The 71,942-nt window shown below is 45.4% G+C and overlaps 4 protein-coding genes across 4 annotated transcripts in view; all 4 read left to right on the top strand.

Moving 5' to 3' along the window:
- The window catches only part of LOC142470846 (vitelline membrane outer layer protein 1-like), a 10,210-nt gene extending 9,949 nt beyond the window's left edge, over positions 1–261 (top strand). The window contains exon 3 of the mRNA XM_075577645.1: positions 1–261. This exon is cut by the window's left edge and continues 113 nt beyond it. Within this exon, the coding sequence (XP_075433760.1) occupies positions 1–182 (182 nt within the window). The 3' untranslated portion in view covers positions 183–261.
- A 6,967-nt stretch (positions 262–7,228) lies between these two features.
- On the top strand, positions 7,229–11,010 carry LOC142471186 (vitelline membrane outer layer protein 1-like). The gene is made up of 3 exons (XM_075577974.1): positions 7,229–7,393; positions 9,900–10,012; positions 10,716–11,010. Exons 1-3 carry the CDS (start codon positions 7,229–7,231, stop codon positions 11,008–11,010), a joined length of 573 nt encoding a protein of 190 aa, XP_075434089.1.
- Positions 11,011–26,797: 15,787 nt separating this feature from the next.
- On the top strand, positions 26,798–46,651 carry LOC142471184 (vitelline membrane outer layer protein 1-like). Its single transcript, XM_075577973.1, has 3 exons — positions 26,798–26,806; positions 45,492–45,601; positions 46,357–46,651. The coding sequence occupies exons 1-3, from the start codon at positions 26,798–26,800 to the stop codon at positions 46,649–46,651; spliced, it is 414 nt and encodes a 137-aa protein (XP_075434088.1).
- Positions 46,652–54,099: 7,448 nt separating this feature from the next.
- LOC142471183 (vitelline membrane outer layer protein 1-like) lies at positions 54,100–61,128 on the top strand. The gene is made up of 4 exons (XM_075577972.1): positions 54,100–54,124; positions 56,478–56,593; positions 59,678–59,784; positions 60,763–61,128. The coding sequence occupies exons 1-4, from the start codon at positions 54,100–54,102 to the stop codon at positions 61,058–61,060; spliced, it is 546 nt and encodes a 181-aa protein (XP_075434087.1). The 3' UTR covers positions 61,061–61,128.
- Positions 61,129–71,942: the final 10,814 nt, after the last annotated feature.

Raw genomic sequence — 71,942 nt, 5'->3', positions numbered from 1 at the left:
TATTTAAGTGCTCAGACGAATCGATACTAGAGGGATCTGGGCTCTCGTGGGGGACATACGGACCCTGGAGCCAGTCCTGCGAAATATCGATCTGTGGCATCCGCACCAAGGTGGAGGGACCCCAAGGAAAAAGAGATGACACGGCCCTCAATGATGTCCAGTTCACCTGCTGTAGCAACTGAATCTTCTCTCTTCTCAGCTTCCCCATGAATGGTCTCCTGTTGGTCTACATTGAAGTGGGAAGGTCTTCGGAGGGAGAGTTGGGGGGTCTAAGCCTGTGATGTCTCTAAAAATAGCTGGTGGAGATGGTTGGGGATGCAGATATTTTAGGGCCCAAATTAGTGGGACGTTCGTACTGTTCAATTTGAAATTGTGACTTAAAATTGAACTTTAAACTTATATAAAATAAAGAAATTTCTTTTTAATATTTAAATTCATTTATCCCCTCTTTATAACTCCTCTGATTGCTCCATATAACCCCTCTCTATAAATCCTAATTTTGCATTATATAAACTCTCCCTATAAATCCTCCTATTGTCCCATATAACCGCTCCCTATAGCTCATCCTATTACCCCATATAACCTCTACCTATAACTCCTCCTATTACCCCATATAACCTGCCCCTATAACTCCTCATATTGCCCATATTACCGCTCCCTATAACTTCCCCTAATACCCCATGTAACCGCTCCCTGTAAGTCCTCCTATTATGCCATATAACTTCTCCCTATAACTTTCCCTATTACCCTATATAACCACTCCTTATAACTCCTCTTATTGCCCCATATAACCCCGAGGTGGGCAATCCTATCACCAATCGCCACAAGTGTGGCGAAGTTGAGTTTGCAGCTCACACAGTAAAATAAATTTTTCCTGACGGCGTGTGCTGGTTTCCGCTGTCTGAATGAGTCAACAAAGTGAATCAGCAACAGGTGATAGTGCTGAGGTGAGGGAAGCAGCAGGTGATAGTGCTGAGGTGAGGGAAGCAGCAGGTGATAGTGCTGAGGTGAGGGAAGCAGCAGGTGATAGTGCTGAGGTGAGGGAAGCAGCAGGTGATAGTGCTGAGGTGAGTGAAGCAGCAGCAGGTGATAGTGCTGAGGTGAGGGAAGTAGCAGCAGGTGATAGTGCTCAGGTGAGTGACGCAGCAGGTGATAGTGCTGAGGTGAGGGAAGCAGCAGCAGGTGATAGTGCTGAGGTGAGTGAAGCAGCAGCAGGTGAAAGTGCGGAATTGTGGGAAGCAGCAGCAGGGGATAGTGCTGAGGTGAGGGAAGCAGCAGCAGGTGATAGTGCTGACGAACAATGTGTATTTTTTTAAATGTTCAATGAAGCTACCTAATTTCTCAATTTTTACATGGTGTGGCGATTTTCACTTTTCATTTGCCACACCTTTGGCTACATTATATATAATAATAATAAGAATAATAGTTTGCCCACTTCTAATATATAACCGCTCCCTATAACTCCTCCTATTACCCCATATAACCACTCCCTGCAGGGCAGGGGGCATGGATCAGGGCAGGGGGCAGAGCGGGATGTAGAAGGGGGCGCAGAGCAGGGAGCAGAGTGGGTAGCATAGCATGGCATTGAGTAGGGAGCAGTGCAAGGGGCAGAGCAGGGCGTAGAGCAGGGCACAGAGCAGGGAGCAGAGCGGGGACCAGAGTGGGGAGCAGAGCAGGGCATTGAGCAGGGGCAGAGCAGGGGGCAGACCAGGGCATTGAGCAGGAGGCAGAGCAGGGGGCAGAGCTCTTGTTTTGGGAAACGGCTAAAGTAGTTCAAAGAAGTGACATTATATTGTATGTATGCAACCAGCGAAAAAAGCTTCTAAATATAAGGCACAAAATAAGGAGGAATATCTCTCGAGGGAAAGGGAATTCGAGTTCTGATTACACGAGAGAGAGCTGCCGAGCCTGAACTCTAACACTGCAAGGTTTATGCGATATGGGAATATAGCAGGGGAAAAGGTTGGCTAATTTAGTAGCAAATAACAGATGAAATGCACATATAAGCGGTCCTTAAAGACTGGCAGGGAATCAGACAGACCTGTTCCAATAAGATAGTGGATTTACTGCAATCCTTCTATGCAAAGTTATACAACCAGCCAAATATTGACCAAGAGCAGCGGGATAGAGGTTGGAAGGACTTGAGGCGTCTGTGAGAATTCGCAGGCAGGGTGACACTCCTGCCGCTGTTTGCAAACTCACAAACAAGGGTTCGTTGGATAATGAGAAGTTTATTTAATACATAGGGGGTTATGCACTAAGTAGTGATAAGTGGGTTTTCTGGGTGCTATGCACAAAGCAGTGATAAGTGGGTTTTCTGGGTGCTATGCACAAAGCAGTGATAAGTGCTTTTAAGTGAGATACCTGCCTTTATAGTGTGATACTGCCTGTTGTGAGATTCACAAAGCAGTGATAACACTGCAGTATCGTGCTATAATGGCTTTTTATCCCACTTAAAAGCACTTATCACTGCTTTGTGAATCTCATAGCAGACAGTATCACGCTATAAAGGCATTTATCTCACTTAAAAGACTTATCACTGCTTTGTGAATCTCACAGAAGGCAATATCACGCTATAATGGCTTTTTATCTCACTTAGGGGGCTATGCACTAAGCAGTGATAAGTGCTTTAAAAAACAAACAGCCGGCAAATACAATAAAATAACTCAGTGAATAAATTCTGACCAGATGAAGAATCCAATCACGGCTACCAAACAGTTCCTGAGGAGAATCTTGACTGAAGTCTCACAGCAAAGACAAACAAACACGAGAGACAAAAAAGACAAAGAAAAAAATCATAGTGCAGCCCTAATAAATAAAGCATGAAAATTCAAACACATACAAAGAATAACCAAATAGCTATTACAATTTAATAAAACAGTGTAATTGAATATAAAAAAAACAAACAATTGCCTATTAAGATTTGGGACATAAGCAGAACAAGTTCATCCAGTAGGAGTAAAATTGGAATCCTACTTACATCAGTGCCGAAATAACAAGACCAATGGAACAGGTGTAATTCCTCCACAGGTGTATTGACCTCTGCGGGGAACGTCACACGAGTCCTCCGGTGCTCCGTGCTGCTCAGACAAGCACCGCCGCCGTGCTCACAGACCCGCTGGTCACGCGGTGAACAGATGACGTCACCAAACAGCGCAACATCGCCAAAAGCTCCTGAAGGCCGATATAGCTCCAGTCACTCAAATGATTGATTTCCTGACTGATCACAGGCACGCCCCTAACAAAGTCACGAAATGCATGGGGTGGTTATATTTGCGCTTGAGGACTTGAGGGCTCTACTAGCTCATTCTCCCATCTGTTCTATGGTCTTGTTAATTCGGCTCTGCTGTAAGTAGGAATCCAATTTTACTCCTACTGGATGAACTTGTTCTGCTTATGTCCCAAATCTTAATAGGCAATTGTTTGTCTTTTTTTATATTCAATTACACTGTTTTATTAAATTGTAGATACCTCTTAAGGCACTTTATTCTCACTGAGACATGTGAGATGTTAATACTACTCCTACATCTTACCTCACATTGGACTTATTACAATATTGCACTATGTGTGAATTTACTTTTGCATTCTATGAATCACTTTACGTTCCCCGAACGACACCAATCTCACGTCCATGAGGACCTATTGGGTAGTGCAGCACAGCAAATAATTGTAGTGTATTATTATTTGATTTTATTAACATTTTGTATTATATCCACATATATGTATAGATTTAATCTATAAATCTATAAATTTAATCTATAAATTTGGCATTGTCATCAGAGCTCCTCAGTGTTTTTCTCTACCAAGGATTAAACAGAAATCCCTGCACATTACGTTACCATAGATCGGGATTTTCTCCCGGAGAGGTCACTGGCGCAGAAACGAGACATCACGTGTTTGGTCCAAAACACACCTCTGTTGAAATCTGATTTTCCTCATTCCTTTCCTATGTCTTACGGACTATTTTTTTCCCCATTGAAACAACATAAGCCCAGCCCTATTGTAAACCAGCTGCGAGATTGACGTTTTTACGACAGTGTAAAAAAAACCTACCAAACGACGTTTATGTTTTGCCTCAGTAATTAAACGTAATTAAACGCAATTAAACGCACACATAAGGAAGGAGAAGAGAAGGGGCTAGAGAGATGCCAAGAGCACCATCTTGTCTCCTTGAGGGTCTCATGCACAAGGAATGAGGGAAGCTCTTCAGCTCTTTATTTACACTGGCGACACAGTTTATTACACTGCGGCCAGATCCGCAAGCCGGGAGATTTCCCGGCTTGCTAGTGGCCGCCCCTCGGCGTGCCGCGCGTCATAGACGCGCGGTCACGCGTCTTCGGGAGCGTGCGCCCCCTGAACGCGCGTCCAGGGGCTCCTCGAGGGAGCCCTGGTGTCCCGCGATCGCGGGACAGCGGCAGGGGGTTCCGGGGGACCCGGCGGACCCGGCAGCGGTAGGGAGAGCGCCCCGATCGGAGGGCGCTCTTCCGCTGCTTCGGCGCGCGCCCGTCACTCTCGGGCGCGCGCCAGGCTACTGCTGCGGCACAGAACGGGCAAATGCTCGAATAAACTGTGCCGCAGCAGTATGGAGGAGCTCCATCAACTCATGGTCTACCTTCCCTGGCTCTCTTCCACTGGCCAACATCCTGGAGCTACCCATTGTCCATTGTTGTCTACCCTATAAACCAAGCACGAGGTCATCATGACCTTGTGGGCAATTTCTGTGTGGTTTTCTAACTCATTAAACACGTAATTGTCCTGAGGTCTCTTTGCGCCTACGTGGGACTGACCCTTTAACCCATTAAATGGTTTTCAGATAAAAGCTAATTGTGGAATTTTGGAACATTCATCACTTTATGGGGTTATCGGGGACACCGCTCTCATTAAGGCGTCACTAAGGGATCAGACCTAAACGGGATAAGAAGGCTGCAGTGGCTGCAGGACTGATTTACAGGGTAATTCTTAGAGGATTGATAACACGGACATAGTGAAAGGGAATGGAAACCCCTCGGGGGCTTCATAGTGAGGTTTGGGATTAATGTGATAATGGGAAAGCAGAGGGGATTTCTAATAGGTGAGAGTAAAGGGGACTTCTGTTAGGGGGAGAGTAAAGGGGATTTCTAATAGGTGAGAGTAAAGGGGATTTCTAATAGGGGGAGAGTAAAGGGGATTTCTAATAGGGGGAGAGTAAAGGGGATTTCTAATAGGTGAGAGTAAAGGGGATTTCTGTTAGGGGGAGAGTAAATGGGATTTCTGTTAGGGGGAGAGTAAAGGGGATTTCTGTTAGGGGGAGAGTAAAGGGGATTTCTAATAGGTGAGAGTAAAGGGAATTTCTGTTAGGGGGAGAGTAAATGGGATTTCTGTTAGGGGGAGAGTAATGGGGATTTCTAATAGGTGAGAGTAAAGAGGATTTCTTTTAGGGGGAGAGTAAAGGGGGTTTTTGTTAGGGGGAGAGAAAAGGGATTTCTGTTAGGGGGAGAGTAAAGAGGATTTCTTTTAGGGGGAGAGTAAAGGGGGTTTTTGTTAGGCGGAGAGTAAAGGGGATTTCTGTTGGGGGGAGAGTAAAGGGGATTTCTGTAAGAGGGAGAGAAAGGGGATTTCTGTTAGGGGGAGAGTAAAGAGGATTTCTTTTAGGGGGAGAGTAAAGGGGGTTTTTGTTAGGCGGAGAGTAAAGGGGATTTCTGTGAGGGGAGAGTAAAGAGGATTTCTTTTAGGGGGAGAGTAAAGGGGGTTTTTGTTAGGCGGAGAGTAAAGGGGATTTCTGTGAGGGGAGAGTAAATGGGATTTCTGTTAGGCGGAGAGTAAAGGGGATTTCTGTTGGGGGGAGAGTAAAGGGGATTTCTGTTAGGGGGAGAGTAAAGGGGATTTCTGTTAGGGGGAGAGTAAAGGGGATTTCTAATAGGTGAGAGTAAAGGGGATTTCTGTTAGGGGGAGAGTAAAGGGGATTTCTGTTAGGGGGAGAGTAAAGGGGGTTTCTGTTAGGGGGAGAGTAAAGGGGATTTCTGTTAGGGGGAGAGTAAAGGGGATTTCTGTTAGGGGGAGAGTAAATGGGATTTCTGTTAGGGGGAGAGAAAAGGGATTTCTGTTAGGGGGAGAGTAAAGGGATTTCTGTTAGGGGGAGAGTAAAGGGGATTTCTGTTAGGGGGAGAGTAAAGGGGATTTCTGTTAGGGGGAGAGTAAAGGGGATTTCTGTTAGGGGGAGAGTAAAGGGATTTCTGTTAGCGGGAGAGTAATGGGATTTCTGTTAGGGGGAGAGTTATGGGATTTCTGTTAGGCGGAGAGTAAAGGGGATTTCTGTTAGGGGGAGAGTAAAGGGATTTCTGTTAGGGAGAGAGTAAATGGGATTTCTGTGAGGGGAGAGTAAAGGGGATTTCTGTTAGGGGGAGAGTAATGGGGATTTCTGTTAGGGGGAGAGTAACAGGGATTTCTGTTAGGGGGAGAGTAATGGGATTTCTGTTAGGGGGAGAGTAATGGGGATTTCTGTGAGGGGGAGAGTAAAGGGGATTTCTTTTAGGGGGAGAGTAATGGGATTTCTGTTAGGGGGACAGTAAAGGGGATTTCTGTTAGGGGGAGAGTAATGGGATTTCTGTTAGGGGGAGAGTAAAGGGGATTTCTGTGAGGGGGAGAGTAAAGGGGATTTCTTTTAGTGGGAGAGTAATGGGATTTCTGTTAGGGGGACAGTAAAGGGGATTTCTGTTAGGGGGAGAGTAATGGGATTTCTGTTAGGTGGAGAGTAAAGGGGATTTCTGTGAGGGGAGAGTAACGGATTTCTGTTAGGGGGAGAGTAAAGGGGATTTCTGTTAGGGGGAGAGTAACGGGGATTTCTGTAGGGGGAGAGTAAATGGGATTTCTGTTAGGGGGAGAGTAATGGGATTTCTGTTAGGGGGAGAGAAAAGGGGATTTCTGTTAGGGGGAGAGTAAAGGGGATTTCTGTTAGGGGGAGAGTAACGGGGATGTCTTAAAAGGTGAAATCATTGTAATTTCTAATAAAGAAAGTAAATTAAATTATAATGGTGGTATTGTACAGGGGATTTCTAATTGGGCAAATAAGCTACTCAAGTTTCAACCGGTTAGAGGAGTTCTTGCAAAATCCAGAAGGGGGGTTGGGTGGGAGGTGTTAACTCGAGAAGATCCGGCATTGGGTTGGCTCATTCTGGATGGGTTGGTCTATAAATAGACAATGCAGTTGACATCTCTTGACATCTCCAGTTGAGTTCCTCAAGAGCCCACCATGATGTTCCAGGCGGTCTCATCCCTCCTCCTCCTCTCTCTCTTCTCAGTAGGATACGGGCAGAAACCCAGTGTCATCAGTGTCTCCAACGGAGGTCCTTGGGGAAAGTGGGGGGACTATGAATATTGTCCCGAAGGATTCCATGTCAAAGGATTCGATCTCAAGGTGAGACAAATATATAAATATATTAACAATATTATTTCTTGCATGGCAATGTATGTTGTGATGTATATGGGATTTTGCTGGCACTAATTCTGCAGGCGGAGTGACATCAATTAACTTATCCGAAGACCACTTCAGAGGCCAGCATATTACTGCAAATACATCTCCTTTTTTTTAACTGTGAATGATGCTTTTTAATCTTTGTATTAGAAATTCCTTTTCCCAATACTTAATGCCCTAAACTCTTCCTATTACATATCCCCTTTACCATCTTATATCAGACAAAACCCCTTTTCCCTCTTATAAATCTCCTTTAATTTCCCCCAATAGAAATCATTTTATTCCACCTTAGAGAAATCCCCCGTTTAGAAATCCCCATTACTTTACCTATTAAATGAATCGTTTATTCCACCCTATTAGAAAACCCCTTTAATTTTCCATAAAAAAACGGGGTGTGTTTACCTGACACCGGAACATACATACAGTGCTATATATGGGAAATACAAGACTTCCCCTGATGTCCCCTACCACAGCTCCTAATTTAGGAACCCCTTTATTCTCCCTATTAGAGATGACCTATGTTTTACCTGTACAGACATCCCCTCCACTCTCCCCTATTAGAAATTCCCTTTACTCTTCCTATTAAACATCCCCTTAACTCTCCCCCAATTAGAAATCCCCCTTACTTCCCCCTATTAAATATCCTACAATCCCCTTTACCCTATGTCTATTAGAAATCCATTTACATTTTCTCACCCTATTAGAAATCCCCTTTACTCTCACCCTATTAAAAATCCCCTTTACTCTCACCCAATTAGAAATTCCCTTTACTCCACCCCTATTAGAAATCCCCTTTACTCTCTCCCCCTATTAAAAATTCCCTTTACTCTCCCCCTATTAGGAATCCCCTTTTCTCTCTCCCCTTATTAGAAATCCCCTTTACACTCTCCCCACTATTAAAAATCCCCTTTCCTCTCCCCCTATTAGAAACCCCCTTTACTCACTCCCCTTTATTAGAAATCCCCTTTACTCTCTCCCCCTATTAGAAATCCCCTATACTCTCTCCCCTTTATTAGAAACCCCCTTTACTCTCCCCCTATTAGAAATCACCTTTACTCTCTCCCCTTTATTAGAAATCCCCTTTACTCCCCCCTATTAGAAATCCACGTTACTCTCCCCCTATTACTCTCTTTCCCTACTAAATATCCCCTTTACTCCCTCCATTAGATATTTTTCTTATCCCCCTATTAGAACCCCCCGTACTTCCCCTATTAATATCCCCCATTCCCCCCCCATTAGAATTCCCTTTCGCTCCCTATTAGAATCCCCCTTTCTCCCCCTATTAGAATCCCCCTTATTCCCCTTATTAAAATCGCCCTTACTCCCCTTATTAGAATCCCCCTTACTCCCCTTATTAGAATCTCTCTTACTCACCCTATTAGAATCCCTCTTACTCCCCCTATTAGAATCCCCTTTGCTTTCCCATTATCCCCTTAATCCCAAACCTCACTATAACGCCCTCCTGCGATTTCCATTCCCTTTAATTATGGCCGTTGTGATCAGAGCAAACTGACCTAATGACAGGGACATGTTTAATGGGTTAAAGGGTCGGTCCCACGTAGGAGCAAAGTGTAATAATGACCGGGACATGTTTAGTGGGTTAAAGGGTCAGTCCCACGTAGGGGCAAAGTGACCTAATGACAGGGACGTGTGTGTAATGGGTTAAAGTGTCACTCCCACGTAGGGCCAAAGTGACCTAATGATAGGGACGTGTTTAATGGGTTAAAGGGTCAGTCCCACGTAGGGACAAAGTGACCTAATAACATGGACGTGTTTAATGGGTTGAAGTGTCAGTCCCACGTAGGGGCAAAGTGACCTAATGACAGGGACGTGTTTAATGGGTTAAAGGGTCAGTCCCACGCAGGAGCAAAGTGACCTAATGACAGCGACGTGTTTAATGGGTTAAAGTGTCAGTCCCACGTAGGAGCAAAGTGACCTAATGACAGGGGCGTGTTTAATGGGTTAAAGGGTCAGTCCCACGCAGGGGCAAAGTGACCTAATGACAGGGACGTTATTAATGAGTTAAAGGGTCAGTCCCACGTAGGGGCAAAGTGACATAATGAGAGGGACGTGTTCAATGGGTTAAAGGGTCAGTCCCACGTAGGAGCAAAGTGACCTAATGATAGGGACGTGTTTAATGGGTTAAAGGGTCAGTCCCACGTAGGGGCAAAGTGACCTAATGACAGGGACGTGTTTAATGGGTTAAAGGGTCAGTCCCACGTAAGAGCAAAGTGACCTAATGACAGGGACGTGTTTAATGGGTTAAAGGGTCAGTCCCACGTAGGGGCAAAGTGACCTAATGACAGGAACATGTTTAATGGGTTAAAGGGTCAGTCCCACGTAGGAGCAAAGTGACTTACTGTAATGACAGGGACGTGTTTAATGGGTTGAGGGGTTATGAGTAGTTATATATGAGATGGATACATTGTAACTGATATTCCTGATACAGGTGGAAGGGAAGCAGGGGATGGGGGATGATACGGCTCTGAATGGGATACGGCTGCACTGTGTTAGCAAAGATGCCAGTCAGAAGGAACGTTTAATTCAATCTGCTGAAGGAAGGTGAGTGAGTCTTCAGAACATTCACAGCCTCGCAGGTCTTTTCTTCACCTGTACAGAGCTTTTCAAACCTCACAGGTCTCTTCTTCACATGTACAGACCTTTCCAAACCTCACAGGTCTCTTCTTCACATGTACAGAGCTTTCCTAACCTCACAGGTCTCTTCTTCACATGCACAGAGCTTTCCAAATCTCACAGGTCTCTTTTTTCACATGTACAGAGCTTTCCCAAACCTCACAGGTCTCTTTTTCACATGTACAGAGCTGTCCAAACTTCACAGGTCTCTTCTTCACACGTACAGAGCTATCCAAACATATATTAGGATATTGGGGTGAATATGGAAGGGCATATAAGGTGTATAAGGCAGTGTGGAGTTCAGCAACATGCTGGTGTGTATAGGAAGGAAAATTAAGGCAGCTGGGAGGATAGCAGGGAATTTGGGTATATAGAGAGGGGTATCACTAGGAGATTAAGGGAGTGGGGAGGATACCACTTTACAGATTAAAAATCCCGTTTACTCTCATTTTATTAGAAGTTCCCTTTACTCCCCAGAAGAACGTAGGACAGGAGCAATGCCCCTATATAGATAATTGGTCAGACCTGACGTAAAGTCCTATGCCCCGTCCTACAGGTCAGGTCACCTCGTTCAAAGGTCTTAGGATTTTTTCTCATCACCACTAACCACATCCTCCTTCTTCTCTATCAGGTGGGGCTCGTGGACCTCCACTGTGTGGTGTCCTAACGGATTCCTCATCGCCTTCTCCTTGAGAGTTGAGTCATTTCAGGGTCTCGGTGACGACACTGCCGCCAACAACATCATGTTTAAGTGCTCAGACAATTCGATACTCCAGGGATCTGGACAATCGTGGGGGAAATACGGAGGCTGGAGCCAGTCCTGCCAAATAGGGATCTGTGGCATCAGAACCAAGGTGGAGACACCCCAAGGAAATGGAGATGACACGGCCCTCAATGATGTTGAGTTCAAGTGCTGTAGCAACTGAGTCTACTCTCATCTTGGCTTCCCAATGAAGGGTCTCCAGTTGGTCTACATTCAACTGGGTAGAATTTGGAAGGGAGAGTTGGACAGGTTTAAGTCTGCGATGTCTCTGAAATTAGCTGGTGGAGATGGTTGGGGATGCAAATCTTTTAGGGCCCAAATTAGTGGGACGTTCGTACTGTTCATTTTGAAATTATGAAATAAAATTACATTTTAATCTAATATAAAATTAATGAATTAATTTGCAATATTTTGATTCATTTATCCCCTATATATAATCTCTCCCTATAACTTCTCCTACTGCTCCATATAACCACTCCCTATAACTCCTCCTATTACTTCATATTTGTCCACCCGATAACTCCTCCTATTACCCCATATAACCTCTCCCTATAACTTCTATTACCCCATGAAACCACTTCCTAAACTGTAACTCCTCCTTTGCCCCATATAACCGCTCCCTGCAAGTCCTCCTATTATCCCATATAACTGCTCCCTATAACTCCTTCTATTATCTCATTTTACCACTCCCTATAACTCCTCATATTGCCCCATTTAACCGCTCCCTGTAAATCATATTGTCCCATATAACCCCTCCCTATAACTTCTTCAATTACCCCATAGAACCCCTACCTATTACCCTATATAACCGCTTGTGGACGGACGTTCACAGAGGTACGCAATTAGGAGGCTTTATAACGTGAAATTATAATAGGCTTTATTGTGCCTGTTCCTTTTCATCAGGAAAATTATCCAAACACAGGGGGGGAAACAAAGCTTCCATTCACTTGGGAGTAATTCTAGTGAAAACACTATGCAACCACTTCACATCTCCCTAGTCAAGCATTTCTCCCCAGCCCAAAACATAGCATGAAAATAAGCAGATACAGTATAAGCAGTCTCTTAATAATGAAAGTCTTATCTGTTTATCAGCTGTAGAGGAAGCTTCTCTGCTCACCTGGAACCGCACTGAGCGTGCACAGAAAATCAGCATCCAGGTTTAGAAGTCTTATTTGGGCCTTGTGTCTTGAAAGCAGCTCTGCTAACTTTGGCAGAGCTCAAAACAAGTGTGTCTCCAAGTTCAGCTCAGGTGTCAGCTAAAGAGTTCTCACTTCCTGTTTCAAAAGACAGGCTTTCTAAGCCATCTCAATCAGGCAGGTAGTGTTTAGTAATTAACTACCAGAAGTTAACCACCACACTGCTAGATTAAAGGCACATTACTGAACAGGGATAAGTCCCCTGTTACATACCTCCCCTGTTTGTGGGAAGCTCAGGCTTACCACGGCCAAAGCCCATCCTTCCACTCTCATTCGAGATCTTTCTGTGACTTGAATGAGAGTGGATGGAGGAAGAGAACCCTCTGTCCCGCTGCGATTGGAGCCCTTTCTCCAGTTTATTTTTGTCTCCTCCCGAAGATGCTTGAGATCAGCACTCCTCAGTCATTCGAGGAGGACATTTTCCACGTAAAGTCTTCTTATTGCTTGCGCGGTCTTGAGATTTCTGTTGCGTCGGGCACTCCTCTTTTTGTAGACAAAGTGTATGGCAACAGTTGTAGAGCAGTTAGGACTAGCCCTTGGAGTTTTCTGCTCTTGAAGCGGTCTTTCTGCAGCTTCTCCACACCGCTCCCTATAACTTCTTCAATTACCCCATAGAACCCCTACCTATAACCCTATATAACCGCTCCCTATAACTCCTCCTATTACGTATTAATGTATGTATGTATTTTTATTTATATTGCGCCATTAATGTACATAGCGCTTCAAAGCAGTAATACACGTGACAATCATATAAATAACAAATAATACAAATAACAAATAATGGGAAGAAGTGATTCAGATATAAAAGTAACATTTAGGAAAAGGAGTCCCTGCTCCGAAGAGCTTACAATCTAATTGGTTGGTAGGAGGAACGTACAGAGACAGTAGGAGGGCGTTCTGGTAAGTGCGTCTGCAGGGGGGTAAGGTTTATGTATGAGGTGTATAGTATTAGCCATAGTGCTACTCATATGCTTCATTAAGGTGTGATTTAAGATAGATCTTAAAGGTGGATAGAGAGGGTGCTAGTCGGATATTGAGGGGAAGGGCATTCCAGAGGTGCGGGGCAGTCAGTGAGAAAGGTTTAAGGCGGGAGAGGGCTTTAGATACAAAGGGGTGGAGAGAAAACATCCTTGAGCGGAATGCAAGAGTCGGGATGGTGTATAGCGAGAAATTAGGGCTGAGATGTAAGGAGGGGCAGAGGAGTGTAATGCTTTAAAAGTGAGGAGGAGAATTGAGTGCGAGATGTGGGATTTGATAGGAAGCCAGGAGAGGGATTTCAGGAGGAGAGACGCCGAGACAGATTTCGGAAAGAGTAGAGTGATTCTGGCAGCAGTGTTTAGGATAGATTGTAGGGGACACAGGTGAGAGGCAGGAAGGACGGTGTCACAGACTCCAGGTGCAGGTAGGACCTCAATGGCCAGAAAAGCTGGGGACAGGCAAGGCTAGTCAGGGTCACAGGCAAGGGTTCTGGGCAGGCAGCAGGAATCGTAGTTGGGGTCAAATGCAGGGGTCGGCAGCAGGAGGGCAGGAACAGGGCAACAGGACTGGACACGGGAAAAGGGCTGGGCAAGGGATCAGGACAAATGGGGACAGGCCAGTTGTATGCAAGGACCTTTAATATGAAACAGGACTATACAGAACAGGACGGAACAGATCAGGTGAGGCAGCGGGAGTCAGGAACACAAAACAAAGGCAAAGAGGAACAGGAAACTATAAAGGCAGGCATAGACAGAGGACAGGAGAAACCAAGAGGAGACAGACAGAGGAAAACCCAGAACAGACAGAAAAAGCAGCGCAACCGGTGGACAGACAAAGGAACTGCGGCTGGGAGCAAGATGTCTAGGAAGACCCGGACAGCCGGACAGCAGGAGGTTACAGTAATCGAGATGGGAGACAATGAGGGCCTGTGTCAGAGTTTTAGCAGTGGATCAACCGAGGAAAGGGTGTATCTTTGTAGTATCGCGAAGGAAAAAACTACAGGATTAAGCTACCTGTTTAATGTGAGAGGAGAATGTGGGAGACAAGTCGAGTTTGACCCCTAGGCAGCGTGCTTGTGCTACTGGGTGTATGATAGTACTTCCAACAGTAATGTGGAAGGAGGAAGTAGGGCCAGGTTTGGGAGGAAATATGAGGAGCTCCAGTTTTGACATGTTAAGTTTAAGTCGGCGGAGGACCATCCAGTATATTATAGCAAAGAGACATTCAAAAACTTTGGTCTGTGCAGCAGGTGTAAGGTCAGGGGTTGAAAAGTTAATTTGTGTGTCGTCAACATAGAGGTGATATTTGAACCCAAGAGATTTGATTATGTCACTTAGAGAGAGTGTGTAAAGAGAAAAGAGGAGAGGTCCCAGGACAGAGCCCTGGGGTACCCCAACATAGAGATCAATAGAGGATGAGGTGTTAGCAGAAGAGACACTGAAAGTACGATGGGAGAGGTAAGAGGAGATCCGGGATAAAGCTTTGTTACAGATATCAAGAGAATGGAGAATGTGAAGGAGAAGAGGGTGGTCCACAGTATCTAATACTACAGAGTGGTCGAGAAATATTAGCAGGGTGTAATGACTTCCGTCTTTGGCAGCATGGAGGTCATTAGTTATTTTAGTGAGGGCTGTTTCAGTGGAGTGAGTAGTGTTCTAGGAGAGAATAGGTGTTGAGAAAATGGAGCAAGCGAGAGAAAACAAGACGTTCAAGGAGTTTAGAGACAAAAGGTAGGAAGGAGACAGGACGATAGTTAGAAAGACAGGTAGGGTCAAGCTTACGGTTTTTGAGTAATGGTTTAACTGTTCCATGTTTGAAGGAGGATGGAAAGGTTCCAGAGCAGAGGGAGGAGTTAAAAATGTGTGTGAGCGTAAGGATTATATTTGGAGCAAGAGGTTTTAGGAGATGGGAAGGAATGGGGTCAAGATGGCAAATGGTTGATGGAGAAGAGGGGAAAAAAGAGTGAAGGAATGCAGGAGGAGAGTTAGGAAGAGGTGTAGGATGGGAGGAGTCTCTACTTGTGAGAAACTTCTTCTTTTTTATTTTTCCACGTATATTATTTTGAGATCTGCGCTCCCTTGTTTCCATAAACGAATTCTGCTGAGTGGAGTCCCTGGACCATCCATTTAAGGGTTGTTTGAGCGTCATTTTTCGATATTTATCCCTTTATATCACTTGATTTGATTAGATATAGCATATTCCTGGCACTCTTTCATTATATTACACGTGTTTTGTATTTGTCACTATTATTGAATAGCTGCACATTCACAGACACTGGTTAGCACTAGATAGTGCACCTTATATATTGTGGGCGCCCACACAATGTTTTCTCACTGATAAGGGTGAAAGTCAGGGTTGCAGACCTGTCTAAGACATGAAAATGATCACACAGTAATATGAAAGAGAGAGAGAGAGAGAGAGAGAGCGCATGTGTTACCATCGTTGAGTATGGTAAATAAAGAGACAGCACTCAGTGTGTAATCAAAGTAATAATATATTGATAAATGACAGACAATCCAACGTTTTGATCTGCCCAGAGGGATCTTCTTATGGGGGGATGCACCCCCCCTCCCCTGAAGAAGATCCCTCTGTGCGGATCGAACCGTCGGACTGTGTGTCATGTATCAATATATTATTACTTTGATTGCACACTGAGTGCTGTCTCTTTATTTACCATCCTCACCAATGGTAACACATGTCACGGGAGACCAGGTTATTTACACCTTTTTACCAGGATCATTCTTTGAGCAAAACAAGGTAGAGAAATAAATTGGCATACATTTGCTAACACACAGTGATACACACAGAATCCCAGCAAGCTCTAAGAAACCCCCACAATTCTTATGTACCTCTATAATTAAAGGAAGAATGATCAACATTGGATCTGTCCAAACCAGTTGTATGCAAGAGACCTGCAGATCTGGGAAGTGGGGAGGGGCGAGCTTAAACGCTGGGAGGGAGGGGCCACCAAACTTCCAAAAACAGCAGAGACCAGCTGGACAAAGTTAATAAACACATAGATACCCGGCAAGCTCTGAGAAACCTCCAAAATACCACAAAATATATGCATTTGTGTCAAAATGGGTGCTACTGGGCGTGGCTAAATGTATACAACAAAATACAGAAAATTCCAGAGCTACATCCAATATGACAAAAATACACAGTGAAATACTTAAATATTCTCTTGAAAAAGGGTTCTTGCATCTTTGTACAGTGAGTATGTTGTTCCAGAAACTCATTATTCCTTTTGCTAATTCATCCTTTTTGGACGGTTTCACCACTTTCCTGAGATGATCCTTCATCGTATGCCACACCAATTCGATGAGATTCAGCTGTGCTCATCTTTTCATGAACACATGGGAGAAAGACCGCATTTGGCCTGCCCATGCGTTTGACGCAGACCTGGTCCTCTGGCGGAGATATATTGACGACATATGTTTCATCTGGAAAGGCAGTGAAGACCGAATAAAGTCGTTCATAGATTACATCAATGATAACAACATCAATCTTAAATTTACGTCACAGTATAGCAACACATCAGTTAACTTTTTAGATTTGCCAATTTATATAGAAGACAATCAGATCAAATCAAAAACTTTTTTTAAACCAGTGGAATATAATAACTTTTTACTTCGAGATAGTCGTCACCATAGAAAATGGCTGGAGGACATCCCACCCGGCCAATTTAGGAAGTTGAGACGAAATTGCACCGAAGGGTCTGATTTTAAAGAACAATCGGATATTTTACAACAACGATTTTTAGAAAGGAAATACGACAGTGGGGCTTTAGACCTAGCCATCAATGAAGCCACCACACTTAGAAGAACTGACATTTTAGAAACCAAAACAAAAAAAATCCAGGAAGGTGTCTATGATATCCCATTCACAACTAATTACAACCAAGATTCTGCCAAAATCCAGGCTATTGTCATGAAACACTGGCACTTACTTAATAATAATAGTATGTTCTTGTATAGCGCTGCTAGTTTTATGTAGCGCTTTACAGAGACATTCTGCAGGCACAGGTCCCTGCAGAGCTTACAATGTATGTTTTTGGTGCCGGAGGCACAGGGAGATAAAGTGACTTGCCCAATACGGCAATTAGTGAACTAAATACAGACACCTGTGAAGGTTCCAAACAGGGTACAAATAGAGGGGCACTAGCACAATACCGACAGGGGCCTAGGGTTGCCAGGTGGCTTCTCCAAAAATACTGGACGCAATGGTGAAAGGTGCGTCAGGTCACTATGTCCAGGGGGGAAAATACTGGACACAGACATGTCCAATATTACAGTACCTCTCATTTTTTTTTACTGGACAGAGTATCAAAATCCAGGACAGTCTGGTTCAATACCGGACACCTGGCAACCCTATGCCTACAGGAACCTGAGGAAGCACAGACACGTGCGAAACGCATTGTTCCCCGTCGGTACGTGCACAACTTAGTCCAACATCAGCCACCGTAGCCCAAAGAGTTCCCTGTCAGCGTCCCGTCGACGGAAGCGGGAGCTAAGCGCAGCGGAGGACTCCTGAAAGCGACAAAGGGTTGCAGCAGCATTTTATTGACGTGAGCTACTTATACTTCCGTTTTTGTGTATTACTAAAACATTTACACATTGTGTGTGATTGTCATCCCCCTACGGGTTACGGGAGAGACGCTGGTAGTTTACCCTTCAAAGCTAATGGTCCATCGATGCAGTAAGTGTTCATAAGCCACTTATCAAGCACTTATCGCCCAAAATGTCTACTAAGCGGTGATAAGTGGGTGATAAAAGACTGAATCGCTCAAAAAAAATTGCTCATAAAAATAATCACTGAGGGAGCGGTGATAAGCCACTTATCGCCACTTTTCGGCATGTTCATAACCTGGTGCAGTTCTAGTAGCCGTGATTAGGCTATGAACGCCTAGAATGGTCATTTTATCACAAAATCCTCAGACCAGAAAAAGTTGGCGTGAAGGTGTTGGAAACCTGCAGAGAAGCGGCGAGATGGGAGTTAGAAAATGTTTCCTGCATAGGATTGATGCCGGGAATCTCTGGAGATGATATCCATTAATATTAGCACCAGAGACCCCAGGCATGAATCCTATGCAATAAAAATGCATTTACAGTAAACTTCATTACCATAACGGATAGCCTCAGGGACCCCCTACTTCCCGAGATACATGCCCGTGATAGCAACGCTCATAAAAAAGGTGATTTAAATGGCCCGGCGATTTTTTTTAATGAACCTTTAGTGCATAGGACCCATAGTGTCTAAAGATATCTGTGATGGGAATTTGGCTCACACATGGCCGTGTGAGTAGAATTTTTTTTTTTATATATTTCATCCACTGTTTGCCCATCATTTATCCAGTATTCATTAATGTCTGTTAAATACAATAATACTAATTGTTGCTTTCATATACATATTTCTTTCTTCTTGCGCTGACCATAAACTCCATTCCCACTGCATATATGTTGGAGCTCCATCAACTTGTGGTCTACCTTCCCTGGCTCTCTTCCACCGGCCAAAATCCAGGAGCTGCACATTGTCCATTGTTCTCTGCTCTGTCAACCAAGAAGAAGGTCGTCATAAACTTGTAAGCAATTTCTGGGTGGTTCTCCAACTCATTGAACACGTCATTGGCATGAGGTCCATTTGCTGCTACGTGGGAGAGACCCTTTAACCCATTAAACACCTCACTGTTATTAGGTTATAGTGTTCCAATGTTGAACGGACCCTGAAACCCATTAAATGCTTTTCAGATAAAAGCTATTTGTGGGATTTTGCCACATTTATCACTTTATGGGGTTATCAGGTACACCGCTCTCATTAAGGCGTCACTAAGGGATCAGACCTAAACGGGATAAGAAGGCTGCAGTGGCTGAAGGACTGAGTTACAGGTAATTCTTAGAGGATTGACACCACGGACATAGTGAAAGGGAATGGAAACCCTTCGGGGGCTTCATAGTGAGGTTTGGGATTAATGTGATAATGGGAAAGCAGAGGGGATTTCTAATAGGTGAGAGTAAAGGGGATTTCTGTTATGGGGAGAGTAAAGGGGATTTATGTTATGGGGAGAGTAAAGGGGATTTCTATTAGGGGGAGAGTAAAGGTGATTTCTGTTAGGGGGAGAGTAAAAGGGATTTCTGTTAGGGGGAGAGTAATGGGATTTCTAGGGGGAGAGTAAATGGAATTTCTGTTAGGGGGAGAGTAAAGGGGATTTCTAATAGGTGAGAGTAAAGGGGATTTCTGTTAGGGGGAGAGTAATGGGATTTCTAGGGGGAGAGTAAAGGGGATTTCTGTTAGGGGGAGAGTACAGGGGATTTCTAGGGGGAGAGTAAAGGGGATTTCCGTTAGGGGGAGAGTAAAGGGGATTTCCGTTAGGGGGAGAGTAAAGGGGATTTCTGTTAGGGGGAGAGTAAAGGGGGTTTCTGTTAGGGGGAGAGTAAAGGGGATTTCTGTTAGGGGGAGAGTAAAGGGGATTTCTGTTAGGGGGAGAGTAAAGGGGGTTTCTGTTAGGGGGAGAGTAAAGGGGATTTCTGTTAGGGGGAGAGTGAAGGGGATTTCTGTTATTGGGAGAGTAAAGGGGATTTCCGTTAGGGGGAGAGAAAGGGTATTTCTATCAAGGTAAAACAGTAGTAATTTCTAATAAAGAAAGTAAAATAATTAAAATTGTAGTATTGTACAGGGGATTTCTACTTGGGCAAAAAAGATACTCCAGTTTCAACCGGTTAGAAGGGTAGTTGCCAAAACTAGAAGGGGGGTTGGGTGGGAGGGGTAAACTCAAGAAGATCCGGCATTGGGTTGGTTCATTCTTGGTTGGGTTGGTCTATAAATAGTCAACGCTGTTGACATCTCTTGACATCTCCAGTTGAGTTCCTCAAGAACCCACCATGATGTTCCAGGCGGTCTCATCCCTCCTCCTTCTCTCTCTCTTCTCAGTAGGACACGGGCAGAATCCAGCTGTTATCAGTGTCGACAACGGAGGTGCTTGGGGGAAGTGGGGGGATTATCAATATTGTCCCGTAGGTTTCTATGCCAAAGGATTCGATCTCAAGGTGAGACATATATATATATAATAACAATATTATTTCTTGCATGGCAATGTATGTTGTGATGTGTATGGGATTTTGCCAGCACAATGAGTTCCTGCTGCACAGCATTTACAAGCTAATTCTGTAGGCGGAGTGACATCAATTGACTTATCCAAAAACGACTACAGAGGCCAGCATCTTACTGCAAATAAACTCTTTTTTTTAACTGTGAATGATGCTTTTTAATCATTGTAATATAAATTCCCTTTCCCAATAAATAATGCGCTAAACTCTTCCTATTACAAAACCCCTTTCCCTCTTATAAATCTCCTTTAATTTCTCCCATTATAAATCATTTTATTCCCCCTTAGAGAAATCCCCTCTTTAGAAATCTCCATTACTTTACCTATGAGATGGATCCCCTTTAATTTTCCATAAAACAACGGGATGTGTCTACCTGACACCGGAAAATACATACAGTGCTATACAGTATATGGGAAATATTAGACTCTCCTCGACGTCCCTTACTACAACTATGAAAGAAACCCCTTTACTCTCCCTATTAGAAATGACCATTGTTTTATCTTTTCAGACATCCCCTTCTCTTCCCCTATCAGAAAAACCCACTTTTCTCTTCACTATCTGAAATCCCCATTACCCCCCCTATTAAATATCCCACACGTTAAACCTTATGAGAAATCCCCTTTACTCTCCCCTATTACTTGAAAACGAGAGGTAACTCTCAATGTATTACTTCCTGGTAAAATATTTTATAAATAAATAAATAAATACATTAGAAATGACCATTGTTTTATCTTTTCAGACATCCCCTTCTCTTCCCCTATTAGAAAAACCCACTTTACTCTTCACTATCTGAAATCCCCATTACTCCCCCCTATTAAATATCCCACACATTAAACCTTATGATAAATCCCCTTTACTCTCCCCTATTAGAAATCCCCTTTAATCTCTCCCCCTATTAGAAATCCCCTTTACTCTCCCCTATTAGAAATCCCATTTACTCTCCCCCTATTAGAAATCCCCTTTACTCTCTCCCCCTATTAGAAATCCCCTTTACTCTCCCCCTATTAGAAATCCCCTTTACTCTCCCCCTATTAGAAATCTTCCCCATTATAACCCCACTTACACCCACCTATTAAATATCCCACATATTAAACCTTATGAGAAATCCGATTAACTTCCCCCCTATTAGAAATCCCCTTTACTCTCCCCATTTTTACCCCCCTTACTCCCCCTTATTAAATATCCCACATATTACACCTTACTCCCCCCCATTAGAATCTCCCTTACTCTCTTTATTGTAATCCCCATTACTCCCCCTTATTAGAATCCCCCTTACTCCCCCAATTAGAAACCCCCTTATTCCCCTTATAAGATATCCCCCTTACGCCCCCTTTTAAAATATCTCTCACTCCCTCATTAGAATCCCCTTACTCCCCCAATTAGAATCTCTCTAACTCCCCCTATTAGAATCCCCCTTACTCCCCCTATTAGAATCCCCGTTGCTTTCCCATTATCCCCTTAATCCCAAACCTCACTATAACACCCCCCCCCCGCGGTTTCCATTCCCGTTAATTATGGCCGTTGTTATCAGTTCTCCTAGAATTGCCCCATATCTCCGTTCTGCCCCCACTGCTGCCTTCTTAACCCATTTAGGTCTGTTCCCTTATCGAGAGCAAGGGTCACCTGTAACCCCATAAAGTGCCCCCTTATTCTAAAATCCCGCAATAAGGATATATCTGAGAAGCAACATACAGTAGGTAAATTATATGGTAAGAACAGTGACGTGTTTAATAGGTTAAAGGGTCAGTTCCACGTAGGAGCCAAATGACCTAATGACAGGGACGTGTGTGTAATAGGTTAAAGGGTCAGTCCTACGTAGGGACAAAGTGACCTAATGACAGGGACGTGTTTAATGGGTTAAAGGGTCAGTCCCAGGTAGGGGCAAAGTGACCTAATGACAAGGGCGTGTTTAATGGGTTAAAGGGTCAGTCCCACGTAGGGGCAAAGTGACCTAATGACAGGGACGTGTTTAATGGGTTAAAGGGTCAGTCCCAGGTAGGGGCAAAGTGACCTAATGACAGGGGCGTGTTTAATGGGTTAAAGGGTCAGTCCCACATAGGGGCAAAGTGACCTAATGACAGGGACGTGTTTAATGGGTTGAGGGGTTATGAGTAGCTATATATGAGATGGATACATTGTAACTGATATTCCTGATACAGGTGGAAGGGAACCAGGGGAAGGGGGATGATACGGCTCTGAACGCGATACGGCTGCACTGTGTTAGCAAAGATGGCAGTCAGAAGGAACGTTTAATTCAATCTGCTGAAGGAAGGTGAGCAAATCTTCAAAATATTCACAGGTCTCTTCTTCACAAGTACAGTACTTTTCAAACCTCACAGGTCTAATCTTCATGTGTACAGAGCTTTCCTAACCTCACAGGTCTCTTCTTCACATGTAAAGAGCTTTCCAAAACCTCACAGGTCTCATCTTCACATGTACAGAGCTTTCCAAACATATATTAGGATATTGGGGTGAATATGGAAGGGCATATAAGGTGTATAAGGAGGGCAGCAAAATGTTGGGGTGTATAGGGAGGAAAATTAAGGCAGCTGGGAGGATAGCAGGGAATTTGTTATATTGAGAGGGGTATCACTAGGAGATTAAGGGAGTGGGGGGGATATCACTTTACAGATTAAAAATCCTGTTTACTCTCATTTTATTAGAAGTTCCCTTTACTCCCCAGAAGAACGTAGGACAGGAGCAATGCCCCTATATAGATAATTGGTCAGACCTGACGTAAAGTCCTGTGCCCATCCTACAGGTCAGGTCACCTCGTACTAAGATCTTAGGAAGTTTCCTCTTCACCACTAACCACGTCCTCCTTCTCTCTCAGCTGGGGCTCATGGACCTCCACTGTGTGGTGTCCTAACGGATTCCTCATCGCCTTCTCCTTGAGAGTTGAGTCATTTCAGGGTCTCGGTGACGACACTGCCGCCAACAACATCATGTTTAAGTGCTCAGACAATTCGATACTCCAGGGATCTGGACAATCGTGGGGGACATACGGAGGCTGGAGCCAGTCCTGCCAAATAGCGATCTGTGGCATCAGAACCAAGGTGGAGCCACCCCAAGGAAATGGAGATGACACGGCCCTCAATGATGTCCTGTTCAAGTGTTGTAGCAACTGAGTCTTCTCTCATCTCGGCTTCCCAATGAAGGGTCTCCAGTTGGTCTACATTCAACTGTGAAGATCTTGGAAGGGAGAGTTGGGGGGTTTAAGTCTGCGATGTCTCTGAAATTAGCTGGTGGAGATGGTTGGGGATGCAAATCTTTTAGGGCCCAAATTAGTGGGACGTTCGTAATGTTCAATTTGAAATTATGAAATAAAATTACATTTTAATCTAATATAAAATTAAGGAATTAATTTGCAATATTTTGATTAATTTATCCACTCTCTATAACTCCTCCTATTGCTTCATATAACCCCTATCTATAATGTCAAATTTTGCACAATATAATCTCTCCCTATAACTTCTCCTACTGCTCCATATAACCACTCCCTATAACTTCTATTACCCCATGTAACGACTTCCTATACTGTAACTCCTCCTTTACCCCATATAACCGCTCCCTGCAAGTCCTCCTATTATCCCATATAACTGCTCCCTATTACTCCTTCTATTACCTCATATAATGGCTCCCTATAACTCCTCCTATTGTCCCATTTTACCGCTCCCTATAACTCCTCCTATTGCCCCATATAACCCCTCCCTGTAAATCCTCGTATTGTCCCATATAACCGCTCCCAATAAGTCCACCTATTACCCCATATTACCGCTCCCTATATCTCCTTCAATTACCCCATAGAACCCCAACCTATAACCCCATATAACCGCTCCCTATAACTCCTCCTATTACGTATGTATGTCTCTTTATTTATATAGCGCCATTAATGTACATAGCGCTTCAAAGCAGTAATACACGTGACAATCATATAAATAACAAATAATACAAATAACAAATAATGGGAAGAATTGATTCAGACAAAAAAGTAACATTTAGGAAAAGGAGTCCCTGCTCCGAAAAGCTTACAATCTAATTGGTTGGTAGGAGGAACGTACAGAGACAGTAGGAGGGCGTTCTGGTAAGTGCGTCTGCAGGGGGGTAAGGTTTATGCATGAGGTGTATAGTATCAGCCACGGAGCTACTCATATGCTTTGTTAAGCAAGTGTGTTTTAAGGTGGGTCTTAAAGGTGGATAGAGAGGGTGTTAGTCGGGTGTTGAGTGGAAGGGCATTCCAGGGGTGTGGGGCAGTCAGTGAGAAAGGTTTAAGGCGGGAGAGGGCTTTAGATACAAAGGGGGTACAGAGAAGACATCCTTGAGCGGAACATAAGAGTCGGGATGGTGTATTGCAAGAAATTAGGGCTGAGATGTAAGGAGGGGCAGAAGAGTGTAAAGCTTTAAAAGTGAGGAGAAGAATGGAGTGTGAGATGCGGGATTTGATCGGAAGCCAGGAGATTGATTTCTGCAGGGGAGACGCCGAGACAGATTTCGGAAAGAGTAGAGTGATTCTGGCAGCAGTGTTTAGGATAGATTGTAGGGGACACAGGTGAGAGGCAGGAAGGAGGGTGTCACAGACTCCAGGTGCAGGTAGGGCCTCAATGGCCAGAAAAGCAGGGGGCAAGCAAGGCTAGTCGGGGTCACAGGCAAGGGTTCAGGGCAGGCAGCAGGAATCGTAGTTGGGGTCACAGGCCGGGGTCGGCAGCAGGAGGGCAGGAACAGGACAACAGGACTGGACAAGGGAAAAGGACTGGGCAAGGGATCAGGACAAATGGGTACAGGCCAGTTGTATGCAAGGACCTGTAATATGAAACAGGACTATACAGAGCAAGACGGAACAGATCAGGTCAGGCAGAGGGAGTCAGGAACATAAAACAAAGGCAAAGAGGAACAGGAAACAGGAAACTATAAAGGCAGGCAGAGACGGAGAACAGGAGAAACCAAGAGGAGACAGACAGAGGAAAACCCAGAACAGACAGAAACAGCAGCACACCCGGTGGACAGACAAAGGAACTGCGGCTGGGAGCCAGATGTCTAGGAAGACCCGGACAGCCGGACAGCAGGAGGTTACAGTAATCAAGATGGGAGAGAATGAGGGCCTGAGTCAGAGTTTTAGCAGTGGAACAACCGTGGAAAGGGCATATCTTTGTGATATTCCAGAGGGAAAAAATGCAGGTTTAAGCTACCGTTTGAATGTCAGAGGAGAATGCGAGAGAGGATTCGAGTGTGACCCCTAGGCAGCGTGCTTGTGCTACTGGGTGTATGATAGTAGTTCCAACAGTAATCTGGAAGGAGGTAGTAGGGCCAGGTTTGGGAGGAAATATGAGGATCTACGTTTTTGACATGTTAGGTATTAGTCGGCGGAGGGCCATCCAGGATGATAACGCAGAGAGACATTCAGAATTTTTGGTATGTATAGCAGGTGTAAGGTCAGGGGTTGAAAAGAAGATTTTTGTGTCATCAGCATAGAGGTGATATTTGAACCCAAGAGATGTGATTAGGTCACCTAGAGAGAGTGTGTACAGAGAAAAGAGAAGAGGTCCCAGGACAGAGCCCTGGGGTACTCCCACAGAGAGATCTATGGCAGAGGAGGAGGTGTTAACAGAAGAGACACTGAAAGTACGATCGGAGAGGTAAGAGGAGATCCAGGATAGAGTTTTGTTACGGATACCACGAGTATGGAGAATGTGAAGGAGAAGACGGTCGTCCACGGTGTCAAATGCTGCAGAGAGGTCAAGTAATATTAGCAGAGTGTAATGACCTTTGTCTCTGGCAGCATAGTGGTCATTAGTTATTTTAGTGAGGGCTGTTTCCGTGGAGTGAGCAGTGCGGAAGCCAGGTTGTAGAGGGTCTAGGAGAGAGTAGGTGTTGAGAAAAAGGAGCAAGCGACAGAATACAAGACGTTCAAGGAGTTTAGAGGCAAAAGGCAGGAGGGAGACAGGACAATAGTTAGAAACACAGGTAGGGTCAAACTTGCTGTTTTTGAGTAATGGTATTACTGTTTCATGTTTTAAGGAGGAGGGAATGGTACCAGATTAGAGGGAAGAGTTAAATATGTGTGTGAGCGAAGGGAATATATTCAGAAAAAAAGGTTTTAGGAGATTTTAGTAGATGTGAGGGAATGGGGTTAAGAGGGCAGGTGAAAGAGGGAGAAGAGGCCACAAGCCCCTATTCCTACTTACAGGTAAGGAAATTGAAGTGCAGCATCAGGGGAGTGTAAGGGTAAGTACACCACGATAGGGACACTGTCTCATCAATACAGATATCCACGACACGCACGTTCTCATGGGAGTCACCATATGATCTCCAGCTGTCTTTTCCGGTGATCACTCATCAGGGGCTGCCGGCTTAGGATCCGCATCTCGGGAATACTGCCGTCGCCTGCAACAACAGGGCTCCCCGCGTCCGTGATCCTCTCATTCCATCTGGGTTCTCACGCCCAAAACTGACGTCTCGCGTCTAACGTCTACCGCATCGTCTCTGGCCATATGCCAGGAAAAAAACAGCTTACAGTCCTTGCAGTCCTCTGAACTAGAGAATACAGCGCCACCTAGTCGAACCCTACGCATTTCGCTTATTCCTTAAGCTTCATCAGGTGAGAATAGCCCTGGGGTACCCCCACAGAGAGATCGATAGAGGAGGAGGTGTTAGCAAAAAAGACACTGAAAGTACGATGGGAGCGGTAAGAGGGGATCCAGGATAGAGCTATGTTATGGATACCATGAGTATAGAGAATATGAAGGAGAAGAGGGTGGTCCATAGTATCAAATGCTGCAGAGAGGTTGAGTAATATTAGCAACGTGTAATGACCTCTGTCTTTGTCAGCATTTTTCAGTCGAGAGAGCAGTGCGGAAGCCAGATTGTAGAGGGTCTAGGAGAGAATAGGTGTTGAGAAAGTGGAGCAAGCGAGAGAGTACAAGACGTTCAAAGAGTTTAGAGGCAAATGGCAGGAGGGAGACAGGTCGATAGTTAGAAAGACAGGTAGGGTCAAGCTTGCTGTTTTTGAGTATTGGTATGACTGTTGCATGTTTGCAGGTAGAGGGAAAGGTACCAGAGTAGAGGGAAGAGTTAAAAATGTGTTTGAGCGTAGGGATTATAGTAGGAGCAAGAGGTTTTAGGAGATGGGAGGGAATGGGGTCAAGAGGGCAAGTGGTAGAGGGAGAAGAGATCAGCAGCGACACATCTTCCTCTGAGACAGCTGATAAAGAGTAAAGGAAGGCAGCAGGAGAGTTAGAAAGAGGTATAGGATGGGAGGAGCAAACAGAGGGGATGTTCTGGCGTATGGATTCCACCTTTTCCTTGAAATAGTCGGCAAAGTCTTGAGGTGAGATGGAGGAAGAAAAAGAGGCAGCAGAGGGTGGTCTGAGTAGGGAGTCAAAGAGAGACAAGAGTCGGCGTGGGTTAGACATGTGTATCTCGATTACTGAAGAAATGTAATATTTTTAGCTTGCGAGAGGGCAGAGTTGAAACAGGATAGCATAAATTTGTAGTGAAGGAAGTCTGCGAGAGTATGAGATTTCCCCCAGAGGCGTTCAGAGGAACGAGTGGAGGAACGCAGCATGCGCGTGTGGGAATTTAGCCAGGGTCTGGGGTTAGAATGGTGAGGACGGCAGAGAGATAGCGGGGCATGTAGATCAAGAGAGGAGGATAAGGCAGAGTTGTACATTCTGACCAGGTTGTCAGGGTCTGGAGTAGAACTGAAAGAGGAGAGGGAGGATATATATATATATATATATATATATATATATATATATATATATATATATATATATAATCAAAAAATAAATAGATTATACCGTTCTGTGGCTAAAGAAATGCTTTTATGTGTGCGAGCTTTCGAGATACATTGATCTCTTCTTCCGGCGATGTAACATCGCCGGAAGAAGAGATCAGTGTATCTCGAAAGCTCGCACAAATAAAAGCATTTCGTTAGCCACAGAACGGTATCATCTATTTATTTTTTGATTATTGAAGCTCAGCTAACACGGTACTGATACCTCTACACACACACATACAGCAGCGGCAGCTTTTATTCGAAGTAATCACTGGCATGTACCTGGCATGTTCCTGGAATGCCACTCTGTTCACCCGTAGCATGCCGGGCTCCTTTTGCCTTCCCAGCCAGGCGCATTACACGGCTGACGCGCGGTTGATGTGTTAATTAATAATGGTTCAGGATTTACTAGGCTGCAATGCGTCGCGTGACCGCCAGATGGCATAAATTCATGAATTGTAATGCAGTATATATATGTATATGTATATATATATACTGTATAACAACAACCCCTATAACCCCTAACATACACATACAGTACTGTATATGCACATCAATGATACTATAGGCCGGGGGGGCGAGATGTGTTTGCAGCAGAGAGAGAACTGCTGCTCTCTCTGTGCAAACATCGGCACATTTAAAATTATTTAAAATACATTTTTATTGATAGTGTAGATGTGTAGGGGGTCTCCGGAGCTGAACCGCGTTGGTTTCAGGTCCGGGGACCCCCTGCTCCCCGAGATACGGCCCCCTTTATGAGGTGCCGGTATCCCTCTGCGTTTAAAGGTCCCGATCACGTGATCGCAGCCTGTAAACAAAGCAGAGGGATACCGGCACCCCCTAAAGGGGCCTGTATCTCGGGAAGCAGGGGATCCCCAGACCTAAAACCAAAACGTTTCTGCTCCGGAGACCCTCTGCACATGTACAGTATGAATTAAAAACATATATAAATAAACACTCGTTCCTTACCTTAGCGGCTATGTGCTACGGTAATGAAGCAGCATTTCTGTATTTTAATAATATTGTACAGTGAGCAGGGGGTTCCCTGAGCCAGAAATTAATGCTCAGAAACCCCCCTGCTCCTGCACAATATTATTAAAATACAGAAATGCTGCTTCATTACCATAGCGGATAGCCGCTAAGGCAATGCAGGGGTTAACTCACCGTGCCCGCTTTATTGTGGGTAGCGGGGGTGGGTGAAGGGGGTATTTGGCCCTTGGTGTGAGTTTAGGACTTGCAGGGGGGTTGCGGGTGCACTTAACCCCTTCACGACCGTAGCAGTTAATACCGCTACGGTAATGAAGGGGTTAAGCCCTCCCGCTATCCCCTCGCAAGCCCTAAACAAGCACCGTTGGGGCTAATACCCCCTTCACCCACCCCCGCTACCCACAATAAAAAAAATTCACACACAGCAGCCGCCAAAAAATAAATAAATAAATCTAAATAAATAAATGACTATAAATAAATACATTTGAAATACATTTTTATTTATAGTGTAGATGTGCAGGGGGTCTCCGAAGCTGAACCGCGTTGGTTTCAGGTCGGGGGACCCCCTGCTTCCCGAGATACCGCCCCATTTATGAGGTGCCGGTATCCCTCTGCGTTTAAAGGGCCCGATCACGTGATCGTGGCCTGTAAACCAAGCAGAGCAGAGGGATACCGGCACCCCCTAAAGGGGCCTGTATCTCGGGGAGCAGGGGGGTCCCCAGACCTAAAACCACAGCGGTTCAGCTCCGGAGACCCTCTGCACATCTACACTATCAATAAAAATGTATTTTAAATGTATTTATTTATATTCATTTATTTATTTATTTATTTAGATTTATTTATTAATTATGCTGCTGCTGCTGTGTGTGAATTTTTTTTATTGTGGGTAGTGGGGGTGGGTGAAGGGGGTATTAGCCCCATCGTTGGTTGTTTAGGGCTTGCGGGGGTGTAGCAGGTGCACTTAACCCCTTCACGACCGTAGCGGTACTAACTGCTACGGCCGTTGAAGGGGTTAAGTGCACCCGCAACCCCCCCGCAAGTCCTAAACTCAGACCAAGGGCCAAACACCCCCTTCACCCACCCCCGCTACCCACAATAAAAAAAAATCACGCACAGCAGCCCCACAATTAATAAATAAATCTAAATAAATAAATAAATACATGAAGAGAAATAAATATATACTGTATATATATATTGTATATATACAGTATATATATATAATAACAATCCCTATACATATACAGTATATACTGTGTATATATTTACTGTATATATACATATATATATATATATATATATATATATATATATATATATATATATATATATATATATATATATATATATATATATACACACACAGTATATACACACACATGATGAACCAATATACAAATAAATGTAGAATGTTTATCAAAATCATACTGTCCTACAAATAACGCTTCTCCATACAGACAATAATAATAATAATAATCCATTTAATAATCCTAACTGATCTTACAATATAAAACATAACATTCCAATCCACACAGTACATTGCATTTACATTGTATAAATGATGCATAAAATCTATGCACCATATACATTCTGCAAATGAATGTTAACAATATCATTGCAAGCTACTGTACCAGTAAATACAAACACTTCCAATCAAATCAACTATTTTAACCAATCAAGTAAAAAAAATCAATATATACTGTAAGTACCAACCAGAAAACACAATTTAAAACCAAAGCTAACCCTTACAATACCAAGGATTACATCTATCTAATTGTAAAAAACATTATACATTATACACACATTGAAGCATTGCAATAAACAACATACAGTACAGTACATCCCCTGTATCTCCCTGCCTTCAGTGTAATCTGTTTAAAGCCCCCTCCCCCCTAATGTTTCTGTTAAATCTTTCTGCCTTCAGTGTAATCTGTTTAAAGCCCCCTCCCCCCTAATGTTTCTGTTAAACAGATTACACTGAAGGCAGAGAGATTTAACAGAAACATTAGGGAGGAGGGGGCTTTAAACAGATTACACTGAAGGCAGAGAGATTTAAAGCCCCCTCCCCCTAATGTTTCTGTTAAATCTCCCTCCCTGCCTGTAATGCTGTGAGTGCAGTTTATGTAAATATGGGGAGGGGGAGTGGGTTATAACCCCACCTCCTTGACTGTGGTCTGTGTAAAGCACCCTCCCCCTAATGTTTCTGTTAAATCTCCCTCCCTGCCTGTATTGCTGTGAGTGCAGTGTATGTAAATATGGGGAGGGGGGGGGACACCCAATGTGCATACTGTGAGGTCTAAACACCCTCACCCCCTGCTCACATACCGTTACCCCCCCCATCCTGGCCATGGCCCCTCCGCTTCTGCAAAACAGACACAAAAATTAAAACATCAAAAGTAATGTCCCCTATCCCCTTAATCACCATAGCGGTTATTAACCACTACAGTCATTAAGGGGTTAACCCACCCTCACCCACCACTCGGGATGCCTACATACCCTCCCACACTAACCCCCCCCCGTGAGGCCTAACCACCCAGTCAGTACCCATAAGGGAGGCCTACCCACATACCGTTGGGGAAACACCCCACCCCCAATACCCACAATAAAAACAGTACAATGACCCACAATAAACCGCATTATATTTATTAAATATATTACCCACCCCCTGTGCCCCCCCATAAATACAAGATTTATTCTTTTACATACAGGGTTCATAACGCAGCCCCACGCGAGTCCCCGTACCTCATAAAGGGGGCTGTATCTCGGGAAGCAGGGGGTCCCCCGACCTGAAACCAATGCGGTTCAGCTCCGGAGACCCCCTGCACATCTACACTATAAATAAAAATGTATTTCAAATGTATTTATTTATAGTCATTTATTTATTTAGATTTATTTATTTATTTATTGGCGGCTGCTGTGTGTGAGTTTATTTTATTGTGGGTAGTGGGGGTGGGTGAAGGGGGAATTAGCCCCAACGGTGCTTGTTTAGGGCTTGCGGGGGGGTAGCGGGAGGGCTTAACCCCTTCATGACCGTAGCGGTATTAACTGCTACGGTCGTGAAGGGTTTAAGTGCACCCGCAACCCCCCCGCAAGTCCTAAACTCACACCAAGGGCCAAATACCCCCTTCACCCACCCCCGCTACCCACAATAAAGTGGGCACGGTGAGTTAACCCCTTCATTGCCTTAGCGGCTATCCGCTATGGTAATGAAGCAGCATTTCTGTATTTTAATAATATTGTGCAGGAGCAGGGGGGGTCCCTGAGCATTAATTTCTGGCTCAGGGAACCCCCTGCTCACTGTACAATATTATTAAAATACAGAAATGCTGCTTCATTACCGTAGCACATAGCCGCTAAGGTAAGGAACGAGTGTTTATTTATATATGTTTTGTATTCATACTGTACATGTGCAGAGGGTCTCCGGAGCAGAACCGCTGTGGTTTCAGGTCCGGGGACCCCCTGCTCCCCGAGATACAGGCCCCTTTAGGGGGTGCCGGTATCCCTCTGCTTTGTTTACAGGCCGCGATCACGTGATCGGGACCTTTAAACGCAGAGGGATACCGGCACCTCATAAAGGGGACTGTATCTCGGGAAGCAGGGGGTCCCCAGACCTGAAACCAACGCGGTTCAACTCCGGAGACCCCCTGCACATCTACACTATCAATAAAAATGTATTTTAAATAATTTTTAATGTGCTGATGTTTGCGCAGAGAGAGCAGCGGTTCTCTCTTTGCTGCAAACACATCTCGCCCCCCCGGCCTATAGTATCATTGATGTGCATATACAGTACTGTATGTGTATGTTAGGGGTTATAGGGGTTGTTGTTATACAGTATATACTGTATATATACAATATATACTGCATTACAATTCATGAATTTCTCGGCTTCAAAGACAACAGCTCGCAAACACCCCCATGCGTTTTTACACGGCATTGCAGTATTGCAGCCAGCCGGAATAAAATGCTTAAATCACAGCCGCGAATATAACGCTATATACCCCGGGAGAAAATGATACAAAACCGCACATCACCGGGGCCCTCTGAAATTCGCGGAGCTAGCGAAGTAAGAATAAAGTTGGTCGGTACTGTATATATATATATATATATATATATATATATATATATATATATGTAACGGATTTCCCCCCCCCCAATCGCAGATCATACTGTGTGGGTGCAGGAACATACAAGGTTACTAAGTGTGGTGCATAACCTGTTGGCTCACAGGAGGGCTGAGCTTCTGCCACGGGGAACCTGGGGTAATATTACTATGGACAACTTACTTATAACGATGCAGCGCCTCCACCTGCGATGGCTCCCACCAGAGGGGGAGTGTTTCCTCGCAGGACAATCAATACTCACACACAAGATATATATATATACTAGGGACTTTACTTCTTCCGCAACACAACATATAACCACAACAGCTTACATAACCTGTGTCCCTTTCTGGAGGAGACACTTACTGCGCCACGCAGGACGCTTACGCTAATTTGCACCACGTCGGGCGCTAACACTTCTAGGCGTCACGGCGGACGCTAACATCTCTAGGCGTCACGGCGGACGCTACCACCTCTAGGCATCACGGCGGACGCTACCATCTCTAGGCATCACGGCGGACGCTAACCTTCCAAAGAGTGATCCCACCCTGTGTCCAGTAACCCCAACCCAATGTCTCGCACTCTCAAGTCATATAGCAATGTGTGTGTGTGACTGCGCAGCCACTATGTCTGGTGATAGGCCTTGTTGGTGCACGTGAGTTTGTGGGTTACCTGCCCGGGCTCCAGCCACGGGTGCCGTTATATCACTGGGGGTGGATCCGTCGGGATATCCTCCTATGCGTGGGGTGAATTCCAGCGTGGATAATATCACCGCAGCTCCGCACCGTCTGTACCTTGGCGAGGATCTGTCTGCTGCCAGCCGGCCGCAGTCACTGCTAGCTTGGTCTCCGTGGAGATAGTCCAGCTCCCTCTTAACAACCGATCAATGTTCGTGGTGCACTACTAGCCAATAGATAATGGGGCAGGATCCCTAACCTAGGGCCTGTCCCTACAATACTCAGCTAGGATGACTCAGGGCTATCTGGGGCCTAGGGAATTTGCTGGCCTAGTGCAGAGAGTCACAGACCCCTGCACCCTACCTCCTTCCCCTAGCTGCTCCAGTCACCAACTAACTCGTGTGCTCTAAGCCCGCCAAATGTATCACTATGTTGCAAGCAGTTACTACAGCCCTATTGGCTCCCTGGCGTCATGGGGCCGCTCCGGAGGCTCATGGGACTTGAAGTCCTCTTACAGAGCCCTCCTCTATCAGGTTAAGGCTTCGCAGGCTTTTATGTGCCTCCACTGCGCATGCGCGAGCTCCTTGCAGCCCTCCCTGTGCTCCTAGCCCTTGCGCATGCGCAACGCGTCTAATAATGGCAGCGCCCTGCTCTGCGAGCCGCCGGGACCGGAGCAACGCGATCGCGGCCTTAACCTTAACGACGGCCAGATCGCGGCCCCGGCAACCGCCCGCTCGCGTCCCTAGCAACCGGCCGCAACAGTATGTAACGCGCGGCTCGCGCACCAGTACCCCTCTCTCCCTTGTCCTCGGCGGCCCTGCGCAGCGGAAAGGGGTAGCGGCATAACAATGGGGACCTGGCTACATATATATATATATATCATTATGTTCTATTCGGGGAGGATTTCCATTTGCGGGATCGCATGTTTCACGGTGATATTGTTATTCGCAATTGCCTTTATTGTATCTACCCTTGTGAGTGAGACTTCCCCCCCCCTCCCCTTTTACCACTATTAAAGGTAATTTTTTATGCTATGGGGCATGCACTTTCTTTGTTTCTCTCTTACTCTTAGATTTACCTTTGGATGTGGTTCATACATTTGAAAGCTGCCAAGCACCCCTCTACCTGAAGCATAGCCCATTGGACTTTGAAGGGACGGGTTCTATGTTTTTTGTTGTCTGTACTGTCTGTCTCTGTCTACAGTACGTTTATTTTTATATTTGATCATTTTACCATTGAGTAGACGCACATAGTACAGTTTCGCATTTTTAGATCAATTGTAAGTGTATTTAATACATATCTATTAATAACATTATCTTAGTTATTAACGATCTGCTACATAGCTTCTTTTTCTCATGTATATATGTATGCGCACATGATATGTATGTTATGTTTGTATGTCGTTATGTTGCACTGCTCTGCTAATTGTGTATATGTAAAAATGCATCTCATTGTATTGTTACAAAGCCTGCTAATAAATAAAGGTTTAAAAAAATTAATGTCACTGCAATAATACACCTTGTCCCCTTGGAGGGACTGACCCCTTAACTATGTCACTGCCTTTAATACACTTTGTCCCCAGGAGAGACTGATCCCTTAACCATGTCATTGCCATTAGTTCAATTTGTCCCTAGGAGGGACTGACCCTTTACCATGTCACTGCCATTAGTACACTTTGCCCCTAGGAGGGACTGACCCCTTTACCATGTCACTGCCATTAGTACACTTTGCCCCTAGGAGGGACTGACCCCTTAACCATGTCACTGCCATTAGTACACTTTGCCCCTAGGAGGGACTGACCCCTTAACCATGTCACTGCCATTAGTACACTTTGCCCCTAGGAGGGACTGACCCCTTAACCATGTCACTGCCATTAGTACACTTTGCCCCTAGGAGGGACTTATCCCTTAACCATGTCACTGCCATTAGTACACTTTGCCCCTAGGAGGGACTGACCCCTTAACCATGTCACTGCCATTAGTACACTTTGCCCCTAGGAGGGACTGATCCCTTAACCATGTCACTGCCATTAGTACACTTTGCCCCTAGGAGGGACTGACCTCTTAACCATGTCACTGCCGTTAGTACACTTTGCCCCTAGGCAGGACTGACCCCTTAACCATGTCACTGCCATTAGTACACTTTGCCCCTAGGAGGGACTGACCCCTTATTACTACGCTTCAAAGTAAAATTAATACATTTATTTGTAAATGTAAAAACCCAAGGACCAATACTAAAAAATTGCAAAGATAAATCACAAGGGGGACAAGGGCTACCAAACATCAACAAATATTATCTCGCTACACGCTAAGAGTGAACGCCCTGTTTGAATGGTTTCACTGTACTAAAAAATAATCTCTGGGTGGAAAATGAAAATAATTATTGCAAAGAAATAGATAGAAATAAGGCTCCATGGCTTAGGAAGACAGATCGCCCTAGAGGTCTTTACGAGTTCCCCACTATTGGCGCAGCACTAAGTGCATGGGACGAAATTTCTAAAGATGAGAGAATCTCCACGTTCCCGTCCCCTCTAACCCCAATATGTGGGAACCCTGATTTCCCCCCCAGGGCTCGACTCCAGAATATTAAAGAAATGGAGTCAAGCGGATGTAGTTAGGCTGGGAGATCTGATGGATACGGGTAAGACCAGATGTGTTAAGCACTTTCAGGACCAGTTCAAAGTTAAATAAGGGGAGAGATGGCAATATATACACATTTGATATTATATGAACGAAAAAACAAACAAAGAAAAAACACATCAAGGGTGCTGAACCCTTTTGAAACAGGGCTGGTCTTGCTGGGTGCAGGCGGGCATAATATATCGTATATCTATAGAACATTGCTGGAATTTAATATTGAATCTAAACCAGGGTTTGTACTAACCTGGGAAAAAGAGCTGGGTACACTGTGGACACAGATGTGAAGTAATGCCAACTCTTCCTCGATATCAATGAATAATCTGGAAAATGTACATAAGATAATGTTCCGGTGGTATTACACACCCCAAAAAATTAACGAATGCTACCCAGGAACTTCCAATAAGTGCTAGAGAGGGTGTGAGGAGGTGGGAACAATGCTTTATATCTGGTGGGAGTGTAAGATAATAGAGCGGTTTTGGGATATGATATTAGAGCAGATGATTTTTAATATTACCATGATCAGAATCCCCAAAGACCTGAGTATTACACTGCTAAGCAGAGAAGGGGTCAAGGGGCACAGAATTAGGAAATCTTTATAAATACACCTGCTAAATGCAGCAAGAGGCGCCATCGCTGCCAACTGAGAAAAGCTGGAGGCGCCCACTATGGGGCAATGGGAGTCGAGAGTGTGGGAGGGCATGGAAATGGAACAACTATCAAATATAACCAATGGAACAAGGTCACAATGTGAACGCCTCTGGCTGCCATGGTCAGAGATTACTGCTAATAGAACAGTGTGAGAGGGTCAGAAAGGGGACACACTTTGCCATAGTGATAATAATAATAATAATAATAATAATAATAATAATAATAATAATAATAATAATAATAATAATAATAATAATAATAATAATAATAATAATAAATTATAATAATAATAATAATAATAATAATAATAATAATAAATTATAATAATAAGGATAATCCGGACTAATATTTATGGGATTGACTTGTTTCTAGTATTTTTTTATTTTTATTTAATCCCAATCATTTTCTAATTTTTATTTGTCAGTTTTTTTTGGGATCGTTTGTTTTGTATTTGTTTTTTTATTATTATTAATGCTGTCAGATAATATGTTACTGTATACCCGGTACCCTAATTTACGACTCATTTTATATGTTATTATACAATAGGTCTGAGTATTACTGAGTGTTACTGACTGAAGACAGCAGAGTGAAAAAGTGTGAAAACTCTGATATGTCTTTTTTTGTCTTTTTTTCTGTTTTTAAGTTGTGTTGTGCTTTATATGTAAAATGTTATAAAAATGTTGATTATAAATAAATAATTTACAAAAAAATAAAAGAAAACGCCAACCACTGACTGAACCCGTTACCCATTGGAAGTACACAATGGAGGTACCCGTACCGATTGGAAGTACACAATGAAGGTACCCGTACCCATTGGAAGTACACAATGAAGGTACACGTACCCATTGGAAGTACACAATGAAGGTACACGTACCCATTGGAAGTTCACAATGAAGGTACCCAAACAGACTGGAAAAGTTTTGTTGGAGCCTGTTTCCTGCCCTTCAACTCTGCCACCAACCCCACTAACTTGACTATCTTATCCTGCGGGCGCCTTTACACCATCTCAACTGTGTCTACCTCGCTCGATTCCCTGATAACTAAGGCATGATGCGGGCGCATCACTCTGACTTTTCCCAGGCCAAGGGGACTCTGACTCTTCCCATCAGCTCCTGAAACACCCACACAAAAGTGCTGACAAGTATCAGATCCTGTCCTGCCCACAAAGAGGACATCGTCAACATAATGCAGTACTCCACCCAGTCTAGACGTATCCCTTACTGACCCACCCCGGAAAGTGTTAATCGTCTCTAAATGGAACCATGACAATGAGCACTCCATTGGGAGACAAAGTCTACGAAATAAGCCCCCCTCAAGGGCGCTGCCCAATAAGTGAAACATCTAGGATGCACCACCAACAGCCTCAGCGCTGACTCTACGTCCACCTTAGCTAGCTGCCCCCACTCCACACTCTCTAATCGTTTCTCTGGCTTTATCAAAACAAGCGTACTGCCCACTACATATTTATATTTTTATATTTATAATATGTTTTACCAGGAAGTAATACATCGAGAGTTACCTCTCGTTTTCATGTATGTCCTGGGCACAGAGTTATAACACTACATGGGTACATTAAATAAATAGAGGATATACATTAAATTCGCAGACATTTCATGGACAGTTACAGTTGGAAAATGGGGGGCGAGGGATAAAAGGGCTGGTGAGTTTCAGATTGTAATACAGCAATTTTAACACCAACAAATATCAGCGAACGGCAGCAAACGTCTCACACCCTTTGGCTGCCTTTCGGCGGTCAGCCTTTGGGGCGCCGCAGATGTAGGCTGAAGGGGTTCAGAGTGAATGCAGCTGTGATTTCAGGGTCCTTTTGTCCTCCAGGGCATTAGCATTCCAGAGGGTGGGGCTGACAAAACACAGCAGTAAGCAAACGCAGAGATTAACCCTTAGCACGCTGGTTATGTGGAGAGGGGAGGAGTTCTTTGGGAACCCCATCAGGCATCCGTCTTGGCGGCGATGCAGATGTTGACTGAAGGGGTTCAGAATGAAAGCAGAGGTCCATACTACAAAGGTCCCTACTAATCTCGTCATTAACTGTCCGGCCGGGAAGGAGAGATGATGAATCAGCCTAAACTCCTCTGGCTCATTTTTGGGCGCTGCCCCCAATGGGAACACCTCCTCCAGTGGTGACTTGACCACCGCTAGTTTGGCCCTGGCTATTTCCACCTGCTCATCCAAGGATTTATGATTCCTCGTGCAAGGAGGTACGTCCACCTTTATAAAAATGAATCCAAAATCCCTCTGAGAAACTGGATCTCAACAATTCATTCGCTCCTTTATTGGGATAGCGGTCGAGCCAAGAGGACATCCTTACAATGCTCTCCACCCTGGACAGGGCAGGCCTTACCCGTGGCCTCCCGTCTCTCCCTCAGCCGTCTCCACCCTCTTCTTTTCTGACATAGGACTCTCCCTATAATCATACAACAATATTAGACTATAAATATTCTCCATTTCCATATGCACTCCTTAACCGTGTGTGTGAGGTGGATCCCCAACGTGATGTTGTAACCCCTTCCACCACTGCCGCCGCTTTAACTCCTTAGCTGCCCTACCCCTGCCAAAACCCCTACCATACCCACTTTCCCTGGCCCTGGTGACCCCACCAGTACTAGTAAGGCCACTGCTTCTGCTGCCCTCCTACCCCGACTGCCCCCTCCCAAGAGGCCGTCACCACAATCCACAGATCTCCCCTCCTACTAAATTACTGCCAATCCACAACCCGGAAATGTTACCCACTGCCCCTAATATGCCAAAAGACTGTTGACCTTGCCCCGCGGGACCCTGCCGCCCCCAAGTTTCCTACAATTTCCCTCAACATCCCGAGAATACCCACACTGATCAGCCCCCCCCCTTCCCCGCCCATACATGAACACTGCGTCCCACGAATCCAGGAACCTGTGACACCGGATGACGATCCTCACTATTCTGTGGCGGCATAGTCCTACTGGAGCCACTAGGCCCAGCGGTGCCCACCTTAGTTTCGTGCATGCGCACAGGAGAAACCCCAACACCACTCTACCTACCATACCTAGCCTCCCTAAACCCCTCTAACTGCACGCTTCTCCTGAAACCCCCCAAACCCTGAACTGAAAATACATTGACCCGCTTCTAATCGCCCTCCACCCCTCTTCCACTCCTCCATCCTTATCCACGGAAAAACCTGCTCTTATTCACTGCTGCGTTACACAAGGAGGCAGAACCCCTTCCCACCGGGGACTCTTGTTCTCCTGATTGGATCCATCTCTGCAAGGGATGAGATCTTCTCCAGAGTCCTTCTGCAGACCACAGTTCCTCTGCTGCCATGAGGTGGCTCCCTCACAATGCTCCTGCCTTCTCTGCTGCTGCTGTTACCTGCAGGTCTTCTTTTGCCGACCAGCTTGGGGGGGCATTATTCACCCTCGCCCTGCTCTCTCCTAAGTGGGGCCCGCCTCCACTGGCTGCCACAGAGATCCTCACAGGATGCCTTTAGGTGCCACCTACATTCTCCTTCCTCCAGTTCACCCAGCAGCTCCATGCTCACCTACCTTGGCGCCAGTGGCATCACTGTCTCTTCTCCCCCGGCACTCTTGCCCTAACTTACCCTTCTGACAGTCCATCTCTCCTGACGGCCACTCCATTACCTCCATGCCTAGCCTCGGGTCCGCCACGGCCCATCTGTCCTGTGATGCCGCCTCCTCCTCTTCTGAGTTAACCCCATCTTCTGCTGCGGCCACTCTATGCTCCCCGCTTTGCGTCACAGGCCCTCTACCTTGTGACGCCGCCCGTCCCTCAGCCCCAATATAAAACGGACACCCCTTCATACACCTCATATCCTGCCCAGCAACATCCCACCAGAGTGGACCCTAGGCATGTAGTTGTGCCACCCTGCGTCTAATCAGATCAGGTCTCTCTTACTATTAATAAAATAATGATTTTGTGTATATTTATCACGATGAGCTTTAAGATGAAGCTGACAGATCTTTGTTTGATATAAAACAGTTGTATAAACCATGTTTAGATTTCCCACCCTACGTACACGTCACCTTCGGCCAGGAGTTTTTCTGGACACATTGCTAATGGATCCCAACTCACACAATTTCCCCCATTGGGCCACTGAGGAAAGAGAAGAGGCTAGAGAGATGCCAAGATCCGCATCTTGTCTCCTGGAGGGTCTCACGTACGGGAAGATGGGGATGCTCTTCAGCTCTTTATTTATGGTGGAGCTCAATCAACTCGTGGTCTACCTTCCCTGGCTTCCTTCCACCGGCCAACATCCAGTAGTTACACATTGTCCATTGTTCTCTGCCCCGTCAACCAAGCACAAGGTCGTCGTGACCTTGTAGGCAATTTCTATGTGGTTCTCCAACTCATTGAACACGTCGTTGTTATGAGGTCTCTTTACTTCTATAAATAGTCAATGCAGTTGATATCTCTTGACATCTCCAGTTGAGTTCCTCAAGAACCCTCTATGATGTTCCAGGCGGTCTCATCCCTCCTCCTTCTCTCTCTCTTCTCAGTAGTATACGGGCAGACTCCCCCTGTCCTCTATATCTACAACGGAGGTCCTTGGGGGAATTGGGGGGATTATCAATATTGTCCCAACGGTTATCATGCCAAAGGATTCGATCTCAAGGTGAGATATATAAAAATAATAATAATATTATTTCTTGCGTGGCAATGTATGTTGTGATGTATATGGGATTTTGCCGTCACAATGAGTCCCTGCTGCACAGCGTTCAAAAGCTAATTCTGCAGCCGGAGTGACATCAATTAAATTATTCAAAGACCAAGACAGAGGCCAGCACCTTACCGCAAATACATCTCCGTTATATTTAAAACTGTGAATGATGTTTTTTAATCTTTGTGTTAGGAATTCGCTTGTGCTTTCACCATAAATAATGCGCTAAAATCTTCCTATTACAAATCCCCTTTACCATCTTATATCAGACAAAACCCCTTTTCCCTCTTATAAATCTCCTTTAATTTCCCCCTTTAGAAATCTTTCTATTCCCCCTTAGAGAAATCTCCTGTTTAGAAATCCCCATTACTTTACCTATTAAATGGATCCTTTATTCCACATTATTAGAAAACCCCGTTCATTTTCCATAAAACAACGAGGTGTGTTTACCTGACACCGGAAAATACATACAGTGCTACATATGGGAAATATTAGATTCCCCTCGACTCCCCCTACTACAACTCCTATTTTAGAAACCCTTTTACTCTCCCCCTATTAGAAATGACCATTGTTTTCCATTTCAGAAATCCCCTCCACTCTCCCCTAATAGAAACTCACTTTACTCTTCACTATCAGAAATCCCCATTACTCTTCCCCATTAAATATCCCACATATTACACCTTACGAGAAATCCCCTTTACACTACACCTATTGGAAATCCCCTTTACTCTCCCCCTATTAGAAATCCCCTTTACTCTCTCCCCTATTATAAATTAACTTTACTCTCCCCCTATTAGAAAACCCCTTACTCCACCCCCTTTTTAAAATCCCATTTTCTCTCTCTATTAGAATCCCCCTTACTCCCCAATTAGAATCCCCCTAACTCCCCCTATTAGAATTCCCCTAACTCCACCTATTGAAATCTCCCTTACTCCCCTATTAGAATCTCCCTTAATCCCTGTAGACGGACGTTCACAGAGGTACACAATTGGAGACTTTATAAGGTGAAATTATAATAGGCTTTATTGTGCCTTTTCCTTTTCATCAGGAAATCATCCAAACACAGGGGGGGAACAAAGCTTCTATTCACTTGGGAGTATCCCTAGTGAAAATACCATGCAATAAATTCACAACTCCCTAAGCCAAGCATGTCTCGCAGCCCCAAAACATATAGCATGAAATAAGCAGCTATAAGCAGTCTCTTAATAATGAAAGTCTTATCTGTTCCTTGGAGGGAAAATCTTCTGTGGTTCAGCTCCCTTCCCTCAGGATGTGTCAGCATTCAGGTTCAGAAATTTTCCCTGTGTCTTGTAATCAGCTATGCTGGGCAGAGCTCAAGATTGGTCAGCTCCAGCGATGTGTGTTCTCTTGGTCAGTCTCTCCTGGGAGACTCAAGAACACTGCTCTGTCTCTCCAAAGGTCAGCTCTCATTCAGAGCTAAGGAGTCCCTTCCTGTCTCAACAGACAGGCTTTTGTAAGCAATCTCAATCAGGCAGGTGGTGTTTATTAATTGACTACCAGCAGTTAACCACCACACTGCTAGATTAAAGGCACATTACTTGAACAGGGATATCTCCCCTGTTACATACCTCCCCTGTGTGTGGGAAGCTCGGGCTTGCCACGACCAAAGCCCATCCTTCCACTCTCATTCTAGATATCTCTGTGACTTGAATGAGAGTGGATGGAGGAAGAGAACCATCAGTCCTGTTGGGATTGGAGCCCTTTCTCCAGTTTATTCGTGTCTCCTCCTGAAGGTTGTTGAGATCAGCACCCCTCAGACGCTCGAGGAGGACTTTTTTCAAGTATAGTCTTTTTTCTACGTGTGCCGTCATGAGATTTCCCTCATGTCGGGTTCTCGTCTTATTGTAGGCATACTGTATGGCAGCAGTTGCAGAGCATTTAAAAACAGCCCTTTGAGTTTTCCGCTCTTCAAGCTGTCGCTCTGCCCTTTTCCCACTCAATGGGGTTGCTAGTTCAGCCTCTTTGAGATCAAGTTGCAATTCCACACCCACTTCCAGAGAATGTCCCATCTTTTCACCTTCATCAGCTAAGGATTCTTCTGGTTTTAATTCAGCACGTGTACCTTCTTTTGTTGCCTGCTGGGTGGCTGAAGGTTTTGCTAGTGCTTGTTTAGGGGGTACAAAATTTGCAACCTTGTCTTTCAGATGAGCGGTATTCCCAGCTCTCACTGTACCCTTGTCTTCATGGGTTTTTGAGGCTGTGGGATACTGACGCTTAGTATGGGTCAATACTTGTCCTTGTAGGACTGTTATCTCATCCGCGAGAGATCCCTGTTTTTTGAGTGCGTCTTGCAAGTCTCTTCTCAGGGAATTTATCTGCATGCTTTGCTTTCTCTGAGCTTGCCTCCACATTTTTATTGCATTGTGAAGCACTATGAACTTCTTTGCTTGGGCCACAGTTACTTGTTTCAGTTTCTGAACCTTCTTGTGCTCCCTTTTGTGCCGCGTCACCTGGGTTCTAAGCTTGGCTTTAAGCGTTAAATTTTAGCCTGTCTAAATCAGGCAGGTGGTGTTTATTAATTGACTACCAGCAGTTAACCACCACACTGCTAGATTAAAGGCACATTACTTGAACAGGGATTACTCCCCTGTTACAATCCCCCTATTAGAATCCCCATTACTCCCAATACTAGAATCTCCCTTTATCCCCCTATTAGAATCCCCTTTACTCCCCCTTTTAGAATCTCCCTTAACCCCCCTATTAGAATTCCCCTTACTCCCCCTATTAGAATCTCCATTAATCCCCCTATTAGAATCCCATTTACTCCCCCTATTAGAATCTCCCTTAACCCCCTATTAGAATCTCCCTTAATCCCCCTAATATAATCCCATTTAGTCCCCCTATTAGAATCTTCCTTAACCCCCTAATAGAATCCCCCTTACTCCCCCTATTAGAATCCCTCTTACTGCCCCTATAAGAATCTCACTTACTCCCCTATTAGAATTCCTTTTACTCTCTCTATGAGAATCCCCCTTACTCCCCCTATTAAGATATCCCCCTTACTCCCCCTATTAGAATCCCCTTTGCTTTCCCATTATCCCCTTAATCCCAAACCTCACTATAACACCCCCCAGCGGGTTCCATTCCCTTTAATTATGGCCGTTGTGATCAGCTCTCTAAGAATTGCCCCATAACTCCATTCTGCCCAAATTGCTGCCTTCTTAACCCATTTAGGTCTGATCCCTAATCGAGAGCAGTGTCACCTGTAACCCCATAAAGTGCCCCCTTATTCTAAAATCCCACAATTAGGATTTATCTGAGAAGCAACATAGATAAAATATATGGTCAGGACAGTGACGTGTTTAATGGGTTAAAGTGACAGTCCCATGTAGGGGCAAAGTGACCTAATGACAGGGACGTGTTTAATGGGTTAAAGGGTCAGTCCCACGTACGGGCAAAGTGACCTAATGACAGGGACGTGTGTAATGGGTTAAAGGGTCAGTCCCAAGTAGGGGCAAAGTGACCTAATGACAGGGATGTTTTTAATGGGTTAAAGGGTCAGTCCCACGTAGGGACAAAGTGACCTAATGACAGGGACGTGTTTAATGGGTTAAAGGGTCAGTCCCACGTAGGGGCAAAGTGACCTAATGACAGGGACGTGTGTAATGGGTTAAAAGGTCAGCCTCAGGTAGGGGCAAAGTGACCGAATGACAGGGACGTGATTAATGGGTTAAAGGGTCAGTCCCACGTAGGGGCAAAGTGACCTAATGACAGGAACATGTTTAATGGGTTAAAGGGTCAGTCCCACGTAGGACCAAAGTGACCTAATGACAGGGACGTGTTTAATGGGTTGAGGGGTAATGAGTAGTTATATATGAGATGGATACATTGTAACTGATTTTCCTGATACAGGTGGAAGGGAATCAGGGGAAGGGGGATGGTACGGCTCTGAACGGGATCCGGCTGCACTGTGTTAGCAACAACAATCGTAATGAATATTTAATCCAGTCTACTGAAGGAAGGTGAGCCTCACATAACAGTATCTACAGCTTTCCAAACCTCACAGGTCTCTTCATCACAAGTGCCGAGCTTTCCTAACCTCACAGGTCTCTTTTTTACATGTACATATCTTTCCTAACCTCACAGGTCTCTTCTTCACATGTACAGAGCTTTCCAACCCTCACATGTCTCTTCTTCACATGTACAGAGCTTTCCATACCTAACAGGTCTCTTCTTCACATGCACAGAGCTTTCCAAACCTCACAGGTCTCTTCTTCACATGTACAGAGCTTTCCTAACCTCACAGGTCTCTTCTTCACATGTACAGAGTTTTGAAAACATATATTAGGATACATTTGGGGTGCATAGGGAAGGGCATAATAAGGCAGTGAAGAGATCAGAAAAATGTTGGGGTGCATAGGGAGGGAAAATAAGGCAGCTGGGAGGAAAGCAGGGTGTTCGGGAATATATAGAGGGGTATCACTAGGAGATAAAAGGAGGGGGTGATACCATTTATAGATTAAAAATCCCCTCCTCTCTCACCCTATTAGAAATCCCCTTTACTCTCACCCTATTAGAGAAACCCTTTACTCTCACCCTATTAGAAATCCCCTTTACTCCCCAGAAGGACGTAGGACAGGGTCAATGCCTCTATATAGATACTTGGTTAGACCTCCCCTAAAGTCCTGTGCCCGTCTTACAGGTCAAGTCTCCTCTGCAGAAGCACTTAGGAAGTTTCCTCTTCACCACTAACCACATCCTCCTTCTTCTCTCTCAGGTGGGGTTCATGGACTTCCCCTGTGCGGTGCCCCAACGGCAACCTCATCGCTTTCCGTTTGAGAGTAGAGCCAAATCAGGGGGGCCCTGACGACACCGTCGCCAACAACATCATATTTAAGTGCTCAGACGAAACGATACTAGAGGGATCTGGACTCTCGTGGGGGACATACGGAGGGTGGAGCCAGTTCTGCGAAATAGGGATCTGTGGCATCCAGACCAAGGTGGAGGGACCTCAAGGAGACGGAGATGACACGGCCCTCAATGATGTCAGGTTCACCTGCTGTAAAAACTGAGTCTTCTCTCTTGTCAACTTCCCCATGAAGGGTCTCCAGTTGGTCTACATTCAAGTGGGAAGGTCTTGGGAGGGAGGGTTTCGGGGGGGGGGGGGGGGGGGCTCTATATAAACAATACAACACAACAGCCCCACCTAGTGGTGAAAATAAATCATGAGTTTAATAATGTAAGAATAAACGTATAGAGGGATAAATATATATATATATATATATATATATATATATATATATATATATATATATATATATATATATATATATATATATATATATACACACTGTGTTTACCACTACTCAACCTTCAATAGAAACAGCTTTGGTTCCTCAACAGACACAGGTACAAACAGGTGAGGGAGTGGGGGACATCAGTATATGAAATAGCTTTAAAGCTGTGTTAACAGCGAGCATTAACTTATAAGGGTTCCATGTAAAAATAGATTTCAGGCAATAGGTGACACGATGTGTTCATTTGCATGTCCCTTCCCAGAATCCCTTGCAGCAGTGGAAGCACTGTATGCTGTATGATAATGGTGAAAGGCAGGGATGCAGACCTGTCTAAGACATGTGAATGTGCTCACACGTGATCTTTTAATTTGATATATATGTAACAGTGTCTCCCTCACCCTCTGGGAGTTTCTGCCATTACATAGTTTATGGTGCTGGCTACCTGCTGGTCCACAGGACGCTGAGTCGTCCGCCGGTGGCAGTGAGGACCTCTGGACAGTCTTCTGGGGTACATTACTGGTCTTTATCTCTGCTGGTGCAGAGCCTCCATCTGCTGCAGACTCCAGGAGTGTGAAGGCAAATCTCCTGCAGAAGAACTCACTCCACTCCTCCCAGACAGATTTCACACCAGGGCAGGAGTATCGTTAACTGGAACCTTTATTCCTTCTCTGCATACACAGCACACTCAACTGATATCTGCTACAGCACAGTTCAAACAGGTCTCCAACCTTAGAATGGTCCCTGGACATCCACCCCTGGCCACGGGAACCCAGAGCAGTCCTTACTCTTCCCTGACTCCTTAATAGAGTCAGGGGAATGGTATCACTCACTCACACAGGGTACAGTGGGTGCAAAGTTCTCTGCACACCTCTGCGTGATTACCAGTCCCTGTCAGGGGAGAGACACCGTGACTAAATTTAGGGGTACAGCCCCTTAAGAACAGATGGGGAAGGTATAGGGTCTGGGCCAAAGATTGGGCAGAACACAGGCCTTGTCCCACCTCCCCCTCTCCTCCCCCCCCCATCACACAAGGAAGCTGCCTCTGTAGGGAAAATACCTGGCATGATCCTGACACTGGCTGCACTGTTACCAGGGCTTGCATGCCAGGGAAGGCAGCACAGGCTTGATTGAGCCACCTGTGCTGAAGCAGCGATATCCTAAAAAACCTGACCTGGTGGTGGCCCTTGAGGACTGGACTTGCCCACCCTTGCTCTAAGGGGCATTATGCATACAGAAAAGTGTGTTTTGCCGCACTGCTCTGGTTTTTTTCATGGAAGATCTGGGGCGCGGTGTCCGCGCAGTTTCTTACTCCTGATGAAGAATTGAAGCCTTGTGGCACTGCAGAGGTGGCAGATTGTTTTGGGAAAATTAAACGGGGAACGAACGGTGCGGAGAGACGCAGAATTTCTCTTATTAAGAATGCATTCCATTTTTATTTTAAAAAAAGGGGCGGCACCAGGGGCGAGTAGCTTTTTGGGGTAATTTGTCAATGTGACGGTGAAGGGGTACCCATGCCATGAAATAAAGGCATTATGCTTGGCTGGGTGCCCCTGAGTCAACTACAGTAACTGTAGAGTGTCAGTTCTGCAGCCCAGGGCTGGCTGCCGTCCTGTTAATGTGTAATAACTTGTCTAAAATGCGCCCGCTAGGAATAAGGGGCTTCTATCACTGTCTAAAGGGTTAATTGAATAAGTGTGCTTGTGCTCATTATGTGAGTCCCGGCATTGCGACACTGAATCGCTGTCTAACCGCAGACAAGCAAGGGAAAGCATTAGCCGCAAGTTGAATTGGATGCGTGGCTGGTGGGCATGTAATGATTCTGGATTGTAACAATGTATAACGTGGGCGCGTCATCCTATTAAGGTCAATTGGAAAAGTGCGTCTGCGGTTATCGATTGGGTCTGGGCATTCCAACACTAAGTCCCAGCTTCAAACCGCAGACCAGGGAATAGTTAAACCACATCCAAGCCCACACATAATTAGATAGCTAACTTTGGCTAGGAATGTCCTAGCACTCTGATTTTTTTATATACAGAGTGCTAGGGGGTAATCATTTAGACAGGTATGCTTATATTACTTTAAACGTTTATATAAAGGCATAAATGAGAATAGGGGCACAGTGGCGTCATCATACTGATGGTCACGGCAGGAGAAACGGAGCATGCACTAACAGTTTTTTCTATCAACCTGACGGTTCTGCTATTCATGCATTGGAACCTTGCTCCTGTATTTCCAGCAGTCAGGTTGTATATCTCCTTCTCAATCATAGTCTGTGGGGTATATTAAACCGCGGCTTTCATGACACAAAGTGCATACTGGATGCATATTAATGCTTGACAGATATTGCACTTGGTCTTTTGCTTAACTGTTGGGGTATTTTGGAACATATATTTGCTATACACTATCACTTAGCATTCACTCCCAAGTGCCATGTTTTCATTTGAATCAGGACTTTAACTACGCATTATCTAGCTGTTATTGTACTGAATGTATTTGTAAGGGAGGTTAATAATAATAAACCACATCACAGCCCAAACATAATTAGATAGCTAACTTTGGCTAGGAATGTCCTAGCACTCTGATTTTTTATATGCAGAGAGCTAGGGGGTGATCCTTTAGACAGGTATGCTTATGATACTTTAAACTTTTATATAAAGGCATAAATGAGAATAGCCCTGATTTTGGTAGTTTAAAGTTATACCAGTAGGAACCGGGACATTTACATTTCAGCCAGGCAAGGCAGCGGATACATTAGGGATTCACTATGATAATTTATGATCGAACATTCCAGGGGCGAGTCATGCATAATGTAAGTCCGGACTTCTGAGACACCCTGTGAGGATGACTCCGGAGTATCTAGGAAAGTCCGGATTTCAAAAAGGTACCGACCCGGTGAAAGTGCTAAATGCTGGGAAGTGGATATAAACAAGTTACCTAGCAGATGGCTAGATACATCCGTTAGGAAGGTATACATCCTGCAGCCGTGCGAGGGGGCTTGGTCAGGTATGCTAAGCGGGTCAAATGTGAGGTTAGCACATGACCCTTGGCATACCATGAAGCCCTTTGCCCGGCTGCAGAAACGGTTGGCAACCTTGCCATAGGGTGGGGATTTGCTAACCACGCCAAGATTGGCTGTGTATTACCCAGATAGGCTAGATAGAGGGTTTTATAAGCCTGTGCAGGCTGTCGGGTGTGTGCTCAACTGCTTTCCATCTGAAAGTATAGCGCGCGGTACAGAGACGATTCCATCGCAACCAAGGATTGTACCCCGCTTCCAGAGTTCGTTAGAACTAAGGACTTGTGAACGAATTCTGCAAGGGCAGAAGGAAAATATTACTTTCGGCGGAGATACAGGGGCGGCAAGCGGCACCCCTAACCAAAAGACCGTTTTGCGTCTCTTGTTTGCGTATCAACCCCGCTCCTGGGAATTGATGCCTAGAGACGGTATTTCGTGGACTCTCTTTCTGGAAACATTTTATTTCATTTGGCCCCGTTCCCGTAAGTGTTTGTGCGTGTTATTTTGTAAATTAAACTGTGTGTGTTTTTCCTGTGTGCATAAATTATCATTTATGCTTTGTTCAATCAAAGGATCCGGGTAGCAGGGTGTTAAAAAGCGTGGTCTCCTGGGACAGTCAAGCCCTGGATATACAGTAGATGATAAATTATTTTTATCTAGTATTTATCGATCTACAGATTTAGTAAGAGTTACTGTCTCTGAAGCAGTGGCTGAAAATGCTTAAAGCTCTAGAAAAAACAAACAAACATTGCATCTTGTTATCCCTGTGTCTATTGGCACTGGTGCTCATTTCCCAGAATCCCTTGTTGCAGTGGAAGCACTGCATGCTAGGTGATAATGGTTGAAAGGCAGGGTTGCAGACCTGTCTAAGACATGTGAATGTGCTCACAAGTGATCTTTTTATATTTCTTTCTATTTATGCGAGGCCAACACGTGTGTGCGTCTTCCCCAGCCTCACATTTTGTCCCCTCTTCCCCATCTTTAATAAAGGTATTATACCCGGCTGATGAACCCCAACTCATACTGGGAGTGAAAGGGTTAAAAGTATCTGTATAACCCTGATGTATTTGCCCCTGTCCCAGCCTTTTTATCCCCATTTTGCAGGCTGCTCCCTGCCTGCAGTAAAAGAAATAAATGCAAAGTGTGCTGTAATATTTTTAGGCACAAGATGGTGTTGTGAGCGCCGAAGCCGGCGCTGATTGAATAAGCGTGGCTGAAGATGGGAGGTCTGTTAGAAGTATAGGTATCCATTTTCAAGCATTCAACCCTGTAACCGCAAGTTAAATTGAATAAGTTATATCTTGCTGTTAGATTTGAAGTGGTTTTAAGATAAAATGTATCAGCCCCTTGTTAGCTCCCGTAACCTGAAAGGCAGAGAGTCTATTGCCGTGGGAAGTCGGTCAATTGACGTGAGAAGTAAGTGAACTTAGCTTTCCACGAGCAAGCCTTTCAATTAAGCAGGCTAACTTGGGAACCCAGACAGCTAGCACTGCAATTTTTGGTGTGCAAGTCCCAATAAATAAGCCACTCACACACACATATAAAAATGACAGCTGTGACACCCCCAGAACATGATGTTTTAATAAAGGGTATAATACTGTACGTTTTAAAGTGTACAGGCAGGAACAGTTTTTTTCTGTAAGCCCGGGAAAAATCCTTTGGCATGTAAATATTCCAGGGGGTGAATGAGCTGAGGATATTTTCTTCCTACACTTCAAATACCCCCTGTTAAGTGGGAGACTGTAAGGCTAAGGCCCCGGTATCTCCGCTGCAACGCGCGCCCGCAAGATTGGCGGCGTGTGCAGCCGATTACGGCCTTGACCCCGCTGCCTACTACAGCGTCCACTGTGGTGGACGCTGCACAGACGAGGGCTCTCGTCCGTGCAGCATCCACCACAGCGGACGCTGTAGTAGGCAGCGGGGTCAAGGCCTATGTCTAGTGAAGTGTAGGGATAAAAAGCCTCAGAGATACAAGGTTTTAAAATGGCCAGGATGTTGCTGAGTGCCAGATCCCGGTAGTCCGCATGAGCCATTTCACACCTTGGGGCCAAACCCCAGACTAAGGGTCGCCAGTAAAGGGGTGTAACCCAGGTATGCTAAATCGCATGGGTGTCAAGCTAACACATGCGCTGTGCAAACCGGAAAGCCTTTTTGTCCGGTTTTGCAAACTACGGGCAACTCGGAGATTGGTGGGTTAAATGTTCCCACGGAGAGGATTGGGCATGCATGTTATAGATAGGAATTTGAACCCTATAAAACTGCCCGCCAAGCTATCCCCTGGGTGATTCATGATGTAACCAAGCTTTGCCCAGGATTCTGTTCGCGTACAGCGGTAGCGGCTCCAGGACGCAAGGGGTTAATAACAACGCAACCAAGGATTCACCCCAAACTCCGGAATTCGTTAGCCCTGGCGACTCCCGAACGAATTCCTATGAACTCTTATGAACTTTCCTCATTTGGCGGAGATATTAGATCGGCAACTTGCGATCTAGCCAAACGGACTTTAAACCAGAGACTGCATTCATTGTGCTTTCCTGCAAAGGACATTTTATTTTGTTTCCCCATCCCAGTAAATGTTGTATTATGTGTATTTTGAAGCTGTCGTGTGTTTGTCTAGCAAGGAAATATATTACAATTTATTTTGCCTCCTTGTCGTGTTCAATCGAGAATCCCAAAAATATTAAAAGTGTTGATAAGTTCTGGTCCACCGTGACACAAGTATACCAGTGAACACTGGGGTTCCTTCCAGTTTACTTCGAATTACCACACATTAGAGAGCCCCCAGGATGCCTCTGGCTTGTATATGGAAATCGCCACCGCTACTCTCGTCCTGATGACACACATTGCATCACATTACTCGGAGGACACTCCCACACCCGCCGCTACGCCTCGTATGGCGCCGCCATTACTGCTTCAAGAGCGACAAAGGCCTCCACCAACCACACGAGGGTCAACGGCCTCCCCCAAGAGCCAAACTGGTAATGTCCCCAACGCTATATTCACACCATCCTGCCATGAGCAAGGGCATTTAACCACCTTAAACTGGCCTTGTGGCCGTCACCATGCCCAGCGCCTACTCCAAGGCACTCTGCAAACTTAAGTTGATGATATTGCACTCGATATCTAAGAGATGAACCCCATCACCCCTGAACAAAACTGTCATCTTGCCCTTCAGATCAAAGCGCAAAACCGCCTACTCCCTCCCCCAAAGTTTGCCATTGGCCTTCTAACTATCCTCCTTGATCTCTTATTGACCCTTACATTCCTCACCCCCCTCCACTCTTACCTGGTGGATATCTCCGACCATACCAGGAATGGGCTATCCATATGCCACAACAACTGTGCTATGCCCATCTCAACTACCCAAACACTCAGTGCCACTGAGTTCCACACCATATCCATTTTTCCGCTGTCACCAGCCACCAAAGACCCATCAGGCACTGCTCCCCCAGACCACTTTACCACCCGCAACCTTCCCTCACCTGATGGGATCCATCTCTATAAGGGATGAGATTTTCTCGAGTCCCTCTGCAGGCCGCAGTTCCTCTGCTACCATGAGGTGGCCCCTCACGCTGCTCCTGCCTTCTCTGTTACCTGCAGGTCTTCTTTTGTCCTCAATCCTGGGGGGTGGGGGGGTGCATTGCTCACCCCCAAGCTGCTCTCTCCTATGTGGGACCCGCCTCCACTGGCTGCCACAGAGAACCTCACAGGATGGCTTCAGCTGCTGCCTACATTCTCCTTCCTCCAGCTCCAGACTCATCTCCTTTGGTGCCCGTGCCATCACTGTCTCTTCTCCCCCAGCACTCTGGCCCTAACTTCCCCGTCTAACAGTCCATCTCTCCTCATGGCCTCTCCATTAACTCTACACCTAGCCTCGGGGTTTGCCTCCTCCCGTCTGTCCCGTGATGCCTCCCCCTCTTCCTGTTAACCCCTTGTTCTGCTGCGGCCACTCAATGCTCTGCGTCACAGGCCCTCTACCTCGTGACGCCGCTGGTCCCTCCGCCCCAACATAAAACGTACACCCCGTCATACAACTCATATCCCGCCCAGCATCATCCCACCCTCTTTAAACTCTTGATGCGCCAAACACAGAGGGGACCCTAGGCATGTAGTTGTGCTGCCTCTGCACCTGATCAGAATAGGTCTCTCTTACTAATAATAATATACTCATAATAATTCAATTATGATTTTGTGTCTATTTATCACGATGGGCTTTAAGATGAAGCTGACAGGTCTGTGTTTGATATAAAACAGTGGAAAGAGCCATGATTAAAATCATTTCTCTGTTTCATCCGAATATCGTTCCTGAAAGACTGTTCCACTGACCCTGAGGTGGATATCATAATTTCCAATGGAAAGGTCCCTTCTTTAAACCAGTCTTTGGGATCTTCCACCCCACCTACACTTTATGCTGAACCCTTCGGCTAGGAGTTTTTCTGGACACATTGCTGAGGGATCCCAGCTCGACCAATTTCCCCCATTGGGCCGCTGAGACCGGAGAAGATCAGCATCTTGTCTCCTGGAGGGTCTCGCGTATGGGGAGATGGGAAAGCTCTCTAGCTCTTTATTTATGGTGCTGCTCAATCAACTCGTGGTCTACATTTCCCTGGCTCTCTTCCACCAGCCAACATCCAGGAGCTGCACATTGTCTTTTGTCTCTGCCCCGTCAACCGAGCACAAGGTCGTCGTGAACCTTGTAGGCAATTTCTCTCTCGTTATCCAACTCATTAAACACGTAATTGTTATGAGGTCCCTTTGCTCCTACATGGCACAGACCCTTTAACCCATTAAACACCTCACTGTCATTAGGTCATATTGTTCCTATGTTGTACGGACCATTCTTTTCAGATAAAATCTAATTGTGGGATTTTGCCACATTCATCACTTTATGGGGTTATCGGGGACACCGCTCTCATTAAGGCGTCACTAAGGGATCAGACCTAAACGGGATAAGAAGGCTGCAGTGGCTGCAGGACTGAGTTACAGGGTAATTCTTAGAGGATTGATAACACGGACATAGTGAAAGGGAATGGAAACCCCTTGGGGGCTTCATAGTGAGGTTTGGGATTATTGTGATAATGGGAAAGCAGAGGGGATTTCTAATAAGTGAGAGTAAAGGGGATTTCTGTTAGGGGGAGAGTAAAGGGGATATCTGTTAGGGGGAGAGTAAAGGGGATTTCTGTTAGGGGGAGAGAGTAAAGGGGATTTCTGTTAGGGGGAGAGTAAAGGGGATTTCTGTTAGGGGGAGAGTAAAGGGGATTTCTGTTAGGGGGAGAGTAAAGGGGATTTCTGTTAGGGGGAGAGTAAAGGGGATTTCTGTTAGGGGGAGAGTAAAGGGGATTTCTGTTAGGGGGAGAGAAAAGGGGATTTCCGTTAGGGGTAGAGTAAATGGGATTTCTGTTAGGGGGAGAGAAAAGGGGATTTCCGTTAGGGGGAGAGTAAAGGGGATTTCTGCTAGGGGGAGAGTAAAGGGGATTTCTGTTGGGGGGAGAGTAAAGGGGATTTCTGTTAGGGGGAGAGTAAAGGGGGTTTCTGTTAGGGGGAGAGTAATGGGATTTCTGTTGGGGGAAGAGTAAAGGGGATTTCTGTTAGGGGGAAAGTAAAGGGGATTTCTGTTAGGGGGAGAGTAAAGGGGATTTCTGTTAGGGGGAGAGAAAAAGGGAATTCCGTTAGGGGGAGAGTAAAGGGGATTTCTGCTAGGGGGAGAGTAAAGGGGATTTCTGTTGGGGGGAGAGTAAAGGGGATTTCTGTTGGGGGGAGAGTAAAGGGGGTTTCTGTTAGGGGGAGAGTAATGGGATTTCTGTTGGGGGAGAGTAAAGGGGATTTCTGCTAGGGGGAGAGTAAAGGGGATTTCTGTTAGGGGGAGAGAAAAGGGGATTTCTGTTAGGGGGAGAGAAAAGGGGATTTCCGTTAGGGGGAGAGTAAAGGGGATTTCTGCTAGGGGGAGAGTAAAGGGGATTTCTGTTAGGGGGAGAGTAAAGGGGATTTCTGTTAGGGGGAGAGTAAAGGGGATTTCTGTTGGGGGGAGAGTAAAGGGGATTTCAGCTAGGGGGAGAGAAAAGGGGATTTCCGTTAGGGGGAGAGTAAAGGGGATTTCTGCTAGGGGGAGAGTAAAGGGGATTTCTGTTGGGGGGAGAGTAAAGGTGATTTCTGCTAGGGGGAGATTAAAGGGGATTTCTGTTGGGGGCAGAGTAAAGGAGATTTCTGTTAGGGGGAGAGTAAAAGGGATTTACGTTAGGGGAAGAGTAAAAGGGACGTCTTAAAAGGTAAAGCAGCTGTAATTCCTTATAAAGAAAGTAAAATAATTAAAATGGTGGTATTGTACAGGGGATTTCTAATTGGGCAAAAAATCTACTCCCACCAGTTTCAACCGGTTAGAATGGTTGCTGCTAAATCCAGAAGGGGGGTTGGGTGGGAGGGGTAAACTCAAGAAGATCCGGCATTGGGTTGGCTCATTCTGGGATGGGTTGGTCTATAAATAGTCAATACAGTTGACATCTCTTGACATCTCCAGTTGAGTTCCTCAAGAACCCACCATGATGTTCCAGGCGGTCTCATCCCTCCTCCTTCTCTCTCTCTTCTCAGTAGGACACGGGCTGAATCCCAAAGTCATCAGTGTCTCCAACGGAGGTCCTTGGGGGAAGTGGGGGGATTATCAATATTGTCCCGAAGGTTTCCATGTCAAAGGATTCAATCTCAAGGTGAGACATATATATATATAAAATAACAATATTATTTCTTGCATGGCAATGTATGTTGTGATGTATATGGGATTTTGCTGGCACAATGAGTCCCTGCTGCACAGAATTTATAAGATAATTAACTTATTCGAAGACTACTTCAGAGGCCAGCACCTTACTACAAAAACTCCTTTTTTTTTTAAAACTGCGAATGATGCTTTTTAATCTTTGTATTAGAAATTCCCTTTCCCAATAAATAATGCGCTAAACTCTTCATATTACAAATCCCCTTTACCATCTTATATCAGACAAAACCCCTTTTCCCTCTTATAAATCTCCTTTCATTTCCCCCCATTAGAAATCATTTTATTCCCCCAATCAGAATTCCCCTGTTTAGAAATCCCCATTACTTTACCTATTAAATGGATCCTTTATTCCACCCTATTAGAAAACACCTTTAATTTTCCATAAAACAACGGGATGTGTTTACCTGACACCGGAAAATACATACAGTGCTATATATGGGAAATATTAGACTCCCCTCGACTACCCCTACTACAACTCCTATTTTAGAAACACTTTTACTCTCCCCCTATTAGAAATGACCATTGTTTTACCTTTTTAGAAACCCCCTCCACTCTCCCCTATTAGAAACCCCCTTTACTCTTCCTATTAGAAACCCTATTTACTCTTCCCCCTTATACCCCCCCCTTACTCCCCCCTATTAAATATCCCACATATTACACCTTACGATAAATCCCTTTTACCCTACCCCTATTAGAAATCCACGTTACTTTCTCCCTATTAGAAACCCCCTTTACTCTCTTCCTATTAGAAATCCTCTTTACTCTCTTCCTATTAGAAATCCCATGTATATTATCTCTCCCTATTAGAAATCCCCTTTACTCTCTCCCCCTATAAGAAATCCCCTTTACTCTCTCCCTATTAGAAATCCCCTTTACTCTCTTACTATTGGAAATCCCCTTTAAGCTCTCCCCTATTAGAAATCCCCTTTACGCTCTCCCCTATTAGAAATCCCCTTTACTCTCCCCCCTATTAGAAATCCACATTTCTCTCTTCCTATTAGAAATCCCCTTTACTCTCTCCCTCTATTAAAATTGCCTTTACATTCTCTCTCTATATTTGAAATCCTCTTTAGTCCCCCTATTAGAAACCCCTGTACGCTCTCCCTATTAGAATACCCCTTACTCCCCCCATTTGAACCTCCCTTAAACCCCCTGTTAGAATCACTCTTACTTCCCCCTTATTAGAATCCCTTTTACTCCCCCCATTAGAACATCCGTACTTGTCCCTATTAGAATTCCCCTTTCCCCCCAATTAAAATACCTCATACTCCCCCTATTAGAATCTTCCTAAATTCCCCAATTAGAATCCCCATTTCTCCTCCTATTAGAATTCGCCTTACTCCCCCTATTAGAATCTCCCTTACTCCCCCTATTAGATAACCTACATAACTCCCCCTTATTAGAATACTCCTTTCTATCTCCCCCTATTAAAAATAATCCACTTTACTCTTTCTCTCCCAATTAGATATCCCCCTACCTTTCCTATTAGATATTCCCCTTACTCCCCCTATTATAATCCCCCTTAAACCCCCTATTAAAATCCCCTTACTCCCCCTATTAGAACCCCCCTTACACCCTCTATTAGAATACCCCTTACACCCTCCATTAGAATCCCCTTTACTCCCCCTATTAGAATCCCCCTCACACCCTCTATTAGAATCTCCCTTACTCCCCCTGTAAGAATCCCCCTTAGTCCCCCATTAGAATCTCCCTTACTTCTCCCTGTTAGAAAACCCCTTACTCCCCCCATTAGAATCCCCCTTACTCCCCCTGTTAGGATTATCCTTTCTCCCCCTATTAAAATCCCCTTACGCCCCCTATTAGATTCTCCCCTAGATGAATCATATGGTCAGGCCAGTGATGTGTTTAATGGGTTAATGGACGGGTCCCATGTACGGGCAAAGTGACCTAATGACAGGGACGTGTTGAATAGGTTAAAGGGTCAGTCCCACGTAGGGGCAAAGTGACCTAATGACAGGGAAGTGTTTAATTGGTTAAAGGGTCAGTCCCACATAGGAGCAAAGTGACCTAGTGACAGGGACGTGTTTAATGGGTTAAAAGGTCAATCCCACGTGTGACCTAATGACAGGGGCGTGTTTAATTGGTTAAAGGGTCAGTCCCATGTAGGAGCAAAGTGATCAAATGACAGGAAAATACATACATTTAATGGGTTACATTTAATGGGTTAAAGGGTCAATCCCACGTAGGGGCAAAGTGACCTAATGACAGGGATGAGTGGAAGACGGCCTTTAACACTCGCGACGGACATTATGAGTATCTTGTGATGCCTTTTGGATTTGCAATGCACTCGCGGTGTTCCAGGACTTCGTAAATGACGTTTTAAGAGATCTCCTCGATCAATACGTTATTGTTTACCTGGTCGATATCTTGATCTTCTCCAAGACCGTACTGGGACATTCGGGACACGTTAGACAGGTGCTTCAAAGATTATGGGAAAACCACCTATTCGCCAAATTGGAAAAATCCAGTTCCACCAGTTCATGACGTCTTTTTGGGGATGCATCATCTCTGACACTGGTCTTGCCATGGATCTAGCCAAAGTGAAGACGGTGGTGGATTAGCCTCGTCCAATGACTCTCAACAGTTCGTGGGTTTTGCTAACTATTATCAGAGATTTATCCCAAACTTTTCATCAGTGGTAGCACCTATTACTGCGTTGCTACAGATAGGAGACGATCCTGGGCTTTGGTTCTATTCAGACATTCGAGAGACTGAAGAAGGCCTTCGTGTCAGCTCCCGTACTCGTGCATCCCGATCAAGGATTGCCTTTCACTCACGAGGTGGACGCTTCTGATGTTGGCCGGCTCTGCAAGTTAGGCCCGACCTTTGGCCAGGCCCGGCTCACCCTTTGTCGGTGGCCCTGTAGGTAGGGACTACCCTACGCTGCATTTCACTCAACAATGTGAGCTTTCTCAGGGGTGCAATCTGGGTTGAGGGGTTATGAGCACTTATACCTGTATATGAGATGGATGCATTGTAACTGATCTTCCTGATACAGGTGGAAAAATTCCAGTGGTTTGGTGATGACACGTCTCTGAACGGGATCCGGCTGCACTGTGTTAGCATCAACAATGGGGAATATTCAGTCCAGTCTGCTGAAGGAGAGTAAGTCATTCACAGGACATGCACAGCCTCTCAGGTCTCTTCTTCACATGTACAGAGCTTTCCTATCCTCACAGGTCTCTTCTTCACATGTACAGAGCTTTCCTAACCCCACAGGTCTCTTCTTCACGTGTACAGTACTTAGCTTTCCTAACCTCACAGGTCTCTGCTTCACACGTACAGAGCTTTCCAAACCTCACAGGTCTCTTCTTCAAATACACAGAGCTTTCCAAACCTCACAGGTCTCTTCTTCACACGTACAGAGCTTTCCAAACCTCACAGGTCTCTTCTTCACACGTACAGAGCTTTCCAAACCTCACAGATCTAATCTTCACATGTGCAGCGCTTTCCCAAACCTCACAAGTTTCTTCTTCACATGTACAGAGCTTTCCAAACCTCACAGGTCTCTTCTTTACACGTACAGAGCTTTCCAACCCTCATCTGTCTCTTCTTCACATGTACAGAGGTTTCCAAACATATATTAGGTTGATAGGTTGAGGCAGTGCGGAGGGCAGCAAAATGTTGAGGTGTATACAGTAGGTAGGGAAATTAAGGCAGCTGGGAGGATAGCAGGGTGCTCGGGTATATACTGTAGACAGGGGTATCACTTGGAGATTATGGGAGGGGATGATAATATTTACAGATAAAAATCCCCTTTACTCTCCCCTATTAGATATCCCCTTTACACTCACCCTATTAGAGATCCCCTTTACTCTCCCCTATTAGATATCGCCTTTACTCTCACCCTATTAGAGATCCCCTTTACTCTCACCCTTTTAGAAATCCCCTTTATTCTCACCCTATTAGAGATCCTCTTTACTCCCCAGAAGGACGGTTGACAGGGGCGGTGCCACGATATAGATAATTGGTCTGACCTCACGTAAAGACCTGTGCCCCGTCCTACAGGTCAGGCCACCTTTGCAAAAGCACCTCAGAAGTTTCCTCTTCACCACTAACCACATCCTCCTTCTTCTCTCTTAGCTGGGGTTCATGGACTTCCACTGTTTCGTGTCACACAGGATTCCTCATCGCCTTCTCCTTGAGAGCAGAGCCACCTCGAGGGTATGGTGACGACAATGCCGCCGCCACCAACATCATGTTTAAGTGCTCCGACCAATCGGTAATCAAGGGATCTGGACACTCGTGGGGGTCATACGGAGGCTGGAGTGAGTCCTGCAAAATAGGGATCTGTGGCATCCGCACCAAGGTGCAGGTCTACCAAGGAGACGGAGATGACACGGCCCTCAATGACGTCCAGTTCTCCTGCTGTAGAAACTGAGTCTTCTCTCTTCTCAGCTTCCCAATGTAGGGTCTCCAGTTGGTCTACATTAAATCGGGAAGGTCTTGGGAGGGGTTTAAGCCTGTGATGTGATGTCTCTAAAAATAGCTGGTGGAGATGGTTGGAGAAGCAGATATTTTAGGGCTCAAATTAGTGGGACATTCGTACTGTTCAATTTGAAATTGTGAAATAAAATTGAATTTTAATCTTATATACTGTAAAATAAAGGAATTCCTTTTTAATATTTCAATTAATTTATCCCCTCTTTATAACTCCTCCTACTGCTCCATATAACCTCTGTCTATAACTCCTAATTTTGCACAATATAACCTCTCCCTATAACTTCTCCTATTGCTCCCTATAATGCCTCCTATTACCTCATATAGATCCTCTCTATAACTCCTCGTATTACACCATTTAACCGCTCCCTATAACTCCTCCTATTACCCCATATACCCACTCCCTATAACTCCTCCTATTACCCCATATAACCTCTCCCTATAACTCCTCCTATTACCTCATATTTCTGCTCCCTATAACTCCTCCTATTGCCCCATATAACCACTTCCTATAACTCCTGCTATTACACCATATAACTGCTCCCTATAACTCCCCCTATTACACCATATAAATGCCACCAAAACCTCCTCCTATTACCCCAAATTACAGCTCCCTATAACTCCATCTATTGCCCCATATAACCCCTCCCTATAACTTCTCCTATTACGTGTGTGTGTATCCGGCGTTGCCCGGGATTTAATGTTCTGGCTCCCCCTCTCTTTCTCCCCTGTTCACAGTAATAGACAGCTCTGTTACCCCCCCCCCCCCCCCCAGTTCACATCTCCGATTTCCACCACCCCCGTTCAACACTTTGTTTCTCCCCCCCCCCCCCTCGTTCACAGCTCCGTCCCCCTACCCCCCTCCTGGTGTCAGCTGGGATGTGTTTGGCAGCTGAGTTGACTGAGGGGGGAAGTGTGTGTCAGTCAGTGTGCGTGCGTGTGTGCGTGCGTGTCAGTCAGTGTGCGTGTGCGTGTGTCGGTCAGTGTGTGTTACAGTCAGTATGTGTGGGCTTGCCCCCCCTCTCTCTCCTACTTCCCTCCTCCCCCCCCCTCCTGGACTGGCGGAGGCGCGCTAGTGCAGCGGTCCCCAACCTTTTCGGCACCAGGGACCGGTTTCGTGGAAGACAATTTTTCCACGTTCCGGGGGGTATGGTTTCGGGATGTGTGTGAGTCACTGTGTGTGAGTCACGGTGTCAGTCACTGTGCGTGTGTGTGCGCGTCTCTGTGTGTGCACGTCTCTGTCTGTCTGTCTGTCACTGTGTTTGTGGGGAGGTGGGCAAAAACGGAGCTGGGGGGGACAAAAACAGAGCTGGGGAGGGACAAAAACGGAGCTGGGGGGGACAAAAACGGAGCTGGGGGGGGACAAAAACGGAACATTTTTGCAGAGTAGTGGTGGCTGAAATTTGATTGAGGATGGGTGGTAAGTTAGGTGGGACAATGAATATTGTCTTTGGCGGGAAGGCGGCCATTTTGGGAGCGGGCGGGGTTCTGGGAAGGCTGAAATGTTGATGCATGAAGTGTGGTAAGTAAGGTTGACAATTAATTTTATTTGTGCGGGAAGGCGGCCATTTTGTTAGCATGCGGGAATGCGGAAATTTTGAGCGTGGAGCGGGCGACAGGGTGATGATGATGGGCCCAGATGTGGGCAGTAGCGGTGCAGACAGTAATCGGGCTGGTGAGCGCGGAGTGGGCGGAAAGGCAGAGGGAGTGATTTGTGACTGTAAGGGGAGTTTTGAGGTCGTCATTTGTGAAAGCGGGTAACAGGGGGGGTGGGGGGTGGACAGCAAAGGCGGTTTGTGTGATTAGTGGGTTAAACTTACCAAGGTGGGTGTGTGACTCCACAGGGGTGATCCCAGGTGTGTAGGGTGAGTCTGCAGGGAGAGGGTCTCCGAGGGTATTAGGCTTCCCAGTCTCGGGTGACAGTCTCAAGGTATGGTGAGTCTGCAGGGGTGAGACTCTGTGGCAGTATGTCTGTGTGTGTCTGTGTGTGTCACAGTGGAGTAGGTGTGTCCGTGATGTCAGCGTACCTCTTGGCCAATGAGAGCCGTGGGGGAAGCGGGGCATGGGCGAGCGGACCGACAGACCAATGAGAATTCCCACATCTACTAACAATCAAACAACTTTCATTTTTATATATATATATATAGATAACATAACCAATAAACACACAACCTTTTCTAATTTCCCCAGGGTCCTGCCAGTTTACACAAACAACAACAAATGGTACACCAGCACTTCCTAATTAGTCTAAATATATGGTAAAGAAGTGAACAGTGCAGTAGGGGGAAGGGTAGAACGAACAAGAAAACACTGGCAAACATTAGTCCCAAAAAGGGGTCTGTGGTCCAGTAGAGCCCCCTATGTAACAGCACTCAAGGTCTATCTATAGTATGTTGTATAATAACTAGAAAAAAAACCCACAGCACTCAGATTGTACATTAGTGAAAAAATGATGAAATATGATGTATATATTAAAAATACACTTTTAATGAATATATAATAATAAAAAAATAGGGTATTTAAAACTCCCCGGAGCACAATGAGATTCAGAAGTATGAACCTCTACTCAACCTTAGAGCAACTGCCCCTGATACCAAATGTAACGGGTTTCCCCCCCCCCAATCTCACATTACGTGTGTGTTTGGTGGTGCACCTGTAGGCAACAGAACTCCTGAGTCTCCCGCTTGATGTTAGTAGGGGATTTTCAACAGAACAGGTAGCTGAAGTAGTGTGTGCGAGTTCAACTTACATCATGTGCAGCGCCTCCACCTCATCAGGGTCTATGCTTCCGCAGGGAGATGGTCCTGGTGAGGAACTCCTTCTTGGTGGTGCCATCCACTTGCGAGTAATTTCACACTCACACAGTAGGGGTATCGTTAACAAGGTCATCTTTATTGTAGACGGTGATGTAGCAGACTGCCCCATGCAGCTGCCGGCTCTAGCCGCACATCTCTCCGTGCTGTCCCTTCGCCAGGAACGTCCTCCTGAATTGAAGTGGGATTCCCCCTTCTCCTAGGGAGACCCTCTCTGTGCCAGGTCCCTGGACACAGAGTGGCTTAGACAGGCTGATTGGTCAAACTGGACCGCTAGTTACTTCACTAGCGTCACAAAGTGTTCCTACAATCCCTTATGCAGGCCATACAACTTCCTAACAGCTTTCCACAGCTGCCAGAACACTGCTAGAACAACGACTTCCACACTATAACTAACTGTGTTGTGCCTTATATACTTCAGGAGGCAGGCGCATCCCTGATGTCACTATCCAGGGACTCAGAGCATACAGCCACTCCCCTCCATATATAGGGCACCTCACCATTGGATGAGGGAAAAACTCCATAACTACTGCTGGCATACCTGTTCTTACCAGGACTTACTGCCAACAGAGAGGAAAGCAATATACCATTATTATGCATGGCTATACAAATATATATGAGGACAAGGCCTACTAGGAGGGAGGGAGCTGCTGAACACACTCCCCCCTCCCACGACCACGCTGCTATCGATAACTATATTAACGCATACACAGATAAGTGTGTAATGACAAAATACCTACTGTAGAAGTATTTGTAGAAGAAGCAAGTGTACCAGTGAACACTGGGGTTCCTGCCAGTTTACCACACATTAGAAAGCCCCCAGGATCCCTCTGGCTTGTACATGGAAATCGCCAACACCACTCTCGGCCTGATGACGCATGTTGCATCACATTACTGGGAGGACACTCCCAGACCCGCCACGTGCGCCTTGTATGGTGCCACCATTACCGCCACAAGAAGGACTCCACCAACCACACAAGGGTCAGCGGCTTCCAACAAGAGTCAAACTGGTATTGCCCCCAAACACTATATTAACACCATCCTGCCATGAGCAAGGGCATTTTGCCACCTTAAACTGGCCTTGCGGCCGTCACCATGCTGAACCCTTTGGCCAGGAGTTTTTTCTGGACACATTGCTGAGGGATCCCAGCTCACCCAATTTCCCCCGTTGGGGGCCTGCAGCCAATGCTCTTAAGCGGAAATGCTTTTAAGTAGAAATGTTTAAAGTAGTGAGGAAGTTTAAAAAGGAAGTTTTAAAAGAAGTGGAAAAGTGGACACCACCTACTGCTTCTGATTCCTGCCTTTGATCTACGCTGGAAAGGAGGATATCATCTATCCCAGACTGCGCATCTCAACACTTACCTATTGCTGTGATGCCGCCTTTACTTTTTATATTTGCTGTAACCTCACTTATTTTCAAATTATGCACTTCCTTCCACCAGCCTCCTTATGTCTCTAACTCCATTCATATATCTCCATCTCTCCTTACTTCACCACTTCTCAGTTCACATGAACTCCTTTATTACCTGCGCCCTCTGACACCCCACAGCTATATCCCCTGCACTAAAAAACACCCCTACAAATCATCCTCACACATTCTCTTTCTATCCATGCTTCTCCTCCTTGCTTCTGGGGATATCTCTCCCAATCCTGGTCCCAGCCTTATTTCTACATGCTCTCGTCCTCGCCTCCCACATGCAACTTTTACTCCTTTTGGTGTCAACCCCTCCAACCTCATACCCATCCCCTGCCACCCTCCCTCCTCTCTCCCTTTCTCCTGTGCCCTTTGGAATGCTCGCTCCCTTTCTAACAAGTTCCTCTCTGTGCATGTCTTCTTTCTCTCTCACTCTCTGCTTCTCTTTGCTATAACTGAAACCTGGCTCACTCAGTCTGACTCTGCTCTGGAAGCTGCCCTCTCCTACGGTGGCCTTTCCTTCTCCCACACTCAGTGCCCTGATGGCAGGGGTGGAGGCGTGGGGCTCCTGCTCTCCTCTCTCTGCCGTTACCGAACCCTTCCTATTCCCCCTCTCTTGCTTTTCCCTCCTTTGAGGTTCACACAGTCCAGATCTTCTTGCCTCTCCCAGTCCACGTGGCGGTCATCTATCGCCCACCTAACTCTACTCATTCCCTTTCTGTCTTTCTCTCTCACTTTGAATCCTGGCTCTCTTTCTTTCTCTCCTCAGACTCCCCTGTTCTTCTCCTTTGTGGACTTCAACTACCACATTGATGACCCCTCTCTTCCTTGGGCCTCTCGCTTTCTTTCTCTAACCTCTTCTTTTGGCCTGCAACAGTGGACTGAAGCTAGTACCCACAAAGATGGCCACTACCTAGACCTGGTTTTCACTAAACACTTTTCTCTCACCGATTTCTCCATTTCTCCTTTTCTTCTCTCTGACCATCACCTCACCTCATTTTCTCTATCACGCTTCTTCCCCTCTCCATCTCCATCTAGCCCTCATTTTTGCAGAAACCTGCGCTCTATTAACCTACCAGCTTTTGATTCCACTTTACACTCCTCCCTCTCCTCTCTGAGTTCTACTTCAGACCCTGACAACCTGGTCAGGAACTACAAATCTGCCTTATCCTCCTCTCTTGACCTACATGCCCCGCTTTCTCTCTGCCGTCCTCGCCCTTCTAACCCCAGACCCACACACGCATGCTGCATTCCTCCACTCGCTCCTCTGAATGCCTCTGGAAGAAATCTCATATGCTCGCCGACTTCCTTCACTACAAATTTATGCTGTCCTGTTTCAACTCTGCCCTCTCTCAGGCTAAACATACCTACTTTTCATCACTAATCAACACACACAAGTCTAACCCACGTCAACTCTTTTCTGTCTTTGACTCTCTACTCAGACCACCCTCGGCTGCGTCCTCTTCTTCCTCCATCTTACCTCAGGACTTTGCTGACTTTTTTAAGGAAAAGGTGAAATCCATACGTCAGAACATCCCATCTGTTGCCTCTTCCCATCCCACACCGCTTCCTAACTCTCCTCCTGCCTTTCTGGACTCTTTTTCTGCTATCTCAGAGGAGGAGGTGTCACTGCTGATCTACTCTTCTCCCTCTTCCACCTGCCCTCTTGATCCCATTCCTTCCCATCTCCTAAAACCTCTTGCTCCTTCTATAATTCCTATGCTCACACAGATCTTTAACTATTCCCTCTACTCTGGTACTTTTCCTTCATCCTTCAAGCATGCAACCGTTATACCATTACTCAAAAACAGCAAGCTTGACCCTACCTGTCCTTCTAACTATCGACCTGTCTCCCTCCTGCCTTTTGCCTCCAAACTCCTTGAACGTCTTGTATTCTCTCGATTGCTACACTTTCTCAACACCTATTCTCTTCTAGACCTTCTACAATCTGGCTTCCGCACTGCTCACTCTACTGAAACAGCCCTCACTAAAATAACCGACGACCTCCATGTTGCCAAAGACAGAGGTCATTACACTCTGCTCATATTACTCGACCTCTCTGCAGCATTTGTCACCGTAGACCACCCTCTTCTCCTTCACATTCTCCATACTCTTGGTATCCGTAACAAAGCTATATCCTGAATCTCCTCTTACCTCTCCCATCGTCCTTTCAGTGTCTCTTTTGCTAACACCTCCTCCTCTATCGATCTCAATGTGGGGGTACCCCAGGGCTCTGTCCTGGGACCCCTTCTCTTCTCTCTTTACAAACTCTTGTTAGGTAACCTAATCACATCTTTTGGGTTTAAATATCACCTCTATGCTGACGACACACAAATTTACCTTTCAACACCCGACCTTACACCTGCTGTACAAACCAAAGTTTCTGAATGTCTGTCTGGAATATCATCCTGGATGGCCATTCCCTGACTGAAACTTAACATGGCAAAAACAGAGCTCCTTATACTTCCTCCCATACCTGGCCCTACTACCTCCTCCCACATTACTATTGGAAATACGATCATTCACCCAGTAGCCCAAGCACGCTGCCTAGGGGTCACACTTGATTCCTCTCTCTCATTTTCCTCTCATATTCAAAACGTTTCTAAAACTTGTCACTTTTTCCTCCGCAATATCACAAAGATACACCCTTTCCTCTGTTGCTCGACTGCTAAAACTCTGACTCAGGCCCTCATTCTCTCACGTCTCGATTACTGCAACCTCCTGCTGTCCGGCCTTCCTGCCTCTCACCTGTCTCCCCTACAATCTATCCTAAATGCTGCTGCCATAATCACTCTACTCTTTCCTAGATCTGTCTCAGCATCTCCCCTCCTGAAATCCCTCTCCTGGCTTCCAATCAAATCCCTTATCTCACACTCAATTCTCCTCCTCACTTTTAAAGCTTTACACTCCTCTGCCCCTCCTTACATCTCAGCCTTAATTTCTCGCAATGCACCATCCCGACTCTTGCGGTCTTCTCAAGGATGTCTTCTTTCTACCCCCTTTGTATCTAAAGCCCTCTCCCACCTTAAACCTTTCTCACTGACTGCCCCACACCTCTGGAATGCCCTTCCCCTCAATACCCGACTAGCACCCTCTCTATCCACCTTTAAGACCCACCTTAAGACACATTTGCTTAAAGAAGCATATGTATAGCACTGTGGATAATCCTGGACACATGATACATAAAGCTTAGCCCCCTGCAGATGCACTTACCAGAACTCCCTCCTACTGTCTCTGTACGTTCTCCCTACCTAACAATTAGATTGTAAGCTCCTCGGAGCAGGTACTCCTCTTCCTTAATTTTACTCTTATGTCTGAAGCACTTATTCCCATGACCTGTTATTTACATTATTTGTTATTTATACGATTACAACATGTATTACTACTGTGAAGCACTATGTATATACAGTATATGGCGCTATATAAATAAAGACATACAATACAATACAATTGGGCCGTTGAGACCAGAGAAGAGGCTAGAGAGAGGCCAAGATCAGCATCTTGTCTCCTGGAGGGTCTCGCGTACGGGTAGTGGAGGAAGCTCTCTAGCTCTTTATTTATGGTGCTGCTCAATCAATTCGTGGTCTACCTTTCCCTGGCTCTCTTCCACCAGCCAACATCCAGGAGCTGCACATTGTCTTTTGTCTCTGCCCCGTCAACCGAGCACAAGGTCGTCGTGAACCTTGTAGGCAATTTCTCTCTCGTTATCCAACTCATTAAACACGTAATTGTTATGAGGTCCCTTTGCTCCTACATGGCACAGACCCTTTAACCCATTAAACACCTCACTGTCATTAGGTCATATTGTTCCTATGTTGTACGGACCATTCTTTTCAGATACAAGCTAATTGTGGGATTTTGCCACATTCATCACTTTATGGGGTTATCGGGTACACCGCTCTCATTAAGGCGTCACTAAGGGATCAGACCTAAACGGGATAAGAAGGCTGCAGTGGCTGCAGGACTGAGTTACAGGTAATTCTTAGAGGATTGATAACACGGACATAGTGAAAGGGAATGGAAACCCCTTGGGGGCTTCATAGTGAGGTTTGGGATTATTGTGATAATGGGAAAGCAGAGGGGATTTCTAATAGGTGAGAGTAAAGGGGATTTCTGTTAGGGGGAGAGAGTAAAGGGGATTTCTGTTAGGGGGAGAGTAAATGGGATTTCTGTTAGGGGGAGAGTAAAGGGGATTTCTGTTAGGGGGAGAGTAAATGGGATTTCTGTTAGTGGGAGGGTAATGGGGATTTTCGTTAAGGGGAGAGTAAAGGGGATTTCTGTTAGGGGAGAGTAAAGGGGATTTCTGTTAGGGGGAGAGTAACAGGGATTTCCAGGGGGAGAGTTAAGGAGATTTCTGTCAGGGGGAGAGTAACGGGGATTTCTGTTAGGGGGAGAGTAATGGGGATGTCTTAAAAGGTAAAACAATTGTAATTTCTAATAAAGAAAGTAAAATAATTAAAATTGTGGTATTGTACAGGGGATTTCTAATTGGACAAAAACGCTACTCCAGTTTCAACCGGTTAGGAGGGTAGTTGTTAAACTAGAAGGGGGGTTGGGTGGGAGGGGTAAACTCAAGAAGATCCGGCATTGGGTTGACTCATTCTGGGATGTGTTGGTCTATAAATAGACAACGCAGTTGACATCTCTTGACATCTCCAGTTGAGTTCCTCAAGAACCCACCATGATGTTCAAGGCAGTCTCATCCCTCCTTCTCCTCTCTCTCTTCTCAGTAGGATACGGGCAGACTCCCGCTGTTATCCGTGTCTCCAACGGAGGTGGTTGGGGATACTGGGCGGATTATCAATCTTGTCCCGAAGGTTACTATGCCAAAGGATTCGATCTCAAGGTGAGACATATATATATTATAACAATATTATTTCTTGCATGGCAATGTATGTTGGGATGTACAGTATATGGTATTGTGTTGCACAATGAGTCCCTGCTGCACAGCATTTACAAGCTAATTCTGCAGGCGGGGTGACTTATCAAGAAACTTATCCAAAGACCACTTCAGAGGCCAGCACCTTACCGCAAATACATCTCCTTTTTCTTTTTTCTTTTTTTAACTGCGAATGATGCTTTTTAATCCTTGTATTAGAAATTCCCTTTCTCAATAAATAATGCGCTAAACTCTTCCTATTACAAATCCCCTTTACCATCTTATGTCAGACAAAACCCCTTTTCCCTCTTATAAATCTCCTTTCATTTCCCCCATTAGAAATCTTTTTATTCCCCCTTAGAGAAATCCCCTGTTTAGAAATCCCCTTTACTTTACCTATTAAATGGATCCTTTATTCCACACTATTAGAAAACCCCTTTAATTTTCCAACGGGATGTGTTTACCTGACACCTGAAAATACATACAGTGCTATATATGGGAAATACAAGACTCCCCTCGACGTCCCTTACTACAGCTCCTATTTTAGATCCCTTTACTCACCCTATTAGAAATGACCATTGTTTTTCCTTTTCAGAAATCCCCTCCACACTCCCCTATTAGAAACCCATTTACTCTTCCCCATTATAACCCTCTTACTCCCCCCTATTAAATATCCCACATATTACACCTTACGAGAAATCCATTTTAACTTACTCCTATTGGAAATCCCCTGTACGCTCTCCTTCTATTAGAAATCCCCTTTACTCTCTCCCCCTATTAGAAATCCCCTTTACTCTCTCACCCTATTAGAAATCCCCTTTACTCTCTCCCCCTATTAGAAATCCCCTTTACTCTCTCCCCCTATTAGAAATCCCCTTTACGCTCTCCCCCTATTAGAAATCCCCTTTGCTCTCCCCCCCTATTAGAAATCCCCTTTACTCTCTCCCCCTATTAGAAATCCCCTTTACTCTCCCCCCCCCCTATTAGAAATCCCCTTTACTCTCTCCCCCTATTAGAAATCCCCTTTACTCTCTCCCCCTATTAGAAATCCCCTTTACTCTCTCCCTATTAGAAACCCCCTTTACTCTCTCCCCCTATTAGAAATCCCCTTTACTCTCTCCCCCTATTAGAAATCCCCTTTACTCTCTCCCCCTATTAGAAATCCCCTTTACTCTCTCCCCCTATTAGAAATCCCCTTTGCTCTCTCCCCCTATTAGAAATCCCATTTACTCTCTCCCCCTATTAGAAATCCCCTTTACTCTCAACCTCTATTTAAATCGCCTTTACATTCTGTCTCTATATTTGAAATTCCGTATTAGAATCCCCGTACACGCTCCCTATTAGAATACCCCTTACTCCCTCTATTAGAATCTCCCTTACACCCCTTATTAGAATCCCTTTTACTCCCCCCATTAGAACCTCCTTACTTCTCCCTATTAGAATTCCCCTTTCCCCCCAATTAGAATACCTCTGACCCCCCCCCTATTAGAATCTCCCTTATTCCCCCTATTAGAATCCCACTTACTTCCCCCATTACAATTCCCCTTAAGATATCCCCCTTCTATTAGAATCCCTCTTACTCCCCTATTAGAAATCCCCTTTGCGTTCCCATTATCCCCATTATCCCAAACCTCACTCTAACACCCCCCAGCGGGTTCCATTCCCTTTAATTATGTCCGTTGTGATCAGTTCTCTAAGAATCGCCCCGTAACTCCGT

The sequence above is a fragment of the Ascaphus truei genome, chromosome 20 (genome assembly GCF_040206685.1).
Source record: "Ascaphus truei isolate aAscTru1 chromosome 20, aAscTru1.hap1, whole genome shotgun sequence".
In the NCBI taxonomy this organism is placed as follows: Eukaryota; Metazoa; Chordata; class Amphibia; order Anura; family Ascaphidae; genus Ascaphus; species Ascaphus truei.
The sequence above is the reverse complement of the archived record's forward strand: the minus strand, read 5'-3'. Positions and strand labels throughout refer to the sequence as shown.

Excerpts from the sequence above, each read along its gene's own strand:
- LOC142471184 (XM_075577973.1), top strand. Across the intron at positions 45,602-46,356 it reads ATCCAGTCTACTGAAGGAAG|GTGGGGTTCATGGACTTCCC; the intron begins GTGAGCCTCACA and ends CTTCTCTCTCAG.
- LOC142471183 (XM_075577972.1), top strand. The coding sequence starts at position 54,100 with ATGGGCTTTAAGATGAAGCTGACAG. Across the intron at positions 54,125-56,477 it reads CTTTAAGATGAAGCTGACAG|TAGGACACGGGCTGAATCCC; the intron begins GTCTGTGTTTGA and ends CTCTCTTCTCAG. Across the intron at positions 56,594-59,677 it reads TCAAAGGATTCAATCTCAAG|GTGGAAAAATTCCAGTGGTT; the intron begins GTGAGACATATA and ends TTCCTGATACAG.
- LOC142471186 (XM_075577974.1), top strand. The coding sequence starts at position 7,229 with ATGATGTTCCAGGCGGTCTCATCCCTCCTCCTCCTCTCTCTCTTCTCA. Across the intron at positions 7,394-9,899 it reads TCAAAGGATTCGATCTCAAG|GTGGAAGGGAAGCAGGGGAT; the intron begins GTGAGACAAATA and ends TTCCTGATACAG. Across the intron at positions 10,013-10,715 it reads ATTCAATCTGCTGAAGGAAG|GTGGGGCTCGTGGACCTCCA; the intron begins GTGAGTGAGTCT and ends CTTCTCTATCAG.